The 72,089-nt window shown below is 38.8% G+C and overlaps 1 non-coding gene and 1 pseudogene across 2 annotated transcripts; both read left to right on the top strand.

Moving 5' to 3' along the window:
• Nucleotides 1-14,821: 14,821 nt before the first annotated feature.
• LOC148876280 (small nucleolar RNA R71) lies at nucleotides 14,822-14,928 on the top strand. The gene has a single exon (XR_016106345.1). It is a non-coding gene; the product is annotated as a small nucleolar RNA R71 (small nucleolar RNA).
• A 23,043-nt stretch (nucleotides 14,929-37,971) lies between these two features.
• LOC148876281 (alpha-terpineol synthase, chloroplastic-like) lies at nucleotides 37,972-39,711 on the top strand (annotated as a pseudogene). Its single transcript, XR_016105404.1, has 4 exons — nucleotides 37,972-38,461; nucleotides 38,544-38,799; nucleotides 38,872-39,257; nucleotides 39,395-39,711. The product of XR_016105404.1 is annotated as an alpha-terpineol synthase, chloroplastic-like (transcript).
• The last annotated feature ends 32,378 nt before the right edge of the window (nucleotides 39,712-72,089 follow it).

Genomic DNA, 72,089 nt, shown 5'->3' on the forward strand with positions numbered 1-72,089 from the left:
CAATTCTTGGGAGAAATCAAGATTTGATCTTGGTACCAATCTTTTAGAGAAAAGATTGGTGGGAGTTGTATTCACAAGTCATCCAGTTGATTCTTGCGAAGGGTCAAGTTCTTTTGGACGAACACTGTTGATTCTACTCCACCCTACACTGCGCCATCTTCAGTAGGTGCAGATTTTGGTTCCTTCCTTGGGCATGAACATCTCCATTGGGAGATACTGCTTCTCTGTATCAGGTATTATCCCTCTCTACTCCTTTTGGTTCAGATCTGGTTCAGTTTATGGTTCAAGAATGATCATTGAAAATATGATTTTCTAAATGGGGAATTCGATTCCCAGTTGAAGGGAGAGAAAAATTTTTGAAATTTGACCCCTTATTCCGCAATCTTTGGGCGTCCATGTGATGGATTTCCTATCCCTTCAATCAGACCATATCTAATAGACTCCAGTTTCTTTTCTCTAACACACCGTTTAATTGTGGTGTAGCAGGAAGAGACAACTATGATATAATCCCATTGTTCTTTAAGTAGTCATTGAATTCGTCGGAGAGATATTCACCTCATCGATCTGATCAAAGGGTTTTGATGTGTCTCCCCAACTATTTCTCAACTTCTTGTTTAAACTCCTTGAACATTTCGAAGGATTCAGACTTATGTCTCATTACGTACACATAACCATACAAAGAATAATCATTATTGGAAGTTATGAAATAACAGTGCTGGTTACGTGTCCTAACATTACCACATACATTAGTATGTATCAGGTTAAGTATGCCCGTAGATCTTTTAGTCTTACTCGTAAATGTCCATTTTGTCATCTTACCTTGAAGGCAATGTTCACAAGTTAGTAGATTTATTACAATTAGAAAATCCAAAGGACCATCTTTCACCAATCTTGTGGTACGTTCTATATTGATATAGCCAAACCGGTAATGCCACTGGTACGTGGGATTAATTGTATAATGTGTTCTCTTCTTGGGGATACATTCCGATGTGGTTTCAGTTATGTTCATTTCTAGAGAAGGACAGAGCACATAAAGACCATTCTCAAGTTCTCCATAGTAAAACAGAATAACCATCCCTACACATTTTAGAATCTGAAATCAAATTTCTTCTAAGTAGCCATACAAAAGACAATCTTTTAAAGTTACAATTCATTTTCTAAAAATTAAATCTACCGTTCCTATAGCAGTGGTTGCAACTATTGTAGAAGTCCCCAGGTAGATCACCACCTCGTCGTCATTTAACCGTCTGCTTTCCTTGAACCCCTACAATATGTTACATGCATGAGTGGAAGCCCCAAAGTCAATACACCGGGATGTAGAAGTGACCAATATATTGGTCTCTATGATAAGATATTCAAAATTACCTTCTTCATTCTTGTGAGATTCTAGACATTGAGGATAGTTCCTCTTCTAGTGTCCGGTCTATTTGTAGAAGTGACATTCATCCGATGAGTTATCTCTCTTCTACTTTTTCAGCTTGCCTGTTTTCTTCTAAGGCCTCTTTTTTCTTCTCCACATTCTCTTACCAGATTTGCCACTTTCAACAAGCACGAGTACCAACTTCTCCTTCTTTATCAGTTCTTCAGCCCTCTACAACATATTGCTGAGTTCTTGAAGGCTAACCTTTAGTTTGTTCATGCTAAAGTTCATGACAAACTGATTAAAGGATGGGGGCAAAGAGTTTAGTATGACATCATTCTTGGTGTCATCGTCTAGCTGGGATCCAAGATCCTCTAGTTCATTTATATACCCCATCATTCGCATGACGTGGTCATGAACTGGCTGGCTTTTAGTCATCCTTGTGGTCATCAACAGTTTGAGGACCTTTTGTCTGGTAGAACCATTATGCTCTTCATACAAGGTTCCGATTGGGGAGGAAGTTGATCAGGGGCCCATCGAAAAGGGAGATTATGCAATAATCTATGGACATCATGGAAATGATATGCATTCAGCCATGATGTTCGTAGAGAGCCACATACAACTAAACATGTGCCAAACACTTATGGCCCATGAACAAAACTCATTCATTCAACACATCACAAGCACACACACATAAATTGATCAAATCAATCAAAGGCTTGTAAAACCCTAATTAATTTAGGTTAACCCATAATCAGCCCATTAAAGGCCCAAAAATTATCCAATAATTTTATCTTGTTATATGGGCTAAATTGCAAAAAGTAGTTCGGTCCACATAGCAGTTATGCTAAAATGGGTTAATGTTGCTTTAACCTAACATAAATAGGATTTTCAAAGGAGGACCGAATTGGTCTATGTAGTGGACCATCAAACCCTTGGCTCATAACTGATTTTGAGCCACCAAAATTGTGACCCATGGGGCTGTCATCAAACCCCATCAAACCATTGGTTTGGCCCAATTAGTTTGGACCAAATTAGGTGATGAGAGTAGAATTTATCATATTTTTATCCCCAATTATTCTGTCTTTTATACTAAATTAGTACTTAATTGGACTCATATTTCTTGTATTTCAGTTCAGGGCATGAAAGAAGGCATCAGGAGCAAAGAAAGACAAATCGGATGATTTTTCACAATTTCGACATCGTTCAGTAATCTGGGCTAACTCGCGTATCCGACTCCGATTGGGCTGATTCAAGACCCACTGGAAAGATAAGAGAAAAAGCCACAACTTTCATGTTTTAGGATTTCATAGATTTGGCCTGCATCAAAGACAAATCTAGGCCCGAATTCGGGGAAAATTCGTAGGAAGGCCCAATCCGCAGCTGAAGCCCAACTTGCAGAAAAGTCTGGCTGAAGCCCAATTTGCATAGGAGGTCTAATACGAATCCAAGAACAAGAAACTGAGAAGAGTCCTTCCAGATCTAAATTATTGATGTAATCTTAGAAAGATAAAGGGATTGAGTTCAATAGATAAAGAGATAAGAGTAGGATTAGAATAGGACTTTCTATTCTTGTAAGATAAACTTCAAGAGGAAGTAGGAGACCACCACCTCCCCTTTAAGCTATATAAAGGAGGGGGCAGACCAGCCTTGGGGCACTCAATCTCTGGAGGGGATCACGAATTGCATTGAGCTATCTATCATGAAAAGAGAAAACAAATTAAGAAACTTGGGAGAAGAGGATCAAGAACTGAAGAAACTTCAAGAAGAAGGTGGCGGCATGAAGAGGAGATCTCAGCACCGTGGGCGAATTCATGAGTTCTTTCTTTCCCTTTGTTTGCTTTAATTCTTTTATCATGAACTGATTTGTTTTTAGCTAGGGCTTTGGAAAGCCTAACCCTATTAATAAATACATTTGTATCTTTATGATTTATCCAAGATTGTGATTTCCATACAGTCTATGAATTATTTTGCTTAATGCGATTAAGAGCTTGGCCACCTCTTAATTGAATTGGTTTATGTGAATGAATCGAGAGAGGAATTCACATAATCGACTGAATAGTTTATAATTAGAATTGAATGGTATATAGAGATATATATACATGATTCATCTGAATTTAATGGTTTTCCTCGAACTTAATGCACTTCCATTTTGAGAACTCTACTCGAGAGATTGAAGGGTTACCTGATGGGTGTAGTTTTAGTATATCTCGAGAGAGAATATTAAATAAAATTGGAAAGACCTCAGCTTATGGGAATGACAAATAATCTTGGTTAATCGAATCCTTTAATATTCATTACATTGGTTAGGTGGACCAAAAGCCCTAGCGATTTCATCCATTGCATATTCGGTTAGTGATCACTCTTGCTTCTATTTTCTTTTTCTTATTTTCAGTAGTTCTTGCTCAAAACTGAATTTCGATTGTCCAAATAATTTGGGAAGATTGTGGTTCTAATACTTATTTTGTTAAATCCTCGTGGGAACGATATTTTATACTACTTGATAACTAATGCACTTACTAGGGTTATATATTCATAGCTATCACTAGGTCAAATCGGCCTAGGGTTTGGTGTCCAAAACATGCAACAATTCATATGAATATGATATGAAATTTAACAACTGAAAATTGACAATCAGTCACAGCAAATAAATAATAAACTAGGGTTGCAAGTGTGATGGTCCGAATCTGATCCGGACGAACTGCAAACCTACAAAAAACTATTAATCGCAGTCTAAAAAGAAAAAAATTATTACAGACCAATAGTCAAATAATAATTTTCTCGGGTGCGCAAATCTTGGCGCCAATAAAGAATTCGATCTCCATCACACAAACAACCCAAGAATCAAAGAAATCACAGTAGAACAATTCTAAATTATATCAGAATATAATAAAAAAATTTCATATCAATTCACCCAAAACTGAGAACCAATTTCTCAGAAAACTGCAAACTGCTCAAATTTTGGCCAAACTAGTTCTGCCGATTTGAGTCTTGGTTTAGATTTTATCTTTTCCGATTCAAGATTGAACCTTTGGCTCTAATACCATTGAAGGAAGGTGAAATCCATCATATGGATGGCTGAACCATGCTAGACGGTTGGGCAAATTTTCAAAAATTTCTTTCAGCTTTCTAGGAATCACATTCCCTAGTTTTAGAAAAAACTGCATTTTTCAAGGGGTAATTACAAAGAAGCACACCAATCATAACATGAAAATTATGTACTTTTATTCATTTACAATAAATGTACTTGTACATCAATCTGATTGAAGCAAGGGGCATACACTATCTAACAATGAAAACATTACCCAATGCCACCTGAATTTCTTGTTGTTATCTACTTTCTCATTTCCTGCATCTCTCTATATAAAAAAATAGACATTTGATTTTCTATGTGCTCTTTTCTTTGCATATTTTAAGTCTTTTGTTTTGAGACTTCCATTTTGGCTTTTGGAGAACTAGATACATTTGAGGCCTTTCTTTTAGGAATGTGGAATAGAAAGGCAATTGATCACATTGAATCTTGGTATCTACCTAGGAAGTACATTGTCCGTAGTTACTTTGCACAACAACTAAAAATAGTTAAGGACATTGCTTTTACACACATTGATTACAACCAATCAATTATCTTTTGGTTTTCCGCATCTTTTTGGATAGGTTCTGGTTCTACACTATTAATTTTATAGTGCCAAAGTTAAACCTTCACTGTGCCCAAAAATTGAATTTCGTAGTGTAGATAGGTTAGAGTTTCCAACTATAGATTAGTACCATTCAGTTCCCACCTATTTTTATAATAAGATGAAACAGAATTTGATGGACTATAATATTTTAATATTTCTAAGTTTGAGCCTTTTGATGGAATCCATTATAACGATGGCAACAAAACCTTTTGTTCCTTCCTTGTCATCGTGTCGATTGAATCTAGACCTATTATTAGAAAACACATATCAGCCTCTAGATTCAATTCTTTTGAATATTGGGATGTTGATAATATTTGTAGGAATGCTATTGTGAATTCTAACAAATGAACTTTATGGTCAGTTTGGAAGGAGTACAACTACAAATATGTACAGTGTAAATACATACATAATACAAGGTTTTACATTCTACAAACTAGCAGAGGGCCCTTGTAAAAGCAGGGGCTGGAATTGTAATATTGCTATTTGCTATATTAAAAAAGACAATGGTTTTTTAATAAGAAATTTGCAATTAAAATTACCCAGGTTTTGAAACTCATATAAATACTTAAAAGAGATCATTATGTACTCATTTTTTAAATATTGTTTCAGCAAAGCATCTCAAATAAAAGAATATGATCATACTGTGATAGTTTTGAGTTCTACTTCATAGTTGTCATTTGCTTTACCGAGAACTCCCAATTGACCCGGATAGTAGGACCGTTCGGCCTAAGAACTGTCTAGGCAACCGGTTCTGTTTTACTCTAAACCCAGTCCTTGGCCAAAAATCGTTGAATTAGTCAATGACCTATTGACCCAGGCAGTCGACCTGTTCAACGAATTTTTGCCATTTTTTATTTTTTAATATTTGTTGTTAGAATGGGTCATCCGTTCGAATCGGATGGTTGAACCGTCGACCTAGAAACTGGTGGTCAAAATGGTTCCGTTTTTGGGTCATTTTTTCTAGATGTCAATAATTAGACGAAATAACTTTTATAGTCATAGTCATGGAAAATGGTGGACATTGCAAAGGATTCCAAAACTTTGAAAGATAAATCCAAAGTGGCCTTAAACACACAAAAAAATTGGCGGTAAATCCACCAAACTAGAAAAGAAAAGGAAAAAAAATAAGAAAATTTAATCCAAAGTTCCGCTTTGAGATGGAGCAGCATACATGCAATCAAAGAAAGAGACAAAGCAAATCATCTTTTAAGAAAAATAAAAACATTGCACAAGAAAACCCAAAGAAAAAACAAAAGGGAATAAATAAAATTGTGGTAAACCCTAAACCATTTTGGAGGATCTTAAAGAAGACCAACCACACAAGAAAAACAAAAGCAATAAATGAAAAAAAATGAGCATACCGCACACGCTCGAATGAAGCCAACAGTATAAGAAACCTTTGAATAGTGAAAACTGAAAAACACAAAAACCATGGTTTTCGAACTACTGTTGACTTGGACAAATGGACATTCTGGCTCTGGAATTGTCTAGGCAACCAATTCCATTTTACCCCAATCCCAGTCCTTGGCCAAAAACTGTTGAATCGATCAACGACCTATTGACCCGGGCGGTCGAATTGTCAACCCATTAACCATGTTCAATGGTTTTTGACCATTTTTTTATTTTTTAATTGGGAACCGTCTAGGAAACTGGTTTCATTTTATCCCAATCTTGATCCCTGGCCAAAAACCGTTGAATCGACCAATGACCCATTGACCCGAGTGGTCAAACTATCGACCCGTTGACCCATTCAATGGTTTTTAGCTTTTTTTTTTTTTTTTGTCAGAATGGGTTGTTTGTTCAAACCGGATGGTCGAACCGTCGACTCGAAAACTGATGGCCAGAACGGTTCCATTTTTGGGTCATATGATTCACATGCTCAAATGACATAACACGTATGATATTGCTTAATGGACCTCACACACTCAATGTTTTCCCTGTATTTTTTGTTGTCAGAATGGACTATCCGTTCGAACTGGATGGTCTAACCGTTGACTCAAAAACTGGTGGTCAAAACGATTTTATAATTTTTATTGTCAAAACAATCCATTTATTCGAACAGAACGGTTGAACTGTCAACCTATATATATATATATATATATATTAAAGGGCTGCCGTTTGGCTAAAGGGGAGAGCACCCCTATCCCTTTAATAGATATATATAAAATTTGTATTTGTAATCCTTAAAAACTTACCCATGTTTTTTGTGCTTATTATCGTACACGAATCCATTGGAGGATAAACCCACAAAATTTGAAATTATCTTTGTATTTATCCTCTACTTATCAACACTTAATTACCGTATTTATCTCCTGTTATCCTTATCCTTTGTATCACTCAATAAAATCATTGAATTCAAACCAAAACTACGAGTTCTATATGATATCAGAGCGCCACGTGACCAAGGTCTCCAGTATTCAATTTGTCTTAAACATCCAACACTGCTACCTCTTCACCAAACTCCTCCCTCTCTGCAACAACTAAACCATTCGTTATCAATTTTTCACAACTCATCACAATGAAGTTAACCGGTCCCAACTATCACTTGTGGAAATTCCAAGTGCATAAGTGCTCTCATCAGTCGTGACCTCCTTGGCTACGTAGACGGTATCTCACCCTGCCCAGCAAACACCTCTCCCTCTCTTCTAACAGCTGAACAAACTGAGTGGATTAAACAAGACCGAGTCCTCCTCAGTTGGCTCTTAGCTACTCTCTCCGACTCAGTACTCTCCTATGTTGTTGGATGCACCACTTTCCATAAAGTCTAGATGACTCTTGAAAGTATTTTTGCCGCAAAGTCCACTGCTCATGCAGTCCACATTTGTGATGATCTTACCACATTACGTAAAGGAGACTCGTCAATGACTGATTATCTGCAAACTCTAAAGAGTTACAATGATCAATTCTCTGCTCTTTGTGAACCATTATCCACTTCGTAGCTGATTCATCATGCTCTGAAAGGTCTACCCTTGGAGTATGATGCTCTCGTGACAGCACTTTCTATGATATCCACTGATGTCGCATTCGAAGAACTTTAAGGTATGCTACTACAACATGAAACACGACTCCACCGTAGCACTCCTGACCCTCTTCGATCAGTGAACACTGTCTCCACTCATCTTGGTCGCCGTAACAATGTCAAAGTGCCGACCAATCCGGGTGATCGTGAGCCTCGCCCACCCTCTGGTAACAATCGTTCCCCAAAAGATAGCAAGGGCCCATGTTTAGTCTGTGGTGGAAAATTTCATACTACCAAATACTGCAGAAAACTCAAAGAAGCAATTGAATACTTAAAAAATCAGAAATAGGCTTACACAACAGCCGGTCTAGCGCCAGTTGAAGATGCTTGGCTTCCTGACTCTGGTGCCACTGACCATTTAACCCATGATCTAGCTTGTCTGTAACTTCATGACACATACAAAGGGAATAATAAAATCTCTATAGGTGATGAATCAAGTTTAGATATTCATCACATTGGTTTTTCTCATTTAATATCTGGTGTGATTCGGAGTGCGTCATTAAACACTTTAGAACACCAATTTAAATATTTATAAATTTTTCCGATTCTCAAACAATTACAAATGCAATAAAGGGATGAGAATGGGTCATATCCATAGGGAAGCGAGAGAAAAATTAATATACACTCAAATCTGAACAAGAAAACACAAGAGAAAAGTCTGAGAAAATTATAGAATTCGAAGAGTACTGAAAGTTAAAAGTGCAGAAACATAAATAAATACAGAAATAAACTAACAAAATAAATGTCTATAATCCAATCAAAGGTAGCAGTCTCTAGATCTCTCATTTGACCCTCAGACTTCTTTAGCTAGGCCTTTCGTCTACTTGGTCGAATTGCAAATCTACAGAAAATAAAACAAAAATCAAACGGAATAAAAATAAATTGCAGAAAGTAAATAACGAAACTAGAATTGAAAGAACATAAATTAAAACTAAAATAAAATAAAAGTGGCTGGGATCTGATTCCAGAGGTGGCAGTATTGGTATTGGAGAACTACAAGTAGGAACCCCTCCTCTTACCTAGGCGTCCTCCTCTTCCTCTACCCTTGAACTTCTCAAGATCAGCCTTCCGTCTTACCTTTGGCAGAATTCAACTCTCTCTCAGGAGCTTTTGGGTCATTTTTATAGAAAAGGGTGGATGCAATTGGGATTAGAGAGAAAGAGGGGGGTGGTACCTGGGTTTTAGCAATGTTATGGGCACCCTAGGGTTTCTAATGAAGGGTTAGGATGGTTTTGGGGTGACCCTAAGGCTGAGAGTAGAAGGAGAGGGTATCCAATATTATGTAGGGCTGAGATTTTGGCACCCAGAAATGGATGGAAGAGATTGAGGTGCCTAGGGTTGAAAGGTAGAGATTAAAAGAGGTGGGTGGCACCCTAGAGTGGATGGATGAGATATAAAATAGAGTGTAGGGCTGAGATTTGGTGGTGAGGGGTTGAATGGTGATGATTAGTAGTTAGGTGGCGCCCTAGGGTTTAGTAGCTGCAAAAAGAGTGCCCTAGATTGAGTGGTTAAGATTAAAAGAGTTAGAGGGTGGAGATTAAACAGCTAGGGGTGGATAGGGTTTGCTAAGAGTGAAAAGAATGGGTTAAAAGGTGTCATAGGGTTTGCTAAGGCGTGAGGAGCATGCTAATACAGTAGGAGGGGCGCCAAAGTGGGTTTAGCAGATAGGAGGCACCCTCCTGTTCTCAACTTTTCACAAAAACACCCCCTCTCTCAACTGGACTTCACACTAGCTTCACAAAAGTTGCATTTCAGCCTTGAAAACTTTACAGTTTTGCATAGAATTTGCATAGAGACCCTCAAAGATCACAACATTGAAACTAACTAAGAAAATGACATAATTTGACTATGCTAAGGCCGAAAATACCCCTGAATTGATGCCCTTAAGGCATCAAAGTGCAGATTTATCACACCCCCAACTTAACCATTGCTAGTCCCTTAGTAATGCAGCCTTAAAATTACACTGAGCATAGACATCCTTCCCATCTCAACATCATCCCTAATAGAATTGATCAAGCATCTTGATTCTATAATTCTCAAACTCTATATAGATTGGTATTGGGCTTATGGGGTAGAACTGTCTTACTTTGAATACTACAGAAACTTGGCTTAAAAATCTTGTTAACCCTTCCATTCGCAAACTGTTTTGATAATCTAATATTGATTTTTAAAATCAAACATGTAATCTTCTTATCATTTTTTGGTAGTGGATTTCTACACTTGAACTTGATATGCACACTATTTTTATTGTTACCTTCATCGTTTGACGCGAATGTGGACACTTGCCTTATGTTAAGAGACCCGGTTACCAAGTGTTTGGTGATTGTCTTTGACATTCCCTTTCCCATTTGATGCGAATCTCGACACTTAACTTAGGTGAAGAGACCTGGTTACTAAGTCTAGGGTGTCTATTGACTTTTTATTCTCTTTTTTTTTTTGCAACACTGTTCAGGGCAGTCCACTATTTTTAAAAATTTGAAGAATTTTTGTCTAATTTGTCAATCTTTCTCTTCTTATCTTGGAAGGGGCAAACTTAGGAGTATTTTCTAATTTCTAAACGGTTTTGACAATATTCAAAGAAGACCAATTTTTTACTCATATCACTTGCTACTAATTTCTATAGGGTTCAAATATTCTTTTATCAATTTCCTCAACCTTTTCTGTTTGGGAATCTCTTTTAATGGAAAAAATTTTAAATTTTCAGTGAAATTATAATTTTGCATATTTAAAGGCTTAGCATCTCTTTCTTTAAAATTTTTCTCTCTCTCTTTCCTCACCCCCCCATCTTAAATGCTATTGTCCCTAATGGCATGACTAGAATGATAAAAAAAGGATTTAGGCCAAAGGGAACAATGAATAGGGTTTTCTTAAGGGGTTCAAGATTTGTCACCTAGTCTCGAATTAAGAAAAGAAAAAGAACTCAAATCCTAAAAGCAAAAATGCTAAACACTACGTTCGGTTGCCTCCCAACCAGTGCTAAGTTTAACATCTTCAGCCAGACACATTCACTCATTTCTTCCATCCACACTCTCAAACTCACTTTCTTCTGTATACAAACAAGGCTCCGACTGGATTAACCAAGGGGTAGACAGGTCCTCTAAAAAGTCATCCACTATATCTACCGTGAATCTATCTCCCCCTAGGTCTGGGTACTTGGAAGCACTAAATGCTTTCAACTGGACCTTCTGCTCCTCAATTGAGATGACCATTTCCCCTAACTTGCAATTGATATTTACATTGGCCATTACTAGAAACGGTCATCCTATGATTATCAGGTTATGGTTCAGTTCTTTGGTCAGGGTCATGTCTAGGACGACAAAGTCTACAAGGAAATAACAATTCTTGTTAGATAGTGTATGCCCTTAGATCCAACCAGAATGATGTACATTATGACTTTTAATGTAAATGAATAAAGTACATATTTGACTCATGTTATTATGGTGTGTTTTTGTGTAATACACTTAAATTGGACACATACGAGACTCGTGTTAGTTTAGAATCTTCACAACCATTGGATAGATCTGGGGAGATTTATCTTGCCAAGGCTGACACTGATGTGCCGCCAAGTTGGTTGGAGTGGCTTGTCTCAACTGCTAGGGTGAGACCTAAGGTACATGCAGTGTGGGTTTCTTGAAACCCTGAACTGGATCAGAATTCCAATATTGCCCTGGACCTTGGAGACAGATGGGCAAAACTAGAATGTTATACCTGACCCCTAGACTCGATTATGATACTACACTAGGTGTCAGATTGGGCTGTCTTTGTTATGCCAATCAGTGAGATCCTTAGAGGGGATCAAAACCTAGATATGTTGGGACAGACCGAGAATTCATCTGAGTGGGTGATCATAGTGACAAGATCAGCCCCTTTGTCGGACAAAGTGAATGATCAGGGATGCACTCTCTCTAATGGAAACCAAAACTGTCAGCAGTCAATTTCAATCGTTGAAATTTGTTTTGCAAAATATATTTATATAGACACACACACACACACACACACACACATATATATATATATATATATTATGGTTTCAAAATGTTTGCAAAAGGTTTTAATTCTTGGGATCCATGTGAGTAGAGAGTACAACAATGTACCTTATAGCCGAGGGAGAGGTCATCTCTTGTCAGGTAGTGTTTGATCAGTATGGGCTGAGAGGTCAAGTGTAAGACCATTGAGGGTAATACCTGATGGGCTAATCTTGCATCTACCCACAGTCCTTGGGTTTTTATAAGGTGGCTTGACCCAATGACCATTTAGTGTAAATGTTGGGGCCACTAAGAGCCCATAGTGATGGATTTAGGGGTTCATTGTCACCTACAATGAATTCGGCCAAGCCTTGTAACAAAGGTTGGGCTGAACCCATGTGGCTGATGTGTAGATCAATGTTTAGGTCTCACACCATACAAGGATATCCAACTGGGCAGTAGTTTGGAGTAAAAGTGAGGACACAAACTGGGCCTAAAGCCCAATTCGAACTGGCTTAATTAGATTAATTAAAGAGGGGCAGTTCTGGGATTTAGATCAGTAGATAGAATAAGGGATTGTCCCCATCCACTCAAAGAGTCCAGATCCAAATAAAGATTTGGACCAAGAAACTCTTAATTAGATTAGGAGGGCTGATCTTTATCTACATATAAGATAAGGGATTATCCTTATCTCTTAAAGAGAGTCCAAATCCAAATACAAGATTTGGATTAAGAAACTCCTAATGAGATTAGGAGAACCTCTCTTTAAGGCTATAAATAGAGGAGGAGGGCGGACCCCAATTCAAAAAAAAATCAGATTATTGATACAAGAGAGAAGACAGCTTACAGTTAGACTGATGTCATCTTCTGCTCTTGCCTTCTCCTGCTATTGCCGCCATTGCTAGTTCGATCTCCACTTGTAGGAGTGATCAAGAATCAGGTTCTTGCTGAAGAGTCATTATGTTGATTCTACTCCACCCTACGCTGTGTCATCTTCAATAGAAGAAGTCTTTGGTAATATCCTTGGGCATAAACACCTTCATTGGGAGCTACTATTACTCCGTATCAGGTATATCTCTCTCATACATTTTGGTTTCAGACCTGGTCGGGTTTAGGTTCAAGATTGATCCTTGAAAATGTAGTTTTCTAAAATAGGGAATGTGATTCCCACATGAGAGAGAGAGAAATTTTTGAAATTTCACCCAACCTACCTACATGGTTTGGCCATCCATATGATGGATCTCTCATCCCTTCAGTTCTCTATCATGACAATGACATCCTCGATAACACCTCGAGGAGTCTTGACTGACTGATCAACGAGTTGTAGAATTACTAGTGTAGGTTTCAACTCAAGGATCCTGAACCTTTTGTATATGATGGACGGGAGTAGGTTTACACTGGTTCCAAGATTCAATAGGGCCTAACCAAAGGTGATTCCAGAAATGATACAACTGATGAGAGGAGCACCCGGGTCTTTCATCTTTTGGAGAAGTTGGATTAGGAGGACCGTACTCACATCTGCCGAGAGCATCACTTTTTGTGGGGCCAATCGCGGCTCCCTCTTTTGGGTGTATAGCTCTTTCAAAAACATGGCATAAGCCGGGACATGTTGGATTGCCTCGAGGAGAAGGATGTTAATGTGTCGTTGTTTGAAGAGTTCCCTAATCTCCTCGTTGCGAATCTCTTTCTTTTTCCATAATGGTCTGATTGTGAGTGCGGTTGAAAAGGGGACCACGGGTTGGTTCACTTTAGGTTCTTCTTCTAGGTTTTCCCTTTCTTCTTTTTCCCCCCAACTTAGGGTCTTCTGGCTCATTTTCTTCTTCTTCACTCTTTTTCTTCTCATATGGGTCTTCCAAAATTTTCCCACTCCTTAAAGTTGTAACAACTTTAGCATTTTCGAATTGGGGATTCTTAGGAGGTGGTTGAATTTGTTGAAGAAAACCTGGTGGCTGATTCCTTGGATTTATAACCAGTTGACTCGGTAATTGCCCCACTTCTCTCCTTGCATTAGCTTCGGCAAGCTGTTTGGATTTCTAACCTAGCAATGGACTGCTGCTAATTTAGGATTAGCTGCTGAAACTGTATGAATTGATCATCTACTAAATGAGATTGCGGAGGTTGTGGGTAACCCTAATACGGTTGGGCCGGTTCATTCCTAGGGTACACTTGTTGGAACTGACTTTATACTGATGGCCTCTGAAATTGTTGGGCCATTGAGTTGGACGGATGCTGATATTGCTGGGACTGTAGATTGGGTTGATGTGCCCTCTAAGAAAAATTAGGGTGATTTCTCCACCCAGGGTTGTAAGTATTGGAATATGGATCATTGTTGGGCCTTGAAAAATTCTAGGCTGCCTAAACTTGTTGTTGGATAAAGGGTGGAAATTGGGCCGCTGTAGGACAATCATCAACCTGGTGGGCTGGCCTGGCACAAATGGAACACACTTCAGGATAGGATGTAGATGGGCCCGATTACTGGTTAAAGGTAAACTATTCAAGCTTCTGGGCTAGAAGATCTACCCTATCCAACTTTCTAGAAATGGCATTCAAGTCCATTTTTTCCTCGGGCTCTAGATTATTCCTGACCTCATAGAGCCCTACCCTCTTTAAGGGTCCTACCGACCTTTCGTAGGAATATAAGGATGCATTATTAATGGAATCCTCACTCAAGGTCTCAAAAAGAGCATAAGCTTCATCCTCGCTCTTGCTCATAAATGCCCCCCCACAAGATGCATCTACCATTTGCTTGTATTGATCTGTCAGACCTTCATAGAAGGCATGGGCAATTTGCCACTAGGACAGGCCATGTTGTGGGCATTTTCTCATTAACTCCTCCATCCTCTCCCAAGCCTCATGAATTTGTTCACCCGGCATTTGGGTGATTCTAGTGATGGCTCTTCTCATGGTATTAGTTTGGCCTATAGTATAGAAATTTCTAAGAAAATCTTGTTGCATTCCTGCCCAAGTTATAATGGGTCTCCCTATAGTCCCTAACCAATGCTTGGCCTTATCTTTCAAGGAGAAGGGGAAAAGAGTTAATCTAAGGACATTATCATTGAAATTATGGATCCTTACAGTGGAACAGATTTCCAAAAACTCATCTATGTGCTTGTATGGGTCCTCAATCGGGTTCGCATAGAAAGAGGGGAGCATCTGGATTGTGTTTGACTTAATTTCATACTGTAAGGCTTGAGTATCGGGTAACTGAATGCAGGATGAAGGGTTACATTGGGTTGGAGTGAAGTATTCCTTCAACTTTTTGGGTTGGGCATCATTGATTTTGGCAATTTGGTTGCGTTGTTGGTGATGGAGGTATCTCTCTATTTCGGGCATGGGTTCTACAATTTCTCTCCTAAGAGATCTCCTTCCCAACATACAACTTAGAAGTCCCTTCTCTTTTCGTTGAAATTTGAAATTTAAATTTTGATTCTAATTTCAAATTTGGATTTTGAAATTTAAATTCTGAAATTTAAACAAATTTTTAAATTTTCTCTTTTTTTATTATTTTATTATTTTATTTTTTTATTTTCTTTTTATTAATTTGATATTTAAATTAAATTTTAGATTTTAAATTTTAAATTCCTAAAATTTAAATTCAAATTTGAATTTTTAAACTTTCAAAGAAAAAATGCAAACAAATCGACCACACGACCTTGGGCTGACCTAGGGTTTCCTAAACTAGTGGTTCAACCAATGTGAATCATATTAGGTTCACATGGAATTACATCACTTCTTTTGGTTAGCCAGGTAAGAGGTGGGGATGTGGGAGGCTCCCCTTGCTCTCGCAAGGACCTAATTAAGTAACCACAAAACCCGCTTTGGCATAACCGTTTAACCTCGTTCCTTAGACACCAACCACCGGTTATGAAAAGTAATCACAAACTTTCCTAAAATTCAGCACACCTTTGAACAAATTGTAAGGTTTCCCTAAATGATCTTTCTATCCAAATTTGGAATTAGGGTCAGGGTAAACCGCACGTGAAGGGTGGTGATTTTTGTGCCAAGGAAGGGTGATGAAACCCCACCTTATCTTATTTAAGTTGGATGCCTTTAAAATGGAATAATGGAAAGACAAAATAAACACAAAATGAACGCAACTAATTACAATGCATGAACAATTGTTTCTAAAATGCAATTCAACAATATAATATAAAAGAAAAAAATAAACTAAGCATAAGAAGCAATTAAAATAAAAAGAAACCTAGCACATTCACAACTAACAAAATAATTTCAGCAATTAAATAAACCTGTATGATGCATGCTCTATAATATTTTTTTATTTATTTATTTTATTATTATTATAATCTTTTTTTATTTTTAATTTTTTTAAAGTCGAATTCTAAATTTAAATTTTGAAATTTGAAATTTAAATTGAAATTCAAATTCAGATTTGAATTAAAATTCATATTTAAATTCAAATTCAAAATTTAAACTTCCAATCCAAAAATTTATACAATTTCTTCTTTAATGATTAATTATTCAATTAAAGCACTAATAAAAACGAATTTAAACAAGGCAACAAATAATTATAACAAACAGAAAATAAAAGAAATAAAATAAACACTCAAACTTGTAAAGAAAGAAAAATAAACTAAAAATTAAACCAAAAATAAAATAAGCAAAAGAAAATTATGCGGCTATAAATAAAATAAAATAAAACAAACAATTTTTTTAAATAAAAGAAAAGAACAAACCTAATAAGACAAAATTTTGAAAAAGAAATTAAAGAAAGAAAAATAAATCTAGAAACAAAATGGAAGAAAAATAATACAAAAAAAAAATAGATCTAGAAAAAAATTAATTAAAATTTCAAAAATCACTATTCTACCAAAAAAAATGTTTGAAAATATAAATTAAAAAATTAAAAATAAAATGGGACAACTACACCTGAAACGCAATCCAATTTCTCTTCTCTTCTCTTCCATCCCGCAATGCTCCGATACCCCACCTTTCGCTATTCCATCCTATAGAATCAAAGAAAAACAAGAATTAAACTGAGATAATGGATCAAGTAATCAAATGAAAAAGAAAAAATAATGAAACAGATATGGAAAATGTAAATAAAAAATTTTCTCCGTGCTTCCCCGGTAACAGCCCCAAAAACTTGGTGTGTTCGTAATTGCATCATTAAACACTTTGGAACACCAGTTTAAACATTTATAATTTTTTTTTCGATTCTCAAACACTTCGGAACTTGGTGTATTCGTAATTGTGTTTGTAATTGCGTCATTAAACACTTTGGAACACTAGTTTAAACTTGGTGTGTCCATAGGGAAGCAAGGGAAAAATTAATATACACTCAAATCCGGACAAGAGAACACAAAAGGGAAGTGTAGAAATATAAGAATTAATTAAATAAACTGAGAAAAATATAGAATTCAAATAGTACTGAAAGTGAAAAGTGTAGAAACATAAATAAATACAAAAATAAATTAACAAAAGAAACAAAATAAAAATTTGTAATCCGATTAGAAGTAGCAGTCTCCGGATCTCTCCTTTGACCCTCGAACTTCTTGAGCTTGGCCTTCCGTCTTACTTGGCCAAATTGCAGATTTGCAGGAAATAAAACGAAGATCAATCGGAATGAAAATAAATTGCAGAAAGTAAATTACGAAACTGGAATTGAAAGAACAAAAATTAAAATTAAAATAAAGTAAAAGTGGTTTGGATCCAATTCCAGAGGTGGCAGTAGTAGTGTTGGTGAACTGCAAGTAGGAACCCCTCCTCTTGCCTGGGCGTCCTCCGCTTCCTCTACCCTTGAACTTCTCAATATTAGCCTTCCATCTTATCTGGGGGCAGAATCCAACTCTTTCTCAAAAGCTTTTGGGTCCTTTTTTATAGAGAATGGTGGACACAATTGGGATAAAGAAAAAGAGGGAGGCAGTAGCTAGGTTTTAGCAAAGTTATGGGTGTCCTAGAGTTTCTAATAGAGGGTTAGGAATGTTTTGGGGTGATCCTAAGGCTTAGAATAGAAGGAGATGGTGCCCAATATTATGTAGGGTTGAGATTTGGGCACCCAAAAATGGATGAAGGAGATTGAGGCGCCTAAGGTTGAATGGTGGAGATTAAAAGAGGTGGGTAGCACCCTAGAATGAATGGCTGAGATATAAAATGGAGTGGAGGGCTGAGATTTGGTGGTTTAAAGTTGAATGGCGAGGATTAGTAGTTAGGTGACACCCTAGGGTTTAAAAGCTATGAAAAAAGTGCCCTAAAATGAGTGATTGATATTAAAAAATGTAGAGGGTGGAAATTAAATACGTAGGGGCGGCAAGGGTTTGCTAAGAGTGAAAAGAATGGGTTAAAAGGCGCCCTAGGGTTTGCTAAGGCATGGAGAGCATGCTAATATAGTAAGAGTGGCGCCAAAATGGGTTTAGTAGATTGGAAGCGCCCTCCTGCTCTCAGCGTTTCACAAAAACACCCCCTCTCTCAGCTAGACTTCACACCAGCTTCCCAAAAGTTGTATTTCAGCCCTAAAAATTTTTCAGTTTTGCACAGAATTTGCACAGAAACCCTTAGAGGTCATAACATTGAAATTAACTAGGAAAATGACACAATTTGACTACTCTAAGGATGAAAATACCCCTGAATTGATGCCCTGAAGACATTAAAATGCAGAGTTATCAATATCCTCATCTGATAAATCACTTATTCTTAAGGACATTTTGCTCCAAATTCACACGAGATAATCAGTGCTATTTTGAGTTTCACCCGGCATTTTTCTTGGTGAAGGATTCTCAAACGGAACAGGTTCTTCTTCGCGGCCAGAATAAAAATGGTCTCTATTATCTTTCACGGGATGTTTTGTTCAATGAATGTTCATTTCCCTTTGATAACCTTCCTACAAAACCGACATCACCACCATCCAGCAACCTATTGGACCACCACCTCTTCTTTCAACAGTCCACACCTTCCTTGCCACCTCTCACTGCCTAGTCGCCTTCTCCTATCCACGTTACTAATAATCAGCCTTCCCCATCTCCCACTCCATCTCCTATCGTACCACCTTCCCCTGTACCTCAGGCTCCGCCCTCAAATGTTTCAACACACCCAATGATCACTAGATCCAAATCTGGGATTAGCAAACCCAGTCTCAAACGTCTGGAATCTAGAACCCAATATAAGGCCCATAATTCCTCTAAACATCCAATCTACACCTCTAGTCCTGAACCCACCTGTTTTACTGAAGCTAAGAAGCATCCTCTGTGGCGCGATGCAATGGTTGAAGAGTTCCATGCTCTTGTTCACAATGGCATTTGGGAGTTGCGACCTAGATCTGAAACCCATAACATCTTGGGTTGTAAGTGGGTCTTTCGTGTGAAACTCCGACCTGATGGTTTTATCGACTACTATAAAGCCATGCTCGTTGCTAAAGGCTTTCATCAGCGTGAAGGGATAGATTTTGAAACATTCAGCCTAGTGGTCAAGCCCACAACCATTCGAGTAATTCTCTCCCATGCGGTTTCTTGCGGTTGAGACATTCAGCAACTCAATGTGTAAAATGCCTTCTTGTACGGAGATCTCAATGTACATGTTTATATGGAGCAGCCTCCAGGATTCATTGACAAAGACAAACCTTCTCATGTTTTCCTTCTTAAACGATCATTGTATGGAATCAAACAGGCGCCTAGAGCTTGGTTTCACAAGCTCGGCTCTTATCTTCTCTCCTTGGGATTTGTATGCTCAATGTCTGTTAGCTGCTTGTTTATTCTTCATCACAATGATACGTGGATTTTTCTCCTCGTTTACATTGATGATATCATCATCACGGGCTCTTCTACTGCCTTGGCATCGTCGATTATTCAAAAACTCCAAACTCAATTTGCCATCAAATTGCTTGGTCCGCTTAGCTATTTCCTTGGCATGGAAGCTGTACGCACCAAATTTGGTCTGCTCCTTAGCCAAAGAAAATACATCATCGAACTCCTTCAGTGCACTAAACTTGATGGTATCAAACCTGTTGCAACTCCTATCAATTCTTTGTCCCACTGATGACTCTCCTTTTGCTGATGTCACCCTGTACAGACAAGTTGTGGGGGCCCTCCAGTACTTGAGCTTTACCCGACCTGGCATTGCTTACTCACTTAGTCGGGTCTGTCAATCCATGCATAAACCTATAACTGATGACTGGGCCATTGTGAAGAGAATTCTTAGGTATTTAAAACACACTGTTGACTTCAGGTTAGCCATCCTACCTTATTCTTCAATCTCATTGACTGCCTTCGCTGATGTGGATTGGGCAGGCTGCAAACTAGACCGACGTTCCCAGACAGGTTATTGTGTTTACGTGGGCCCCAACCTAATCTTGTGGGCCTCGAAAAAGCAGGCCACCGTGGCCCGCTCAAGCAATGAAGCTGAGTACCAAGTGCAGCTAAACTCTTATGGCTGAAGTCTCTCTTCTCAGAAATTGGCTTGCCTCACGAGACCATGACAATTCAATGTGATAATGTTGGGGCTACTTACCTGGCCACCTCTTATGGCTGATTTGCTTTGCTCACCAAACCAATTGGTATGCCGCTTTTCTCTTTCCTTCGTGACAAGCTTTATGTTGTTGCACCTTCCATTAGTTGAGGGGGGATGTTGACCAACGTATCGTACACGAATCCACTGGAGGATAAACCCACAACATTCAAAATTATCTTTGTATTTATCCTCTATTTATCTCCACTTAATTACTGTATTTATCTTCTGTATCAACTCTGTATATATATTGGTGGAACCTTAATAAAATCATTGAAGTCAAACCAAAACTCTGAGTTCTATACGAAGATGTATGCGATAAGAAGTTTGTTGTCGGAATTTTTTTAGAATTTTTTATAACAGAAAAGAAATACATCTCCTTACAAATACATGCTTATTAGATGCTATTAAATGATTTCTCAAGTGAGGGAACGGTTTTACTTGAGGCCTTTCAGGTGGGAACCCTCGTAGTTAAGCTTCCACCTTCCTGGAAAGATTACAAAAATAGCATGAATCATAAACGAAGGAATTTCACACTTGTAAACCTGATTGCTCGCATCAAGAGAGAAGAAAGTAAGAAAAACAAAACCAAGGTTGAAAAAGGCCAATGAGCTTACCTCTAAGGCCAACCTAGTTGAGACAATTAAGACATCCCAAAAGCAAAATTAAGAGAAACCTAAAATGAAGAACAATTAGTTTAAGAAACTGGGTTGATAGTTTAAGAGGAAAATGATTAACTTTGTTTTATATGTGGCAAGACTAGCCATTGGTAGCAAAGTGTAGATTCAGGAAAAGTAAAAATGATAAATAGGATAAGGGTAAGAAGAAGCCATGAGAAAATTTGGTTGAGATAGCTAGATACTATTATTGTCGTAGTTTTAGAGGTAAACTTGGTTGGACATATAAAGGAATGATGGTCAATACTAGTGCAACCAAACATATCTACAGTGAAAGATGAGCTTTTTTCTCCTCAAATGTGAGGGAGGGAGAGCAAGTCTATATGGGTTCTAAGGCCTCATCAAGTTGTAAAAAAGGGAAAGGTGCTTACCTCTAGAAAGTTGTTGGCACTGAATTACATTCTGCATGTATTTGTGATCCATAGGAACTTGAATTCAGGAGCTTTTTTGAACAAGGTTTAGATGAAATTGATTTTTGAATATGAGAAATTAGTTCTTACTAGAATGGTGACTTTATTGTGAATGTTTGGCATGGTAAATCAAGACATGTGAATTTCTCTTATATTAAGAAAATGAGTAAAATAAGTGGAGTTGTAAAAAATTGGGTTGTGTTGGCTGTGTTGGCGTTTTGAGGCCTGCGGATTGGTACATGTCATAAAAAATTGGGTTGTGTTGGCACGACCCACTAACATGGCATGGTATGACACGAAGCCGAGCAAGAGGAAATAGTTATTGGGAATCCCCAATGGATAACTTTTTCATCTTGGAGGATTTTTTTACATTACTCCCAACAATTGTAAACAACTAGTTTGGGGGGTATTTGTATATTTTGGCTTTGGGGGAGGAAAATGACAATATTGCCCCCTAACAACTATATAACAGCTAGTTTGGGGGAATTTTGGTAAAGTGATGATTAACTTTATGAAAGACCAAAATACGCCTCCCAACAACTATAAAAAAATTAGCTTTTAAGGATATTTTGTTTAATTGAATTAATTTCAACTCTTATAAATAACTTTACCCTCCCTCATTCTCATTACACCAATTCTCATAATCTCATACTCCCATACTCCATATACTTAATATTGCTTATACCCTCTATATACTCTTATACTTTCTCTCAGACTATCTTAATCTTCTATTCCCTAGTTCTTAATTGTCAACTTCATTCAAGTTTCAACATGAAGGTTTGCTCAAGTATTTTAAATTATCAATTTGGGAGGCTTAAAAGATTCATCAGTTGAAATCAAGTTGGGATTTTGGACTGACAGGCTAGGTAAGTTGCAATTAATTAGTTTTCATTTTCGTATGGTTTTAATACTACAAATTTTTAAAAACAGTTGTTCTTCTCAAAATCCCTTTCCCAATATGTTCGGATTTGATAATGTATAGTCACAACACAAAAAACATCAATATAGGTGCTAGTGGTTCTATAGTTGATGTTGTTGTTAGAGCCATCCCTAGTATTGCTACTAAGGCAAAGAAAAAATCCAACCTAGTTTGGGAAATGTTTACTAAAGAAACTCTCAAGGTGAATGGAAAAAGAGTTATCTACATTAGATGTAAGAATGTTTTTAGTTAAAGTAGTAGGGGGTATTGGCCATTTGGCTAAACATATGGCTATTCATCTAAAAAATAAAGGTAGTCAAAATTAATCACAAATAAGGCATGGTTTGTTTTTGGAAATTTTGAATATCCTAAGAAAAAATGAGACAAGAATTAGTTAAATATATTGTACATGCTAAACAACCACTTTTATTAGCTAAAGAACTTATGATAGAAAGATTTTACAACAATTAGTAAATCCCCAATTTAGAAAAAAAATGATTTCTACTTTATCAACTCTTAATTTTAAAGTTTCACTTACATTAGATATTTGGACTTCCATATATAATCTAAGTTGCATTTGTGTTACAAAGCATTTTATTGATGAAAATTAGCTTTTATAATTTTTTTAGTTTTACAAGACTTTATTTGTGTTAGACAGTTTTGTATGCCCTTAGCTTCAATCAAAATGATGCAATTTATGAGACTCGTGTTAGTTTAGAATGTTCCCTTGGTATGTTTCTGTGTAATACCCTTAAACTGGATACTTAATGAGACTCGTGTTAGTTTAGAATGTTCACAGCTAGTGGGTCGGTCTGGGGAGACCTATCCTGACAAGATTGACACTGTGGTACCACCAAGTCAGTTGGGGTGGCTTGTCTCAGCTACCGGGGTGAGACCCTAAGCACATAAAATGTGGAATTCATTGAATCTTTGAACTGGACCAGATTTCCAGTATTGCCCTGGACCTTGGAGATTGATGGGAAAAACTGGAAAGTTACACCCGACCCCTAGACTCAATTATGATACTGCACTAGGTGTCGGATTGGACTGTCTTTGATGTACCAATCAGTGAGATCCTTAGCGGAAGTCAAAACCAGGGTATGTTGGGACAGTTTAAGAATTCATCTGAGTGGGTGATCATAGTGACAGGATAAACCCCTTTATCGGACAAAGGTAATGATAGGGGATGCACTCTCACTGATAGAAACCAAGACTACCGGTAGCCGATTTCAATCGTTGAGATTTGTTCTGCAAAATATATTTTATATGAGATATAAAAGTATACATATATTATGGTTTCGAAATGTTTGCAAATAGGTTTTAATTCCCGGGATCCATACTTGAGAGAATGCAACACTGTTCCTTGCAGCCGAGGGAGAGGTCCTCTCTTGTCAAGCAATGTATGATCATTATGGGCTGAGAGATTAAATGTAAGACCATTGAGGATAATACCTGATGGGCTAATCTTGCATCTGCCCATAGTCCCTGGGTGTTACAAGGTGGCTTGGCCTAGGGACCACTTAGGGTAAGTGTTGGGCCCATAGAGCCATCTAATGGGTTTCTGGGGGTGGACTGTCCTTAACAGTGTATTCGGCCAGGCCTTGTAACAAAGGCTGGGCTGAACCCATGTGGCTGATGTGTAGATCAATGTTTGGGTCCCACGTCATACAAGGAAGACCAACTGGGCAGCAGTTTAGAAGGCTAAATGAATACATAACCCTAAATGGGCCTTAAGCCCATTTCAAACTGGGCTAATTTGATTAGTCATTAAGGAGTGAATTCTGAGATAAGATCAGCTGATAGGATTAGGCCCACACCCTATCCACTCAGAGAGTCCAAGATCTAAATGAGATTTAGATCTAGAAACTTCATAATTAGATTAGGAGATGACTGATCTAATCTACAGATAAGATAAGGGTTATCCCTTATCTTAAAGGGACTTCTAATCCAGATATGATTTGGGTTAGCAACTCCTAATGGGATTAGGAGCTGATCCCTTTAAGTCTATAAAAGGAAGAAGGGGTGGCAGCCTTTAGACACAACAGACAACCACCAACAACAGTCTTGTCTTCAGAGCTGAGACCATAGGAGAGAGAATTTTCACCCTGCAAATACTCTCTAGCCACCTCCTTCCTGCAGCCGCCACCTACAGCAGTTCGATCTCCATTCCTTGGGAGAAATCAAGATTGGATCTTGATTCCAATCTTTTGGAGAAAAGATTGGTGGGAGTTGTATTCACAAGCCGTCAAGGTGATTCTTGAGAATGATCAAGTTCTTTTGGAAGAACACTGCTGATTCTGCTCCACCCTGCACTGCACCATCTTCAGTGGGAGCAGATTTTGGATCCTACCTTGGGCGTGAATACCTCCATTGAGAGATATTATTTCTCTGTATCAGGTATTATCTCTCCCTACTCCTTTTGGTTCAGATCTGGTTCAGTTTATGGTTCAAGAATGATCCTTGAAATGATTTTCTAAATAGGGAATTCGATTCCCAGTTTAAGGGAAAGAAATTTTTTTTGAAATTCGCCCCCTTATTCCGCAATCTTTGGGTGTCCATATGATGGATTTCCTATCCCTTCAGTGGTATCTGAGCCATGGTTCAAATCTTGAACCATTCTGTTTCAGATCTGAACCTGTGCAAATAGGGGGAAGGCATTCTACCCAATTTGCGCAGATATGGGTTTTGGGAAATTTGTTCCCAAAATAGATGGGAAAATAATCTAAAATTAATTTTATATAAATCTGATTATTATTTAGAATAATTCTTTATAATTTTCTTGATTAATGGGTTGTTCGTACAAGAGGAGATCGAATTCTTGGTTTGCGTAGGGAGAATTGCAAGATTTGAAGTTATTGAATTTATTTATTACATTTGGTCTATAAATAATTTTTTTTATTTTTAGACTCAATGTATAGGCATTCGATCTGATGTAATAATTAATAGAAATAGGATTTCTATTTATTTTTAATTTTGGATCGAAGATGGCGGCGTAGAGAATGAGACTTTGCAGATGCAAGATTCAATATCTGCGATTTGTAGTTTGAGAAACTGCAATCTGTGATCTAACCTCTGTTTTGTAGGATGTAGTGTGCGAACAACCCTGATTAACTGATTCTTGTTTTTCTTTTATCAGTTATTTAATTTTAGATTATTTTCTTGAATTAAGGATTTAATTAAAAATCAAACCCTATACCCATTTGAACCAAGATTGGTTCAAACTGTTTGGACCAAATCTAGGGTTTAGTCAAGGCTGAAAGTCAGCCCTAATTTTCCCACTATTGGGCCTGAGGATTGATATTTAATTAAATGGTTGATTCGGCCCAACCTATAAAGGCCCAGTTTTAAATAGTTAAAACTACTAAAAGCCCACTTTAAAGGATAAAGCTATATGGGCCGAACTGGGTAACCCTAATTCAGCCCATATACCTAGATAATATTAATGGTTAATATTATGGACCTTTTACGGGCTTCCAATGGGCCTTACAGATATTTAATTGATTGGATCAATTTATTCATGCATGAGATGTATGGATGTGTGATGTGCTATGTACATGGGCCATAAGTACTTGGCCCATGCTCATTCAATAGTGGCTCTTGCGCACACCATGGCTGAATGCACATCATTGCCATGGTGTCCCTTTTGGTCATTGGATGACCTCCCTCATTGGTGGGCCCCACACATCATCGAGAGGCTACGTGCGAAACCCTAGCCGATTTAAGGCCCACCAAAATCTGGCTTTATGAAAGTCAGTGGGAGCCACTTTGGTGTGACCTAAATTAAACTAGGGCGTAATTATTTGTTGCCTCCAACTAATATGAGTGCAAGTGATAGGGAGATTCATATGATGAACTCTCTAAAGGCCTTCCATCATTAGCATGAGGATGGATCCTTCAGTAATGAGGAAACGCACCAGAAAATGGGCTATCCATTTGCTGTTGGGCTTGTCTGAGTGTTTCATAAGATGATAGGGGCGTCATAGACCGATGTGGGAGGGGCTTCACCAGAAAATGGGAACTCTCTCACGGTACCTTGGCGTTCACGAATATGATGGGTAAGCACTCACTGGACAGAAAGGTTTACCCTAAAACGGCTCTAAACCTTGTCTAATAGAGGCCAAAGGGAAAACTCATATGATGAGTGGATATGATCCTTCACAGAAAGGTGGCGGGGTTATGCAGCTAAAACAGTTGGCTCCATGCACCCTATGTGATTTCCCACATTTCTAGAGACAACCCGTAGTCTCTGTCACTAAGAAATGAGGGAAATCTCAGAGATGAATAAATGGAAATGGATCATAGATTAAAATCCATATCTATGAAATGAACATGAATCAAATTAGGTTGTGGACTGATGTTTGCTCTTTTATCAGAAAATGGCAAACGGATCTTTTGCAAAGCTTCTTGATGACAACAAGCTTAAGGGCCCAAACTACGTTGACTGGTACAGGAACCTTATGTTGGTCCTAACTTCTGAAAAGCTGGACAAAGTGGCAAAGAATCCTGCCCCAGAGAATCCGGGTGACAAGGCTTCTGAGGCCCGAAGGAGAGACTATTAGGAATGGGAGGAGAAAAACTCCCTAGCCCGGTGTTACATCATTGCCTCCTTAGACAACCCAATATAGAGGCAGTTTGATCAGATCGAACTTGCCAATGACATATTGGACAGCCTGATGATGATGTATGAAGAGCAGAATCGTTCTACTCGACAAAAGGTCTTGAAACAGTTCATGACCATTTAAATGTCCAAGGGCCAACAAGTTCACGACCATTGTCTTCAGATGATGGGTTACATCAATGAACTGGAGGCTCTTGGGTCCGGGCTGGACCTTTCAATCCAGATAGATGCTATCCTTAATTCTTTGCCTCCTTCCTTTAATCCGTTCATCATGAACTATAACATGAACAAGCTAAATGTCAGCTTGCAAGAGCTCAGCAATATGTTGCAAAGAGCTGAAGAACTGATTAGAAAGGATGAGCCTGTAGCTATGCTTGTTGAAGCTAATAAAATGGGCAAGAGAAAGAGGAAGGCAAAGAAGCCTTAGAGAAAAGCCACTAAAGGTAAGAAGCAGAAGAAAGACAAAGCATCGGATGCCTGTCACTTCTACAAGAAGACTGGCCACTGGAAAAGGAATTCTCCTGCCTACCTGGAATCCAAGAAAGGTAATTTCAAAACTTGTGTTATAGAAACCAATTTATTGGAAGCTTCTGCATCCTAGTGTATTGACTCCGGGGCTTTAACTCATGCGTGTAACTCACTACAGGGGTTCAAGGTAAGCAAAAGGCTGAGTGAAGGAGAAGTCACTCTCTACTTGGGGACTACTGCAACTGTTGTAGCCGCAGCAATAGGAACCATGGAGTTAATTTTTAGAGAATGAAAAGTTGTACTGAAAGATTGTCTTTATGTACAAAACTTAAGAAGAAATTTGATTTCTGTTTCAAAACTGTGTGCAGATGGTTATTTTGTCTTCTTTACTAATACGATTACTATTAAAAGAAATAACAAATCCATCGCATATGGGGAACTAGAGAACGGTCTCTATGTTCTACATCCTTCTCTACAAACTAACATAACCAAAACTACATCGGCTCAAATCCCCAAGAAGAGAGCCCGTGATACAGTTAATCCCACGTGTCTGTGGCATTACCGACTTGGCCACCTGTGAGCCTTGCGTACAAGGCAAGATGACAAAACGACCATTTAACAGTAAGCCTGAAAGATGTACAGACACACTTGACCTAATACATACTGATGTATGTGGTCCCCTGAGTGTTAGGACATGGAATCAACACATGTATTTCATCATCTTCACAGATGATTTCTCATGATATGGTTACGTGTACCTAATGAGACATAAGTCTGGATCATTTGAAAAGTTCAAAGAGTTTAGACAAGAGGTCGAGAAACAGTTGGGGAGAGAAATTAAAGTCCTTCGATCTGATCGAGGTGGCGAGTATCTCTCTGATGAATTCAGAGACTACTTAAAGGACAATGGGATAGTATCACAATTAGCTCCTCCTGCTACACCACAACTCAACGGTGTTTCAGAGAGGAGGAATAGGACCTTATTGGATATGGTCCGGTCACTTCTCATACACTCAGAGTTACCCACATCCTTTTGGGGTTACGCATTAGAGACTGCGATTTACATGCTGAATCGGGCTCCAACCAAATCGGTTCCGAACACTCCATATGAGCTTTGGACCGGAAAGAAACCAAGTGTCAGACACTTGAAGATTTGGGGTTGTCCAGCACACGTTAAAAGAATGAGTGCAGACAATTTGGAATCAAAGACCAGTCGTTGCCTATTTGTAGGCTACCCAAAAGGCTCTAGGTTACCTTTTCTATGACCCAAGTGAGCAAAAAGTGTTCTGCAATCGAAATGCCCAATTCTTGGAGACCGATTACATCCTGGACACCCATTGTTAGGAAATTGTTCTTGATGAGGAGAGCTCAGGAGCAGTGGGAGATGTTCCACAAGTTCTACGTAGTGACCAACCTAGAAGATCCACTCGAGTATCCAGGCCACCAATCCGTTATGGTTATGACCAGGATAGTTACCTGGTGGAAACCTTGACTAGTGAGGAGGATCCCATGACTTACACAGAAGTTATGTTGGACATAGATTCCTAGAAATGGGTACATGCCATTGGAGATGGAGAAATATAATGAGTGAAATTAAAGAGATAGAGGGAGGTGGTGGTGATTTGGTGGTCGGATCACAACATCAACCTGTTAGTGGTAGTTGAACTATAAACATGGGATAAGAGTGGTGGAAAAGAGAGGGGGAGAGAGAGAAATAGAGAAAGAGATAAAGAGAGGAAGAAAGAGAATGAAAAATAGGAGAATGGGAGAGATGGAGATAGAGAAAAGATTGTTTATGCTAAGAGTTGCAGCAACTATAGAAAAAAAAACTAGGGGCAGAAACCGAGAAGAAGAAGAAAAAGGAGAGGAGAGAGAGAGTAATTAATAGTGTGTCGGCAAGTCTTTTCCAAAAGATTTGTTACAAAATATGATGGTTAAAAGGCATGGTGAACTTTTGCAAATAGATCTTGATAGACCAAAAACTATTTAGTTGAAATATTTTACATTGATCTCATAAAAGACTATAAAAGCTACAAAAAGGTTTGGTAATGTGAATGTCTTCTGGGCAGACAAACTTTTCATTTAACACATGGGACCCATCAACATTTTCTAAGGTGGGACCCATATATCATTGGTGGACATATATGTGGGGCCCAAGTATAGTTTACAGAATGGGCTCAACATACCATCAGTGACATGCATGTGGGGTACATGTGTCAACATATATGTGGGTCCCACGTACATTTTACAAGGTGTGCCCAACATACTATTGGTAGCCATGCATGTAGGGTCCATGTGTGGACATGTATGATTGGCCCAGAGACATTTTACAGGGGGGACCGACATACAATTGGTGGACATGTATGTAGGGCCCATGTGTGAACATGTATGTGGGGCCCACATACATTTTACAAAGTGGGTCCCACATTCCATTGGTGCACATGCATATAGGGTCTAGACTTGTATGTAACGCCCACATACATTTTATAAGGTGGGCCCCACATGCAATTGGGGGATATGCATGTGGGTTCATGTGTAGACATGTATGTGGTGCCTACATACATTTTACAAGGTGAGTCCCACATAATACCTAATGTGGGCCCACATACATTTTCCAAAGTGGGCCCCACATACCATTGGTATGTCCCACTTAGACATTCAAATAGTTTGTGGAAAGATAACTCATTTTCTCCCATGTATGTGCATTGTACCACACATTCGAAGAAGACGGGGCGCTAAAAGACTGTAAAATCTTCATTTGAAACTTCTTGAACAAGCCCAAATTCGGGCTTTTGGTATCTTTTATGGGATGAAGCTTTTCCCGGATAGATCTTTCTATTGCCAAATGGGAAAAGCCTAGAATTCTGGATTCCGGGATTCCAAACAGGCTGAAGCACACGCAAAAAGACTTGCCAAACGCGGCCAAAAACTTTGCTCGTCTTAGCACTGTAGCTCTTCCACGACTTGAATGAGAAACGAGCGAAGCTCTGTTTGGGTAATTTTGGCCATGTTTGGTTCGCTACCAATGACTTCATTCTTTTAATTCTTACCGATTCTATGGTACATGTGTCAACATGTATGTGGGGCCCACGTACATTTTACAAGGTGGGCCCAACATACCACTGGTAGTCATGCATGTGGGGTCCATTTGTTGACATGTATTAGGGGCCCACATACATTTTACAAGGTGACCCCCACATACAATTGGTAGACATGTAGGTGGGGCCATGTGTGCACATGTATGAGGGGCTCACATAGATTTTGCAAGGTGGGCCCCACATACCATCGGTGCACATGCATTTAGGGTTCATGTGTGGACAATTAGATATGTATGTCGGGCCCACATGCAATTTACAATATGGGCCCCACATGCTATTGGCGCATGCCATTGGAGATGGAGAAATATAATGAGTAAAATTAGAGAGATTGAGGGAGGTGTTGGTGATTTGGTGGTCGGATCACAACATCAACCTGTTAGTGGCAAATGGACTATAAGCAGAGGATGAGAGTGGTGGAAAAGAGAGGGGGAGAGCGAGAAATAGAGAAAAAGATAAAGAGAGGAAGAAAGGGAATGAAAAATCGGAGAATGGGAGAGATGGAGATAGAGAAAAGATTGTTTCTGCTAAGAGTTGCAGCAACTATAGAAAAAAAAACTAGGGTCAGAAACCGGGAAGAAGAAGAAGAAAAAGGAGAGGAGAGAGAGAGTTTGAACTTGGAATAATTTTGTCCTGGAGTATAGCTGGGATGCGGTGAGTTATTAATAGTGTGCTTATTTGGAAAGTCTTTTGCAAAAGATTTGCTACAAAATATGATGATTAAAAAACATGGTGAATTTTTGCAAATAGATCTTGGAAGACCAAAAACTATTTAGATGAAATATTTTACATTGATCTCATAAAAGACAATAAAAACTACAAAAAGGTTGGGTAATGTAAATGTCTTCAGTGTGGACCGACAAACTTTTCATTTAACACATGGGACCCATCAACATTTTCTAAGGTGGGACCCATATACCATTGGTAGACATGTATGTGGGGCCCAAGTACATTTTACAAGGTGGGCTCGACATACCACTAGTGACATGCCTGTGGGCTACATGTGTCAACATGAATGTGGGGCGCACGTACATTTTACAATGTGGGCCCGACATACTATTGGTGGCCATGCATGTGGGGTCCATGTGTGGACATCTATGAGGGGTCCACATACATTTTACAAGGTGGCCCCTGCATACAATTGGTAGACATGTATGTAGGGCCCATGTGCACTTTTTTGAGGGGTCCAAATAGATTTTGCAAAGTGGGCCCGCATACAATCGGTGCACATGCATGTAGGGTTCATATGTGGACAATTGGACATATATGTCGGGCCCACATGAAATTTACATTATGGGCCCCACATGGCATTGGCACATGCCATTGGAGATGGAGAAATATAATGAGTGAAATTAGAGAGATAGAGGGAGGTGGTGGTGATTTGGTGGTCGGATCACGACATCGACCTGTTAGTGGCAGTTGGACTATAAGCAGGAGATGAGAGTGGTGGAAAAGGGAGGGGGAGAGAGATAAATAGAGAAAAAGATAAAGAGAGGAAGAAAGGGAATGAAAAATAGGAGAATGGGAGAGATGGAGATAGAGAAATGATTCTCTACCAAGAGTTGCAGCAACTATAGAAAAAAAACTTGGAGCAGAAACATGGTGAATTATTAATAGTGTGCCTATTTCGAAAGTCTTTTCCAAAAGATTTGTTACAAAATATGATGATTAAAAAACATGATGAATTTTTGCAAATAGATCTTAGAAGAACAAAAACTATTTAGTTGAAATATTACATTGATCTCATAAAAGACAATAAAAGCTCCAAGAAGGTTGGGTAATGTGAATGTCTTCTATGTGGGCCGATAAGCTTTTTGTTTAACACGTGGGACCCATCAACATTTTCTAAGGTGGGACCCATATACCATTGATGGACATGTATGTGGGGCCCAAGTACATTTAACAGGGTGGGCTCGACATACCATTAGTGACATGCATGTGGGCTACATGTGTCAACATGAATGTAGGGTGCACGTACATTTTACAAGGTGGGCCCGACATACCATTGGTGGCCATGCCCGTGGGGTCCATGTGTGGACATGTATGAGGGGCCCACAGACATTTTACAAGGTGAAACCCACATACAATTGGTGGACATGTATGTAGGGCCCATGTGTGAACATGTATGTGGGGCCCACATACATTTTGCAAAGTGGGTCCCACATTCCATTGGTGCACATGCATGTAGGGTCTAGACTTGTATGTAGCGTCGACATGCATTTTGCAAGGTGAGCCCCACATGTAATTTGGGGATATGCATGTGGGTTCATGTGTAGACATGTATGTGGGGCCCACATACATTTTATAAGGTGAGTCCCACATAATACATAATGTGGGCCCACATAATACATAATGTGGGCCCACATAATACATAATGTGGGCCCACATACATTTTCCAAAGTGGGCCCCACATACCATTGGTAGGTCCCACTTACACATTCAAATAGTTTGTGGAAAGATAACTCATTTTCTCACAAGTGTGTGCATCGTACCACACGTTCGAAGAAGACGGGGTGCTAAAAGACTGTAAAAACTTTATTTTACACTTCTTGAAAAAGCCCAAATTCAGGCTTTTGGCATCTTTTATGGGATGAAGCTTTTCCGGAATAGATCTTTCTATTGCCAAACGGGAAAAGCCTAGAATTCAGGATTCCGGGATTCCAAACAGCTCAAAGCATACGCGAAAAGTCTTGCCAAACGCGACCAGAAACTTTGCTCCTCTCAGCACTATAACTCCTCCCCGACTTGAATGAGAAACGAGCGAAGCTCTGTTTGGGAAAATTAGGCCATGTTTGGTTCGCTACCAATGACCTCATTCTTTTAATTCTTGCCGATTCTAGGGTACATGTGTCAACATGTATGTGGGGCCCACACATTTTACAAGGTGGGCCCAACATACCATTGGTAGCCATGCATGTGGGGTCCATGTGTGGACATGTATGAGGGGCCCACATACATTTTACAAGGTGGCCCCCACATACAAATGGTAGACATATATGTGGGGCCCATGTGTGCACATCTATGAGGGGCCCACATAGATTTTGCCAGGTGGGTCCCACATACCATCGGTGCACGTGCTTGTAGGGTTCATGTGGGGCCCACATAGATTTTTCCAGGTGGGCCCCACATACATGTCTACCACTTGTATGTGGGCCCACATCTATGAGGGGCCCACATACATTTTACAAGGTGGCCCCCACATACAAATGGTAGACATGTATGTGGGGCCCATGTGCGGACATCTATGAGGGGCCCACATAGATTTTGCCAGGTGGGCCCCACATACCATCGGTGCACGTGCTTGTAGGGTCCATGTGTGGACAATTGAACATGTAGGTCGGGCCCACGTGCAATTTACAATATGGGCCCCATATGCCATTGGCACATGCCATTGCAGATGGAGAAATATAATGAGTGAAATTAGAGAGCGGGAGGTGGTGGTGATTGGGTGGTCGGATTACAACATCAACCTATTAGTTGCAGTTGGACTATATGCAGGGTATGAGAGTGGTGGAAAAGAGAGGGGGAGAGAGAGAAATAGAGAAAAAGATAAAGAGAGGAAGAAAGGGAATGAAAAATAGGAGAATTGGAAAGATGAAGATAGAGAAAAGATTGTTTCTGCTAAGAGTTGCAACAACTATAGAAAAAAAACTAGGGGCAAAAACCGGGAAGAAGAAGAAATAAAAGGAGAGGAGAGAGAGAGTTTGAACTTGGAATAATTTTGTCATGGATTATAGCTGGGATGCGGTGAGTTATTAATAGTGTGCCTATTTGGAAAGTCTTTTTCAAAAGATTTGTTACAAAATATGATGATTAAAAAACATGGTGAATTTTTGCAAATACATCTTGGAAGACTAAAAATTATTTAGTTGAAATATTTTACATTGATCTCATAAAAGACAATAAAAGCTACAATAAGGTTGGGTAATGTGAATATCTTCTGTGGGCCGACAAACTTTTCATTTAACACGTGAGACCTATCAACATTTTCTAAGGTGGGACCCATATACCATTGGTAGACATGTATGTGGGGCCCAAGTACATTTCACAAGGTGGGCTTGACATACCATTATTGACATGCATGTGAGCTACATGTGTCAACATGAATGTGGGCCGCATGTATATTTTACAAGGTGATCCCGACATACCCTTGGTGGCCATGCATGTGGAGCCCATGTGTGGACACATATGAAGTTTCTTGAATGTGGGATACACATGTAGGGTCTGGACCTGTTTCATGTGTAGACATGAAACTTCTTGAAAAAGCCAAATTTTGGGCTTTCGGCATCTTTTATGGGATGAAGCTTTTCCCGAATAGATCTTTCTATTGCCAAACGGGAAAGGCCTAAAATTCAAGATTTAGGGAATCCAAACAGCCTGAAGCACACGCGAAAAGACTTGCCAAATGCGGTCGGAAACTTCGCTCCTCTCAGGACTATAGCTCTTCCCCAATTGGAATGAGAAACGAGCGAAGCTCTGTTTGGGCAAATTAGGCCATGTTTGGTTCCCTTCCAATGACCTCATTCTTTTAATTCTTGCCGATTCTAGGGTACATGTGTCAACATGTATGTGGGGCCCATGCACATTTTACAAGGTGGGCCCAACATACCATTGGTAGCCATGCATGTGGGGTCCATGTGTGGACATGTATGAGGGGGCCACATACATTTTACAAGGTGGCCCCCACATACAATTTGTAGACATGTATGTGGGGCCCTTGTGTTCACATATATGAGGGGCCCACATAGATTTTGCAAGGTGGGCCCACATACCATTGGTGCACATGCATGTAGGGTCCATATATGGACATGTATTTCGGGCCCACATACATTTTACAATGTGGGCCCACATGCTATTGTTGGATATGCATGTGGGTCCATGTGTAGACATGTATGTGTGGCCCTCATACATTTTACTAGGTGGGTCGTACCTAATACCTAATGAGGGCCCCACATACATTTTCCAAAGTGGGCCCTACAAACGCTTGGTTGGTCCCACTTACACATTCAAATAGTTTTTGTGGATATATAACTCATTTTCTACAAAGTGTGTGCATCGTACCACACGTTCGAAGAAGACAGGGCGCTAAAAGACTATCAAAACTTCATTTGAAGCTTTTTGAAAAAGCCCAAATTCGGGCTTCTGGCGTCATTTATGGGCTGGAGCTTTTCTCGAATAGATCTTTCTATTTCCTAACGGGAAAAGCCTAGAATTCAAGCTTTCAGGCTTCTAAACACCCTGAAGCCCGTAAGAAATGACTTGCCAAATGCGGCCAGAAATGACTTTGCTCCTCTTAGCACAACTCCTTCCCAACTGGAATGAGAAACGAGCGAAGCTCTGTTTGGGCGAATTAGGCCATGTATGGTTCGTTGCCAATGGCCTCATTCTTTTAATTCTTGCTAATTTTGGGGTACATATGTCAACATGTATGTGGGGCCCATGTCCATTTTACAAGGTGGGCCCGACATACCATTGTGGCCATGCATGCATGGTCCATGTGTGGACATGTATGAGAGGCCCACATACATTTTATAAGGTGGGCCCCACATACAATTGGTGGACATGTATGTACAACCCATGTGTGGACATGTATGTGGGGCTCACATTCATTTTGCAAGGAGGGCCCCACATAGCTTTGGTGCACATACATGTAGGGTCCATGTGTAGACATATATGTAGGGCCCACATATAGTTTACATTGTGGGCCCAACATGCCCTTGGTGGATATGTAAGTGGGTCCTAGTGTAGACATGTATGTGGGGCCCACATACATTTTACAAAGTGGGCCCCACATACAATTGGTGGACATGTATGTACGCCCCATGTGTGGACATGTATGTGGGGCCCTCCTTTCAAAATGTATGTGGGCCCCACATACAATCGATGCACATGCATGTAGGTTCCATGTGTGGACATGTATGTAGGGCCCACATACTTTTTACAACATGAGCCCCACATGCCATTGGGGAATATGCATGTGGATCCATGTGTAGACATGTATGTGGGGCACATATACAATTTACAAGGTGGGTTCCACATAATAACTAATGTGGGCCCCACATACATTTTCCAAAGTGAGTCCCACATACCATTGGTAGGTCTCACTTACACATTCAAATAGTTTTTGTGGAATGATAACTTCCCAAGTGCGTGCATCGTACGACACGTTCAAAGAAGACAAGGTGCTAAAAGACTATAAAAACTTCATTTGAACTTCTTGTAAAAAGCCCAAATTCGGGCTTCTGGCATCTTTTATGGGCTGGAGCTTTTCCCAAATAGATCTTTTTATTGGCAAACGGGAAAAGCATAGAACTCAGGATTTCGGGCTTCTAAATAGCCCGAAGCCCACGCGAAAAGACTTGCCAAACACAGATAGAAACTTTGCTCTGCTCGGCACTACAACTCCTCCTCGACTAGAATGAGAAACGAGGGAAGTTCTGTTTGGGCGAATTAGGCCATGCATGGTTCGCTGCCAATGGCCTCATTCTTTTAATTCTTGCCGATTCTAGGGTACATGTGTCAACATATATGTGGGCCCGACATACCATTGGTCGCCATGCATGTTGGATCCATGTGTGGACATGTATGAGGAGCCCACATACATTTTGCAAGATGGGCCCCAGATACAATTGGTGGACATGTATTTAAGGCCTATGGGTGGACATGTATTTACAAGGTGGGCCCGACATACCATTGGTAGTCATGCATGTGGGATCCATGTGTAGACATGTATGAGGGGCCCACATACATTTTACAAGGTGACCCCCACCTACAATTGGTGAACATGTATTTAAGGCCCATGAGTAGACATGTATGTGGGGCTCACATACATTTTGCAAGGTGAACCACAAATACCATTGGTGCACATAGATGTAAGGTCGTGTGACAAAAAAATTAAGGGTAGGGGAGGTTTTAATTGATTGGGAGGCTTTAAGGTAATATATATAAATAACAAGCATATAATTAATCAATTAACTAAAATGTAAGGATAGTTTAAAAAATTTGCCCCAAAACAAACCAACCATATACATGGTACCACTTAACCCAGACACGCCACCACTCAACACTCCCACAATTTCAATCAGGATGAACGGGACGGGAGACAAAATCATAGACACCTGACTGAACTACTATCATGGTTAAACACATCAGTGCTCATTGTGAGCCATCTGGGATCCAACTGTACTGAACACTGACGTGATAGATAGTTCAGCCGGCTCGGTATGTTTTTATTTACAGCTGATCCGCTCCCACGAAATTTTACATTTACATCTGTACAGGCAATAAAGCCCCTCAGGCTATTGTAAAACAAACAAACATGCTTGTAACATTTTCAGAACCACTACCTTGTCAGATTTTTTCTTTCCTAGATGTTGATTTGAATGAATGAATCTGCCTGAGGGCTTTCTTTGAAAAAAAAAAAAAATTCTACATCAATTGCAGTTTTCGTATTTTTCTTTTCTTTCTGTGATGAGATCCCATTTACAATTCACCTTTATAAAATCTGGTGGGTGCCGCTCCTCCATGTTGAACGACATCTAGTCATTACTAGCTAGCTAGAAATAATGTTGGCGAATTCATTCTTGATTTCCCTGTCATCTTTCTCCACCAAGAAATTCTCGCAAGGGCGTTGTCTTCACCCTGTAAGACCACTGCAAAATGCTCAAGTCATCAAGCACATCCAATTACATGTTAGATCACAACTCTCAAATGAAGAGGTTATCAGGCGATCAGGAAACTACAAACCAAGCAGTTGGGAAAATGATGATTTGCAATCTCCCAAGAGTGACTTCCCGGTGATTATCATGATCAATATTTAATTTTTAAGGCCCAAACATTTTTGTTAAATTTTTACTAATTTACAGGCTTAGTGAACAGGAAGAGGCGTATGTGGAACGGGCCACGAAACTGGTGGTGGACGTCAAACGCAAGTTCAATCAAGCAGCAGGAGCAGTGGATCTACTGGAGCTGATTGACAATGTTCAAAGGCTAGGAGTTGGGTATCACTTCCAAACTGAGATCAAGAGGGCTCTGGAATCCATAAAGGACACCTCTGTCAGTGCAGAGGAAGAATTATATGCAACTGCTCTACGCTTTAGGCTCCTTAGGCAACATGGATTTCAGATTTCCCAAGGTATATTGGATTATTGGATCTTCTTCTTCTTCTCCTCATGACTAGTTGATCATATTTTGGGCGGTTTATTAGATGTTTTTAAAAGCTTCATGGACAAGAAGGGTGGTAGTTTCAATGAATCACTCCCCAAGGACACGAAGGGACTATTAGATTTGTATGAGGCTTCTTATCATGGTTTTGAAGGAGAAGACATATTGGATGATGCCCAACAGTTTACAAAGAGACATCTTATCAAACAGCTCAAAGAGAAAACATCCCCAAATTATAAAAACATGGCCGACTAGTAAGCCATGCGCTGGAGATGCCTTGCACTGGAGGATGAAAAGGTGGGAAGCCAGATGGTTCACAGACACCTACTCCATGAAACAAGATATGGACCCTTTGATACTTGAATTTGCTAAGATTGACTTCAACATGGTGCAAGCTATATATCAGCAGGAATTAAAAGATGCATCAAGGTATTTATATCAATAAAAAAAATTACATTTTTCGGTTCAAAAGCTAGAAATTTGTTTCATCTAATCCGGATGATTAGGCACTAGTTTATTGTCTAATATTCAATTTCTTGCTTAATTTACCATTGTATTAATTCCAGTTGGTGGACTGACTTGGGCCTCGCCGAGGCATTAAGATTTAGTAGAGACAGGATAGTCGAGAATTACTTGTGGAGCACTGGAATCATATTCGAACCTCAGTTCGGATATTGTAGAAGACAACTTACGAAAGTCAATTGTTTGATCACAACAATTGATGATGTGTATGATGTGTATGGTACTCTGGATGAACTCAAGCTTTTTACTGATGCATTTGAGGATAAAGCAGTATAGGCAAAAATGTGATACTTCCAAGAAATTCTTTTAAGGAATAAAGTATTGATACCCCCAATATAAATTTATATTATGTACTTTATATTTTTTGAAAAATCATAAAAATATAAATTCAATTGTTAATATTTATACTTTTGGTGAAATTGTGTTTTTGTTTTCATGCGAACATGTGACCACCCTTCAATAAAATTCTGGACCCTATATCCGATCACTATTATTAGAATCAGATTGTTGAAACCACCAGAAACCGTCACTATAAATACAAATAAATATGTTTTTATCAAACAGAAAATGATACTTTTGTTATGATAAATATACTTTTCAAGTTTTTATAACTAAATAGTTTCAAAACAAAAATATCAAAGAAAAGTATTTTATGAAAAATACAAAAGTAGAAATCTTATGCAAACTGCGCCAAATACGCCTACCTATTTTGAAACTAAGGTTTTGTGGGTGATGTTCTTAATTTCTAAACAATTAAAAAAGGAAAAAAGAAACTGACCGATCAAAGAAGGAAAAAGTAAAAGTAAGTATAGGTATCATCATGGCCGCCTGCTGTACTACTTTAGTTTAATCATCATTTAATTTCATTGTTGTTGGTTTCCACGCTTTCTATTAAATAAAACATTCAATTATAAGGTAGTCATTCATCTCTCTTCTTAATTTGTTTTATGAAAAGTCAAAACAACTAAAAACAATATTTTAGTAAAGTGATGAAAGGCCGTGGATTAATTACAATCTTTAAAGTTCAACTATGTTATCCAAAAGATATGATATCTTAAAAAACTTAAACCAATCAATAGGTATATATATCATACAATTGACAATACAATATTTATCAAAATTCAGGTTTGATTGGTCAAGGCTCTTCTAGGATAGATTTTTCTTATATAAAAAAATAGGGATTATAACAAATAAAAGCAACGCCCTAATATTAATAAAAGTAATATTTTAAAAATTTTAAAAATATATTAATTTTTTAAAAATAATATTAATTAAGGACAAAAATATTATTCATCTTCTTCCTCCGGCAATGCATCTGCCTATTTCCGCCCACCTCTACCTCCACCAATGTTACCAGAGGTGGGGTGGAGGCAGAGGTGAGCGGAGATAGGCGGACCTCGGATGAATGGCTCAATTCATGTACCACATGGAGATGGGCATGGAGTACTTGCACACAGCTTGACCAAGAACCGCATTATGTCATTATTGGTTCATCCCATTCCCCTTGATTGATTGGGCCATTCGACGTCCCATTTCTGTATGGCTTGCACTTGATGCTTTGCGCAATGAGGGATTGGTTCTGAACCCTTTGGAGCTTTGAGTTTGGGTACGCCTTATATATTTTTTTAATAAATAATACTATCTTACCTATTCAAAAAATAAAATAAAATAAAATAAATTCAATCCTTGTGGATGATGTTAAAGAATACATACTTTACTGTTTGAGGGCCCAGTCCCCCTTAATCTTAGTATACATTCAATCCCTTCAGTATATAAACTTAGCGGAAGGGGTCCGTGCTTAACACAGGCAAAAAAGAGCAATGAGTACCGTCTAATATCTAATTAGCTAGAATGGATTAATCCGGTTGGAACTTACTGCTCAAGCATGTTGTCTCTCCAATGTTATCATCTTATCTCAGCACGATAGATTATGGTGTATTAATCTATTATATTTGCGGTGTCTTTTTTTAAATCTATTCTCATTTTCTTCCATCCTTCCATCAAGTTTTAAATTACTTGTCTTCAAACCTCAATTTGTCTAATTCATCGTGTAACAACAAATATTGCCTGATTCATAATATAAACTCCACCATCCACCAAAACCATGGTTGTATGAATACAGCTATCAACATCTAAATTTTAAAGGCACAAGTTATTAAAAATAAGTTTTCAATCAAAGAATTGCATGTCCAATACATGCTAAAAACATAGTCACTGCCTCTCACAGTGCACATGCAAATTACCAAATATAAGAGGATAGATTGTTAAACAGTGTATATCCTTAGCTCCAATCAACTTGATGTATATTATGACATTTATTGTAAATGAATAAAATACATATTTGAATCATGTTATATTGGTATGTTTCTCTGTAATACCCTTAAACTAGACACTTATAAGACTCGTATTAGTTTAGAATCTCTATAGCCGTTGGATAGATCTGGGGAGATTTATCCTGTCAAGGCTGACATTGATGTGCTGCCAAGTGGGTTAGGGTGGCTTGTCTCAGCTACCAAGGTGAGACCTGAAGCACATGCAATGTGGGTTTACTTGAAACTCTAAAACCAAACTATTTTCTAGTTATGCCTTGGACCTTGGAGACAGATGGGCAAAACTGGAAAGTTACACCTGACCCCTAGGCTTGATTATGGTACTACACTAGGTGTCGGAGAATTCATCTGAGTGGGTGATCATAGTGATAGAATCAACCCCTTTGTTGGACAAATGAATGATTGGGGAATGCACTCTCTCTGATGGAAATCTAAACTGCTAGCAGTTGATTTCAAATTGTTGAGATTTATTTTTGCAAAATATATTTATATAGAGATATACATATGTATTATGATTTCACAAAATATTTGCAAAAATGTTTTAATTCCTGAGATCCATGTGAGTAGAGAGTGCAACATTGTACCTTGCAACCGAGGGAGAGGTCCTCTCTTGTCGACCAGTGCTTGATCATTATGGGTTGAGAGGTTAAGTATAAGACCCTTTAGGGATAATAAACCTGATGGGCTAATCTCACATAATTCCATAGTCCTTGGACCTTTATAAGGTAATTGGACCTATGGACCATTTAGTCTAAATGTTGGGCCTGCTAAGAGCCCATGTTGATGGACTCAGGGGTTCACTGACTTCAATAGTGAACTTGGCCAAGCCTTGTAACAAAGGCTGGGCTGAACCCATATGACTTTTGTGGAGATCAATGCTAGGGTCCCACGCCATACAAAGAGAACCAAACTAGCTAGCATTTAATGGGAAAGTGAGTTATGTGACTAAATGGGCCTAAAGCCTATTTCAAATTGGGCTTAAGTGATTTAATTAAATGGGCGAATTCTATTTTATAATCTGATTAGGATTAGCTAAAAGATAAGATAAGTCTTATCCATTTAAGAGTTCAGATCCAAAGTAAGATATGGATCCAAGAACTCTTTCCTAATTGGATTAGGAAGCTGATCTAAAGAATGTTATAAATAGGATGGCGAATTCTTCTTAAAGAAGCAATTCTTTTTGAAATCTTTTTCTCCCTCTGCTCTTGCCGCCCTACCCAGTTCAATCTCCACCTCCTAGAGTGATCAAGAATAGTTCTTGATATTGTTTCTTGGTAGAAGAAACAATCTGAAGTTGTGCTCACATACTCCCTACTTGATTCTTGGTGAAGAATCTGGTTTCTTGGTGAAGAACCCCTTTGTTGATCCTACCTCAACATAAGATGTGTCATCTTCAGTGGAGGCTGGTTTTGGTGATCTCTTTGGGCGTGAATACCTACATTGGGAGAAGCTTTTGCGTGGATTCTGTATCAGGTATTCCTCTTCCTCTTCTGGTTTGATTCTCAGATGGGAGAAAGAAATTTTTGAAATTTCACCGAGCAACCATGCATGGTTCGGCCATCCATATGATGGATCTCTCATCCCTCCAATGGTATCAGAGCCAGGTTTAATTCTTAAACCAAATCAGACCTGATTTGAACCTGCGCAAATGGGTAGAACCAGTTCTACCTGATTTGCGCAGATTATTGTTTTTTTGGAAATTAGTTCCTAGTTTTTAGGAATATGGTTTGAAAATTAATCTTTATTTATCTGCAATAATTATAGAATTGTTCTATTTTTATTTCTTGATTTTTGGGTTGTTCATATGGTGGAGATCAAAATCTTTATTGGCACCAAGAACTATGCACCCTGTTGTATTATTCTAATCAATTCGGCCTGTAAATATTTTTTTTATTTTTAGATGAAATGTATAGGATTTTTTCTAATGTAATTAATAGAAAATTAGTTTTTTTATCTATTTTTTTCATTGGAAGAACTGTTGAAAGCACGCGAAGGAGAAGATTTTGTAGAACCGAATTCAGCTATCTGCAATTTATAGATATGGAACCTGCGATCTACGAACTAACTTTTGCAGCCACACGAACAACCCTATGATTCTTGTTTCTCTGATTCTTGATTGTCTTTTATCAGCTTTAATTAATTTTCAGATCATATTCTTGAATTGGATCTTGGAATATACACCAAACCCTAAGCTGATTTGGCCCAGATTGGGCCAAACTAGTTGGACTGAATCTATGATTCAATAGGGCCTGTTCTCAGCCCTAAATTTTGATTATGGGCCAGGGGTTTGATGGCCCATTACAAGATGTAATTCAGCCCACTCCTGTAAAACCCAGTTTTGTTAAGTTGAAACTGCATTAGCCTAAATCAGCACAAATGCTATATGGGCCGAATTGCTTTTTGCAGTTTAGCCCATATACCTAGATAATGTTATATGATAATGTTATGTGCTGTAAATAGGTTGATATTGTTTTAACCTAATTAATTTGGGTTTTACCGTTTATGTGATTGATTGAATCAATTGTCATGCATGTGGATGTATGTGATATGTGATGTCCTACGTACATGGGCCATAAACACTTGGCCCATGTTTATTCGTTAGTGGCTCTTTTCACACACCATGGATTAATGCACATCATTGCCATGGTGTCCTTAAGATCATTGGATGATCTCCCTTCCTGATGGGCCCACTTCAGCTTCCTTCCCAAGAGGAACCATATGGAACCGTAGCCCATTTTGGGCCCATCTAAATCTGACTTTGAGAAACTAAGTGAGAGCCACTTTGGTTTGACCTAAATAAGAACTAGGGCATAATTACTTGTTCCCTCCAGAAAAATATAAGTGCATGTGATAGGGAGATTCATATGATGAACTATCTAAAGGCCTTCCATCATTAGCATGAAGATGAGTTTATCAGTAATGAGGAGATGCACCATAAAATTGGGCAATCCATTTGTTGGTGAGTCTGTTTGGTTGTTTCATAAGATGATAGGGGCGTTATAAACTGATGCAAGAGGGGCCTATCCTAAAATGGAAAACTCTCTCATGGTACCTTTGTGTTAGCACCAATTTTTTGTTAGACCCCTTCACCCCACCTCTTGGTACCCTCCGCTTAGACCCCAGATACTCAAAAACATAACCAAATCAACTCGAGACTTCCCAAAATCCAAAATACCATCCTTTGACACAACTCATAAGACAAATAAGAGCCTTGAGATCAGTATCAACATCCGATCAAACATCACCCCTAGACTTTGAAAAGTACAACCTAGTCACACATCAATTTTCATGACTAAATTCTAAAGATCCATTGTTCATCACACCAACTTCCTTTCTAATGGCCCCAATCTATGCGATCTCCAAATCCCGACTCCTCCAAAATTAAATCCAACATATCCATCACCCCAAGACCACTAGAAAGTAATCAACTAGTGAAAAGTCTGAGTGACACATTGCAGGGATTTAGGACAAGCAAATGGCTGAGTGACGGAGAAGTAACTCTTTACATGGGGACTTCTGCAACAGTTGCAGCTACAGCTATAGGAACTGCAGATTTACATTTTAGAGAAGGAATTGTAACTCTTAAAGATTGTCTTTATGTGCCAAATTTGAGAAGAAATTTGATTTCTGTTTCAAAATTGAGCATGGATGGTTATTCTATTTTGTTTAGTAATGCGATTACTATTAAATTGAATAACAAATTCCTTACGGAGAACATGAGAATTGTCTTTATGTTCGCCATCCTTCTCTGGAAACCAATCTAATAAAAAACTATGTCGAAATTAATCCCTAAGAAAAGAACACGTGAAACAGTTAATCTCTCGTGCCTATGGCATTACCGACTTGGCCACATTAACATAGATTGCATCACAAGGTTGGTAAAGGATGGTACTTTGGATTTTCTAACTATAGAAAATCTTTCAACCTATGAATCTTACATTCAGGGTAAGATTACAAAGTGGACATTTATGGGAAAGCCTGAAAGATCTACAGGCATGCTTGACCTTGTACATACTGATGTATGTGGTCCCCTAAATGTTATGATGCATAACCAGCACGTTTATTTTATAACATTTACCGATGATCATTCATAGTATAGTTACATGTACCTAATGAGACATAAGTCTGAATCCTTTGAAATGTTCAAAGACTTTAGGCAAGAGGTTGAGAAACAGTTGGGGAGATAGATTAAATCCCTTTGTTCAGATCGAGGAGGTGAATATCTCTCCGACGAATTCAGGGACTACTTAAAGGACAATGGGATTGTTTCACAATTAGCTTCTCCTACTACACTACAATTAAACAGTGTGTCAGAGAGGAGGAACCAAACTTTATTGGATATGGTCTGATCACTTCTCGTACACTCAAAACTACCTACATCCTTTTGGGGGTATGCATTAGAGACTGTGATATATGTGCTGAACCAGGTTCCAACCAAATATGTTCCTAAGACTCCATATGAGCTATGGACCAGTAAGAAACCAAGTGTAATACACTTAAAGATTTGGTGTTGTCCAACACATGTTAAAAGTACAAGTGCTGACAAATTGGAATCTAAGACCAGCCGTTTCCTATTTGTAGGTTACCCCAAAGGCTCTGTAGGATATTTATTCTATGACCCAAAATAGCAAAAAGTGTTTTACAACCGAAATTCCCATTTCTTGGAAGAAGATTACATCCTAGACAATCATCATCAGAAGAAATTCCCATTTCTTGGAAGAAGATTACATCCTAGACAATCATCATCAGAAAGTTTTTCTTGATGAGGAGAGCTCAGGGGTAGTGAAAGATGTCCCACAAACTCTAGATAATAACCAACCTAGGAAATCTACCTGGGTATCTAGTCCTCTAGTTCGTTACGGCTATGATCAAGAAATTTACTTGATGGAAGCCATGAAAAGTGAGGAAGATCCCGTGACTTACACGAAAGCTATGTTGGACATAGATTCCTTGAAGTGGATAGATGCCATGAAAGCTGAAGTGGACTCAATGGAGACCAATAGAGTCTGGGCTTTAGTAGATCCACCCCATAGGGTGAAAGCAATTGGTTGCAAATGGATATATAAGAGGAAGTAGGGTCCCGATGGTAAGGTTGAGAGACACAAGGCTCGTCTTGTGGTGAAATGGTACTCTTAGAAAGAGGAAATCAACTATGAGGAAACCTTTTCGCTCGTGGCCATGCTTAAATCCATTAGGATCCTACTAGCTGTAGTAGCACACCATGACTACGAGATTTGGCAAATGGATGTCAAAACCGTGTTCCTGAATGGAGATTTTATTGAAGATATCTACATGCATCAATCGCAAGGGTTCATTGCTGGAGGTCAAGAACATAAGGTGTGTAAACTTAATCGATCCATATATTGACTTAAGCAATTTTTTAGGAGATGGAACATCTGGTTTGACTCTATGGTCAAACAGTTTGACGTTGAGCAGAATTCAGATGAGCTCTGTGTTTACAGGAGGACAGTGGAAGATAATGTTACATTCTTGGTTCTGTATGTAGATGACATTTTACTCATTGGGAATGATGTAGGAATGTTAACTACGGTGAAAGTATGGCTTCCATAGCAAAATCTCCATGAAAGATCTTGGAGAAGCCTCTTACATCTTGGGTTTTTGACTCTATAGAGATAAATCAAAGTGTTCCTTACATTGACAAGATTGTCAAGAGATACAACATGGAGAATTCCAAGAAAGGAAATGTTCTTTTCAAGCACGGAGTCACTATCTCCAAGGGTATGTCTCCCATGATTTTCGAGGAGATTGAGGGCATGAGAGAGGTACCCTTTGCCTCAGCCGTAGAAGCATCATGTATGCCATGCTGTGCACTCAAACAGACATTGCTCAGGCCGTGAGTGTGGTAAACAGATACCAGTCTAACGCGGGACAAGAGCATTGGACTACTATAAAGAACATACTTAAATACCTTTGAAGGACAAAAGAGTTTTGTCTAGTATTCGATGGTAGTTCACTACAAATCCTAGGGTATATCGATGCCAATTTCTAGTCATATCTAGATGATAGAAAGTCTACATCTGGTTACATCTTTACGATGGGGTCCTGTGCAGTTAGCTAGAAGAGCAACAAACAGGGATCCACAACAGATTCCACAACCAAGGCCGAGTACATTGCCGCAAGTTAAGCTGCCAAGGAAGTCATTTGGATGAAGAAGTTCATTCAAAAATTAGGAGTAGTTCCATCTAGCACATCACCCATTACACTATTGTGTGACAACACTGGAGCCATTGTTCAGGCTAAGGAGTCACGAGCCCACTCAAAGTCAAAGCACATTGAGAGGAAGTACCACGTACTGCGAGAAACTGTTGGTAGAGGGGACATCCAGATTCAGAAGGTAGCATCAGTGGAAAATGTAGCAGACCCATTGACTAAGCCAGTAACACAGAAAGTGTTTGAGAAGCACGTGAAAAGTATGAGACTTGGGCTTGTACCCGATTGGACCTAAGTGCAAGTGGGAGCAATTAGACAGTGTATGCCCTTAGCTCCAATCAGCTTGATGTACATTATGACATTTATTGTAAATGAATAAAATACATATTTGATACTGTTTGGACATAATTCCCATTGACTCTTCTGACTTTAGAACTTCTATAACCGATGACTATTCTAGTATGTGTTTGATTTTGTTTAGATTTTTTTCATTCAACGTTTGTACTTTATTTACTTGGAAAATCGAGAAAGGTAATAATTACAATCATTTAAGACAATTAGGCGCTACAAAGCTCCACATCAGCATAATAGTAAAAAAACGCCTAACTGTTTGTGGAAGCTTTAAAAAATAACTTCCCCAAATTATAGGCATGTATAAAAACTGAAATCCACTTTTGTCATTCTCGATGTATACGAAAGAACAAGAGAAGGAAACTACTGAAGTAATGCCTATACGACAGCATTTATTGAATAAACACCCACGTAACCAAACACCCTGCTAATCACTATGCTATATGTTATGGGTCATATGGCAAACAAAAAATGCAGATAGGTTTTAAGGCAAATCTCTACCACCCATGTGGGCTACTTCAGTCATTATATAGCTACTCTCATCTAGGTGATATCAGGTACCAGAAATGTGTTAAATAGCTTCCTCCGTCAATGCATAGTTTCAAGATCAAGATGGATGGAGCTATTAAGAATTGTTTAGCTAGGGATGGCAACTGTGGCTGGCATATTTCCAGCCATGTTTTAATTAGTCAACTCGTTTAGGATATCTCGGGATGACGATTTGGATATTGTTCTGGATATTGTTCTAAAAAAGGAAGATTTCAGCGGCGGAAGAAGTAAAGAAGGATTGAGGATATCTCGGGATGACGATGTAAAAACGGGGATGGCAATCCTCATTGTGGGATACGATGTGAAATCGGGGATGGCAATCCTCATTGTGGGGTACGATGGGAACAGTCTTGATGAGCATCGAATACGTATGGAGGAAGTAGTGGCCAATGGATTGTCTAAAACTTCGTAAGAGAATATTCTGTCCGTTAGTTGTTGATGGGAGACGCATTTTGTTCTTCTTCATGTTCTTCATGTTGTCAGAGGAAGGGAGAAACAGAGGCCGACGGAGGAAGAAAGTAGCTGCCAATGCTTTCTCACTGTCAGGGTTTTGGGTTGAAGAATATCGGGGTAATTTTGATATATTACAAAATAGATGAATATAATGAAGGGTAAAATAGTAAATTAACGATGCCCATTAGTCGAGCTACATATAGTGAGTTTAAGAGAATTCATAAAAGATGATGGTGGGATTTCGTCAATTACCCTTTATTTTATTATTATTATTTTTTTTTTATTGAAACGGGTTCAAGGGGGTCAGTTTAGGGTTCCACCCCTTGAACCAGTCAGACCCCCGATACACCCACTATAGGGGTGTATCAGAAGGGTCCTTATATGATACGTATTGGCCGATATTGGCCGATACGTGTCGATACTTTGAACCTTGCTAGCAATCCCTAAACTTTGTGAAAAGGCCAATTTCGATCCTAAAGAATTTAACAGTCCATTTTCAACCTCAATTTTTGGTGAAAAGGCCAACCATAGGCAAAAACAAACGGTGTTAGTGATGCTGTTCACAAATCCATTAAATAATAAATAAAATAATAAAAAATGCTAATATGACACTATTAACACTAATTATTTAATGTATAAATCAATAAATGTTGAAAATAATATATAATTGGATTCCACTTAAAATTTTATCTTTTAAGAGAAAAATAATAAATGGTCCCCATAAAAGGTGGGTACCACTTAAAATTACAGGTGGGTCCCACTTGAAATTATAGGTGGATTGCACTTAAATTTTCTTAATTGACAATTCCCACTTAAAATCATTGATGACTTAAACATGAAATTTTCTCTTTTAAGAGAAAAATTAATAAGTGGGTCCCACTTGCAATTATATGTGGGCCCCACCAATGCCCCTGAAACACCAACGCCACCCCTACAACATCGACACATCTTCATCAAAGATTCAAATTCCGTAGCTACATATGTGGGCGCAATTATTCGCCCGGTGCTTGCATAACCAGCCCGGTTTTCATTGCTTCCACACTGCGCCACACTACCATTGCACAACACAAATGTTTGGATTATTCTCTTTAACAGATGAATAACCCAACAGATCCAGAGTGCAACAGATGGCAATCACATATTTTGATTTGTGTTGAACTACTCTGTCCTTGACGTGGCTTCATGTCGAGAAGTTGTCATATATCATCCCTCCACCTCATTTCCCAAGTCGAATTTAGTCTCCCATTGTTAATACCTCCACTGTCGACACAGTAATCTCTTAACTTCTTCCAATTGCCAACATTCACCCTTTTCTATATCAATTCAAAATTTTAAATAGCAACTAGCAAAACATATTATAAGCCATGGCCCTTCTAATCAAAATGGAATATTTCATCTCCAATGTTTCTTGTTGAACACTATAATACAATTTTACCGCCCAAGCTGGATGATGGACCTTGCTTTTAGTAAATTTATGAGCTGATGTGGTTTGGGTTATTAGTTCATCAAACATGCATAGACGATGGAGCTTTTCCGTCTCCAACGGTTGAGGGAGGAGAAGAGAAGAGAGAGGGGAGGTGAGGGTTGCAGCGGCGAGATTCGCTCCAACAGCGGTGATGGTTATAGAGTCATTTCCAATGACAGTGCAATTCAAGCTGTTTCTTGGTGCTATGAAGTAGTGGTGGGACTTGGGAGGGAAGAAAAGAAGAGATTGACTAAGAGGGTTAATTGTGTTTGATAATCTTGGAGTCCATACTGCTAACACCATTAGTTTCCTCCCTCATTCAAACTAGGTACATATTTTTTAGGGTAAATTACGAAGACCCCCCTTTACTTTGTTTTGCGATAAATACCCCTCTGTACTATGACTGACCGTTAATTCAGATGACAGAATGTATTAAATTATCAAAATATCCCACTAAATTTTATCTCTTTTTTTTGCCATTTTTCACTTAAAACCTATTTAACCTATTATTTTTCCATATCACTGAAAAACTATGTTTAGCTAGAGAGATCTGGGTTTAGCTAGATGGACACCATGTATTTAGCTAGAGAGATCTGGGTTCTCGATTCGCACAGAGCGTAGCTCAAATGGACACCATGTGTTTCAGTGTACTAAAATTCAAACAATGTGGACATGGATAAACATAAATGCTTAGCAACCCAAGGCCTAAGATCAGTCTGTTTTGCATTGAATGGAAGCATGTTCGACAGCATAACTTTTGTTGAAAAGGCCATTACAATTGAAACAAGCCAGGTCTTGTCCATGCCATCCAGCTTTTCTTAAGTCCTGAGGCCTTGCACCTTTCACTTGGGATTTTGCAAGTCTTCGTACAATGGGTTCACGGAACCCGCTGCGGGCTGACAGCGAGAGAGCGAGCGCTCCTCTGAAGACCTGAGGCTTGCTCTAGCTTCTTTTACCTTTCAATTCCAGCAAGAAAATAATACCCAAAAAAAGTATCTCCGATGAAGAGGTAAAATGATAACTTTGACAAAAAATCTCTACTGAAAGAGTGGAAGGAAACACAAGATTAGAGGATTGTAGTGTCAGCGGATTCGAACCAGTCATCGATGCCTCCGCTTCCATTGGCGGAGGGATTGCAACGGCGTCCCTCTTTTGAAGACTCCTTTGTCACCACCAAGGAGTGGACAACCCAAGAAGAGAGAAAAAGCATACCTGCTTCCTCCAAAGGCACCAACATTCATGGTTAATCACTCTTTCTGATGGAAACCTAAACTGTTAGCAGTTGATTTCAAATTGTTGAGATTTATTTTTGTAAAATATATATATAGAGAGATATACATATATATTATGATTTCACAAAATGTTTGCAAAAATGTTTCAATTCTCGGGATCTATGTGAGTAGAGAGTGCAACACTGTATTTTGCAACCGAGGGAGATACCCTCTCTTATTGTGTAGTGTTTGATCATTATGGGCTGAGAGGTTAGGTGTAAGACCATTTAGGGATAATAAACCTGATGGGCTAATCTCACATAAGTATTATTATTCTTAATTTTTAATAATTAATATTATTTTAAAAAATACAGTATTAATTAATTAATATTATTAATTACAGTAGTTAATTAGAAGTATTTATAAATGTATTATTTCACTTTTTTTACCAAATCCCGTGCATCAACGGGTCCCTACTAGTAATGAATAAAACAATAAGAAATTCTGGCATGACACTATTAAACTTAAAACATTGAAAAATTACAAGTGGATCCCACTAAATAATGTATAAATTAATAAATGTTGGAAATAATATTAGTAGTTATCACTTGAAATTTCCTCCTTTAATAAAAAAATAATAGGTGGATTCTACTTAAAATTTCATTTTTTAAGAGAAAAATAATTGATGGGTCCTACTTGAAAATTTTTCTTTTAAGAGAAAATTAATAGGTGGGTTCCAATTGAAATATTATATGTGGGCCCCACCTCTCTCTCTCTCTCTCTCATTCGAATCAGTTATCTTCTCCTTCCTTTCTATAAACCACTGTCGTTGCAACTCTTAGCGGCGAAGGTTGACACACACACTCTCTCTCTCACTATGGAAAACCTTAGCCCTAGCTTTGAATTCCTAAGGTGAAAATCTCAATCTCTAACACCCATGGAATTAGAACCAACGCCAAGAAGCTTAGCAAGAATCCCCTCTTGAACTTCGTTGGTATCGCCACCTTCTCTGTAATGAGAAGGCTCGGAACTGAAGTTGTCTATTAGCTTGGAAAATAACAATATTTATAATACATCTGAAAATTGTAGAATAACTAGGAAAGAAAAATAGTGATAGATCTCAAACATCTAATCTTCTAGCTAGGTTCGAACTTTTCTTTGATCTTTCTTGATCTCCATCGTCTGATCTCCCTAGGTGCATGGGTTATCCTATCTTCTTGGAATTACCTTGGATCTTGAACTTCCTTGAATCTTGGATTTTGATGTATTTTGAATTCTTGAATTGTCTTGGATTCTTGAATTCTTGATTTATCTTGAATTCTTGAATTTATCTTGCTTCCTATGAACTGCCGCCCATATGGTGAGGTGGGCCTCCATGATGGGATGGGCCTCCATCATTCTCCCCCACTTGGAAAGAACTCGACCCTGAGTCATGACTAGGATATGCAAGTGTCATCTCTGGTAGGTAGCGATGAAGGTCAACCACGTTAAATGTCTTAGAGATACCCATATGATCTGGTAGGTCCACGACATAGGCATTGTCGTTGATCCTCTTTATGATTTTGTATGGACCGTACTTCCGAGGTTACAACTTGTTGTACTTTCCCATAGGAATCCTTTCCTTCCTCAAGAATACCATAACTTCATCACCGACGTCAAATACTTGGTACCAATGATGCTTGTCTATTGCCAACTTTTACTTGGCATTGGTTTGTTCCAGTTTTTGCTTCATGACTTCTTGGACGGATTGGATCTGGTCTGCCATCTGTTCTGCGGAGGTACTGACACCGGGCATTCTGGGTTGCTTCACTAAGTCCAGTGCATGAATAGGAACCTTCATGTAGACAATGGAGAACGGAGACCTACTTGTAGAGCTATGGACTGCATTATTATATGTGAACTTGGGTAGTGCTGCTGATAGATACTGCAAATTAAATTACCAAGGGTCTGGTTCACCACCTTTGTTTGTCCGTTTGTCTGCGGATGGGCTGTGCTGCTGAAATTTAGTGATGAGTCAAATAACCTCAACAGGGTCATCCAAAAGTGACTTAAGAACCTTGTATCTCGATCTGATGTAAAAGTCTTGGGTATCCCATGTAAAAGGACAACCTCCCTGAAAAATAATTTGGCTATCGCTGATGCATCTGTTGTTTTCTTTCATGGAAAGAAGTGAGCCATCTTAGAGAACCTGTACCACTACGAAGACGGAGTCCATATTTCTTTGGGTTTTTGGCAAGCCTACTACAAAATCCATGGACAAGTCTTCCCAAATAGCAGTAGGAATGGGTAGAGGTATGTAGAGACCAGTATTTTGGGTTTGTCCCTTAGCTGTCTGACAAATATAACATCTACTCACAATAGTGGACACATCCCTTCTTAATTTCTGCCAGTAGTATTGCCCCTTAACTGCTTCAATTGTTTTGTCCCTTCTCAAGTGTCCTGCTAATCTACCCCCATGTAGATCCTTGATGACTTTTCGCGGAGGGAGGTGCAAGGGATGCACAATTGTTCTCCCTTCATACAGAACCCATCATAAATGTAAAAATCATCTATTGGTTGTCGCTTCACACATTTCTCCCATACCTGTTGGAAGTCCTCATCCTGGGCGTATAGGTCTTTTAGGCACTGAAAACTCACAATATCAATACTAAGGGTCTTGATGAGGGCTACATGTCTACTAAGAGCATCAACCACTTTATTTTGTTGTCCAGCCTTATACACAATTTTGTATGGGAATTTGTCAAGGAAAGCAGACCATCTTGCATGCAAATCACTTCTTAATTGTTTCTGCCCACTGAGATACTTTAGGGCCTGGTGGTCAGTGTAAAGAACAAATTCTTTTGCAATTAAATAGTGTTCCCATGTTTTCAAGGCTTTCACGACAGCATAGAACTCTTTGTCATAAATGGACCACTTTCTCTTGGATTTATATAACTTTTCATTGAAGAAAGCAATCGGTCTCTTTTCATGGGACAATACAGCCCCTATACCAACTCCACTAGCATCACATTCAACTTCAAATAATTTATCAAAATTTGGTAAAATAAGGACAGGAGAGTGCATAACTTTTCTTTTATGAGAGCAAAACTTTGCTCTTGTTCTTCCCCCCATTGAAAATTTCCCTTTTTCAAACATTCAATGATGGAATCTACAATACTACTAAACTGTGTAATAAATTGTCTGTAGAACGTTGCTAACCCATGGAAGCATCTTACATCTGTGACATTTGATGGGGTCGGCCACTCCCTAATGGCTTTCAACTTTTCTTCATTTACTTTAATTCCATCCTTGCTCACAATGAACCCTAGGAATAACAAGTTATCACTCATGAAAGTGCATTTATTCAAATTAACATATAATTTATTTTCCCTTAATGCTTTTAGGACCTCCCTAATATGTCCAATGTGCTCTGTGATAGATTTGTTGTAAATTAAAATATCATCAAAATATACCACAACAAATTTACCAATAAAGGGACGTCGTACCTGGTTCATCAGCCTCATGAATGTGTTGGGTGCATTGGTTAGTCCAAAGGGCATGACTAACCATTCGAACAGGCCATCTCTAGTCTTGAAGGCTATCTTCCATTCATCTCCGGGGCCGATTCTGATCTGGTATCCACTCCTGAGATCGAATTTTTAGAAAACTACAGCTCCATTAAACTGATCTAGCATGTCGTCTAGCCTAGGAATGGGGAATTTGTAGCCAATAGTAATTTTATTAATGCCCTACTGTCGACACACATCCTCCAACTTCCATCATTCTTTGGTGTTAGCAATGTTGATACTGCACAAGGACTCATACTGACTTGAATGTGTCCATTTTTCAACAATTCTTCTACATTTTTCCATAAAATTTCATTCTCTTTAGGACTCATCCTGTAATGTGAGAGGTTAGGTAGATTAGCTCCTTGAACAAAATCAATATGATGTTGTATGTCTCTCATGGGTGGGAATTCATTTGGTAACTCATCTGGAACTACATCATGGAACTCATCAAATAGTCCCTGCACTTCCACTGGAATTTTATTCCCCTCCAGGGTCTCATTCATATATTCTCCCTTTACTACCAACAAATATACCTTGTGGGTATCCTTACATTCTTTTACAAATTTAGCATGATGATGTATAATAGTAAAGAAAATTTTCTCATTTTTTTTTGGGGCCTTTGAAACATTCTTTTTAGCCATGGGTAACAAAGTGTAACGTATACCCTTTTTTTCAAGTTGGTAGGTATTCTTCCTACCCATGTGTCTTGCTTCTGTATCAAATTGCCAAGGCCTACCTAACAAAATATGGCAAGCATCAATGTCTACAATATCATAATATACTTCATCATTATACTTACCAATAGAAAATGATACCTTGCAGCGTTCCTCTACTCGTACGCCGCCTCCTTCCTTGATCCACCCAATTGTGTATGGGTTTAGATGTTTTTCAGGAAGTAGTTGTAATTTTTGTATTACATCCTTGCAAATGATATTTTCTTGACTGTCATTATCAATAATTAAATCAAATAATTTACCCTTGACATTACATCTAGTACGGAACAATCTGTGCCTTTGTGAGGTATCTTTATTTCTTTGGGACAACATTAATTTTCTCACAACACATGTATATTCTTCATGTTCATATGGACCTTCATCTTCCCCATCAGGTCCACAATATACTTCTTCTTCAATATCTTCTTGCTCCTCCCTCTCTATCATATTAATTGCCTTCCTTTTGGGACAGTCACTGGATCTATGCCCAACCTCATTACATTTAAAGCATTTAAAAGGAGCAGGTTTTGCATAGGGATTACTGGGTTTAAGAGGGTTGGAAGGGTTACCTCGAGTATTTCCTCCCATGATGGCCTTATCGGCGTTAGCTGTACTTTCTGGGTGAGAAGGTTGTACTACCGGGGCTGATTTGTTCCTGTCGACAGTTGCCAGTCTGTTGTCACTCCCGCTGTACCGGTGATAATTATCACTACGGGCCTTTTCTTGGAACATTAATTCAGCTTTCAAGGCTAGGTTCCTTGCTTCCTGCACACTAAGAACCATTTGGATGCCAATTTTATCTCTGATAGCTGGCCTTAAACCGCTTAGATAATGGGTTGCCTGCTAGTTATCACTTTTAGATAATTGATTTCTTTAAGCTGATCTTAAAAATTCAGATGTATATTCATTAACACTTTGGGAACCCTGCGCACATCGTTGATATGATTCAAATATATACTGTTCATTATCTGGGGGTAAAAATCTACCTCTTATTAACTGCTTCATGCGCCTCCAAGTTCGAAGAGGACCCCTTCCTTCTCTGATCTGAGTCTCTTTCATGTGTTCCCACCAAATAGACGCGCCTTCTTTTAGTCGGAAGGCTACTAGTTTAACTCTCCATTCTTCTGGGATTTCCATGTACTCGAAGAAACGGTTGACCTCAGTGATCCAATCTACCAGACCCTCTATCCCTAGATCTCCACTAAAAGTAAGAATGTCTACCTTGAGCTTAAATTCATCATTATTTTGACGGGGATTAAAATTACCTGGGTTGCACCAATTCCTGTCATTTTTGCCATTGTCGGGAATAACTGGAGCAACACCGGACTCTAACTCGTCGTCACTTTCATCATTGAAAACTGGATGCCAGGATGCAGTGTTGACGGGTGGTCTGTCGTGGTCGTCTCCTTCAATTGGATGTGGATTCTCCCGGTTCCGTGGAACAACCTCCCGTAACAAGGTCCCTAGTTGTTCAACCATCTCTACCAATTGCTGTTCAATGTACGTGTGGCCGTGCACTACTCTTCGATTGCTCTCCAAACAGCTTGTAACCCTTGATCTCCGTCATGGGGTGGGTTGCCACTACTACCGTCTTGGTTGGCCATCTGACTGGGCGAATTCCCTACTCTGATACTACCTAACGCAGCATGGAAGCAATGAAAACTGGGCTGGCTATGCAAGCACCGAGCGAACACCAGCTTCTAGTGAAGCTAAACGTAAATCTCTAGAGGAGAGAGAAAAGGTGGCGAAAAACTAAAGTTGTCTATTAGCTTGGAAAATAACAATATTTATAATACATCTGGAAATTGTAGAATAACTAGGAAAGAAAAATAGTGATAGATCTCAAACATCTAATCTTCTAGCTAGGTTCGAACTCTTCTTTGATCTTGTCTTGATCTCCACCGTCCGATCTCCCTGGATGCATGAGTTATCATGTCTTCTTGGAATTACCTTGGATCTTGAATTTCCTTGAATCTTGAATCCTGATGTATTTTGAATTCTTGAATTATCTTGGATTCTTGAATTCTTGATTTATCTTGAATTCTTGAATTATTTTGGATTCTTGAATTCTTGATTTATCTTGAATTCTTAAATTTATCTTGCTTCCTATGAACTACCGCCCATATGGTGAGATGGGCCTCTATCATAGTGTTTCAGTTTGAGATGACTAGGGTTAATAATCCTAAACTCGAGTCCAGAATTCCTGAATTGCTATAATTCTATTGCATTTTATTCATACTTCCATTCACTTTGTGACAAGTATCCCAAAAAGGAATGTAGTGGCAAGCCTTGCCGTCTTCAACGGTTGAGGGAGGAGAAGAGAAGAGAGAGGGGGTACGAGGGTTGCAGTGGTAAAATAAGCCATAAATACATTCAACTAACAGTCTAACACTAGCAGGGAAGTCCTTGTAGGGGTGAAATAGAAAAATGCCATTGGAGATACAATAACAATTTGGTTAAATTATGTATAGGTATCATATACTTTGGGGTACTGACAAATAGGTAACCTGAACTAACACTTGAGTACCTTGAACTCTCAAAAATAGACACTTAGGTCCATTCTTTAGTATTCCATCAGTTAAACATTACATAATACCAAAAATATCCTTCTCATGTATACCTAAGATCATTCTTAGGTAATCAAATGTCTCTCTACGATGATGTTCTCACACATAGAAAATAGTAGATTCAAATTTTTTGACAATGGCATTCTCTAGTAATGAATTTACTCTACAGAACGATCTCAAAGTTACACAAGTAGGGTACTCAAGCATAATGTTTAACTGACAAAATACCAACAGATGGACCCGGGTGTCTATTTTTGAGAATTCAGGGTACTCAAATGTTGCAATTGAAAGTTCAAGGTACCTATCTGTCACTACCAAAGTACAGGGTACCTCTCTATAACTTACTCGAATAAATTAGATTATTATTTTTGTTAAATGGAAAAACTATAACTATATTATTATTAAGAATAATAAATAACTATAGTGGGGAAGCCCTAGTCTGGTTTACGGTCTTTAATGGGTTGGGTCTAGGTAGGACTAATCTTGAACCAATTATTTAATCAGGACAAAATTATAGACCCAATTATAGTGAAAACAGTAGTTGTTTATTCAAATAATAACTTAAAATTTAAATTTTGATAATATAATTTTAATAGAAATAATAGAAAATTACTAAATTATTTATATATTAATAAGTCAAACGTTTTTAACTAATATTACCTTATTTATTATCTATTAAATTTACTATTTTAAACATAAATATATGATAAAAATTATATATATATATATATATGGAAATCACATGTTGACTTCCAGATATCAACCGTACATCTTTCCAATGCTTAGTTATAGATTCAACTAACTAGATTCAACATCTCCCCACGGACTAAGCCACATATCATATCACCATGTAACCGGCAACAATTACCACATAAGCAGAATTCCTCTCCCATGTGTGCTCCTCCAACCTTTCAGCTCAGCTTGAATCGTCTTATCCATGTACAAGTCCTCTAATTTCCTCAACCTCCTACCTTGCCTCCCTAACCCGAGCACTCGTCCTTTTTTTTATTTTCTTTTGAAGCATTTATCCAAATGATCATTCCCATTGTATTCCTCTAGAAGATCGAGAGAAGACAATTTACTACACCCATAAAGGCGATTTATTATAAGTTGAGAGGGCTATTAGAGCAAGGGACAAGAAAAAGGATATGGATTGAACTGGTAAACAATAACTTATGTTTTATTTGATCTCGATAAATGATTTATTTGGGTAAATGCGCTTATCCGGGCAAGTGTTTTGGAAAGCACTTATTGGGGTATTATTAGTGTTCTTTTATTCTGTAGGTAAAGGTGTATAATGACCAATTTATCCAAAAAAAAGTGACATTAATATTAAAAGGACAATGACTAATGCATGAATAATTAATTTATCCAAGAAAACATTACTTCTTCAAGTAAATAAATTACTCAGAAATCATTTTTTTTCCATAAGACCCATTAATATCAAAAAACAAACATTAATTTATTTCTTTTTCGTGCCGCTTACCAATTTACTTACATCGGTGCACCCATTTGCGAAACAATGAGACATTGTCATATAGAGGGTTCAGGTTTGACAATGGATAACGACATTGAATCTAACAATATATTTCTTATGAGGGACCGGGGTATCCTATACCTCATCCCCTAAACACACCCACACCTGATGACACTACGAATAGATCCCATGTTTTTGTTGTGCCATAGCCACAAAGTAACAACTTGGCCACCAACCAGTTGGACAAGACACTAAAGATAGGGGTGTCAATCGACCGGTTTTGATTTGGATCCAATCCGATCCAAACCTTATCAAATCGGATTTGGATGGTCCATTATAATTATTGGATTGGGCCAATCCAAAATAAATTGATCCATATTTTTATTGGTTTGAATTAGACTTAAACCAAATTTCCAATAATCAGATCACGTGGCCAAACCCTTATCCAATTTGAAATCAATCAAAACTGAAAACAACATAAAATCACTTTTATGAAAGTATTTTTACGAAAACACTTTTATGAAAATATTTTTATAAAAGTAATTTTATGAGAAGTATTTTTACGAAAGCACTTTTATAAAAAAAATACTTTTATGAAAGCATTTTTACAAAAGTACTTTTATTAAAAGCAATTTTACAAAAGTAGTTCTATAAAAGCACTTTTACAAAAGTACTTTTACGAAAGCACTTTTGCAAAAGTACTTTTACACAAAAACACTTTTAATGAAATCACAAAAGCACTTTTGCAAAAGTACTTTTACACAAAAACACTTTTATGAAATCACGAAAGCACTTTTGCAAAAGTACTTTTACACAAAAATACTTGTATGAAATCACTTTTACAAAAAAATTTTACGGAAGTACTTTTACGAAAGAACTTTTATATAAGTACTTTTATAAAAGCATTTTTATGAAAGCACTTTCATGGAAGCACTTTTAGAAAATCACTTGTGAAAATTTTTATGAAAGTACTTTTACAAAAGTACTTTTATGAAAGCACTTTTATAAAAACAGTTCTACGAAAGTACTTTTACCAAAACACTTCTACGAAAGTACTTCTACAAAGGTAGTTTTATAAAAGTCTATGAAAGTACTTTTCGAAATATGCTTTTACAAAAGTGCTTTTCTGAAGTACTTTCAATAAAATGCTTTTGTAAAAGCACTTTTATGAAAAAAATTTATCAAAGTACTTTAACAAAAGTGTTTTTATATAATTGTTGATACTTCATTTGGTTTAGATTGGATCCAATCCAATCCATTTACATTTTATTGGATTGGATTTGATTTGTATTTAATTTGGACTAGATTGGGTCCAATCCATTTATTAGTGGACTCACATTGTACTGAAATGGATTGGACCAAATCCGTCCAATTGACAAGTTTCCCCAACTTCTTTAGAAACACCTCAGTGTCAACCTTGGCAGGATAATTACATAAGTGTCCAATTTAAGGGGTAATTACATAGAAACATACCGATATCAACATGAAACAATAATGTACTTTTATTCATTTACAATAAATGCATCTATACATCAATCTGATTGGAGCTAATGGTATACGTTGTCTAACATCTCTCACTTGCTAAATTCCAATTTTATTTGAGCTAAGGGCATATTTTTGAATCAAAATGTCCCCTCTACCAACAATCTCCCGTAGTATATGATACGTTTTCTTGATGTGCTTAGACTTTGAGTGGGCTCTTAGTTCCTTAGCTTAAGCAATGGCTCTAGTGTTGTCACACAACAGTAGAATACGTGATGTGTTTGATGGTATGACTCCTAATTCTTGGACAAATTTTTTCATCCATACCGCTTCCTTATCAACCTCACTTGCAATAATGTACTTGACTTCAATTGTGGAATCTGTTGTTTACTGCTTTTCTAGATAACCTGCATAGGACCCCACCATGAAGATGTATCCAAATGTAAACTTTCTATCATCTAGGTCAGATTGTAAGTCAGCACTAGTATACTCGACCATCTATTGTGAACTACCATTGAAGTTAAGACAATTGTCTTTAGTCCTCTATAGGTATTTTAGTATATTTTTCACAACTGTCCATTGCTCTTGTCCTAGGTTAGATTGGTATCTACTTAAAACACTAATAGCTTGAGTAGTGTCTAGCCGAGTGTACAACATAGCATACATGATTCTCCCTATGGCTGAGGCATAGGGAACCTCTCTCATGTCCTCTATCTCCTTAGGGGTCTTAGGTAACATTCCTTTGGAGAGAGTGACTCCATGCTTAAAAGTATTGAATCTCTTTCTTGGAGTTATACATGTTGTATCTATTGATAACTTGTCAATGTAAGTAGATTGGAATAATCCAATTATCCTCTTCGATTTATCTTTATAGAGTCGAAGTTCCAAGTAGAGATTGAAGTTTTGTAGGAATTTTTGGGTATCCGACCCGTCCTGGCCCTAATAGGACCCGTTTATCAAAACCCAATAGGGTTTGGGACAGGTTTGGGATTTTAGACCCTATAGGGTTTGGGATGGTTTGGGTTTTGACTTTAGGGTATCTAATACCCGATACCTAGGATGCATAAATATGAACCCATTATATTATATATCATGCACAAATTTATAAATTTTAAGTACTAAGATAATTATTCTATTATTAATATTTTATTTGTATAAATTTCTTGGGATTAAAATCATCATTTGATGTAAATTTGGATTTGATAGATTGTTTATTTCATTTAGTTATAAAATGCTAATTTAAATATTATTTCTTCTAATTTTTAATTAGAATTGTTAATCAATATATATATATATATATATGTATTGATTGTTTTGATGAACACAAAAATTAATAAAGTCTATTTTATTTCATTAAATAACATAAAAGGTGAGATGGCTTACTGGCTTAAAGTAGTGCTAAGAGATTTGGTGCTATCACTAATTGACCTAGGTTCAAGTCACATTATAAGCATTAAGAAACTTTTTTTTACTAGAAAACATTTGGTCAAGGGGTTTAACGGGTTTGGAACGGGATGGGTTTAGGCAATTAAGAGGAAAAGTTAGACGAGTTTGGGATGGGTTTGGAATCAGGGATACGTAGGCAGGTTCAGGAATGGGTAGGGTAATTTGCATGGGTGCCCTACCTGTTGCCATTCCTAGTTCCAAGATAAGAGGCATCTTGGAACTACTACATATAGATATCTTATGACTATTACATATAGATATCTTCAGTAAGATCTTCATTTAAGAATGCAATTTTGACATTCATTTGCCAAATTTCATGGTCGTAGTGTGCAACTATAGATAATAGTATCCTTATAAATTTAAGAATGTCCACTGATGAAAAGGTCTCATTATAATCGACTCCTTTTTGAGTGTACCCTTTTGCTACAAGTTGAGCTTTATAGGTCTCAACTTTTCCATCAGGGCCCTTATTCATTTTGTAGATCCATTTGCAATTGATTGCTTTCATCCTAGGGGGTGGATCTATGAGAGACCAGACTCCATTATTTTTCATCGAGTCCATCTCGACTTTCAAGGCATCTACCCACTTAAGGGATTTTATATTCAACATAACTTTCATATAAGTCACGAAATCTTCCTCACTGTCCATAACTTCCATCTAGTAACTTTCTTGGTCATAGCCGTAATGAACTAGAGGACTAGAAACCTTGGTAGATCTTCTAAGTTGGATATTATTATCTGGAATCTGTGGATTATCTCCCACTACTACTGAGCTCTCTTCATCAAGAACAACTTCCTGATGGTGATTGTTCAGGATGTAGTCCTCCAAGAAGTAGGCATTTCAATTGACAAACAATTTTTGCTCCCGTGGTTCATATAATAGATACCCTACAAAGTCCTTAGAGTAGCCTAAAAATAGGCAACGACTACTATTGGATTCCAATTTGTCTACACTGGTCCTTTTGACGCATACTAGACAACCACATAAAGACAATCTTTTAATTAGCCTTCTACTTTCCTTGAACCCCTATGATGTTTTATATTCATTAGCGGAAAACCAGAGTCAATACACCGGAATGTAGAAGTAACCAACATATTGGTCTTTATGACAAGAAATTCAAAATTACCTTCTTTGTTCTTGCGGGATTCTAGATATTGAGGACAATTTCTCTTCTAGTGCCCAGTCTGCTTGTAGAAGTGGCATTCATCAGATGACTTGTCTCTCTTTTGCCTTTTCGGTTTGTCTCCCTTTTTCTGAGGCTTCTTCTTACCCTTCCTTTTCTTCCTACTAGATTTATCACCTTCAACAAGCATGACTACTACTTATCCTTCTTAATCAGTTCTTCAGCTCTTTGCAACACATTGTTGAACTCCTGAAGGACGAGGGCAGAGAGTTCAAAATGGCATCATTATTGGTATCATCATCAAGTTGGGAGCCAAGATCCTCAAATTCATTAATATTACCTATCATCCGCATGACCTGATCATGAACCGATTGGCTCTTAGCCATCCTCATGGTCATCAACAACTTCAGGACTTTTTGTCTTGTAAAATGATTCTATTCCTCATATATGATTTCTAAACTATCCAGGATATCTTTGCAAATATCAATTTTGTCAAACAATCTTCGGATAGAATTATCTAAGGAGGCTATGACATAACACCAGGTAAGAGAATTTTTCTCTTCTTATTCCTGATATTCCTTCCCTCTTGCCTCAAAAGCCTTACCACTTGAATGTTTCGGTGCTAGGTTTTTGGTAACCTTGTCCAATTTCTCGAACGTGAGCACCAGGTTTAGGTAACAAAACCAGTTTACATAGTTAGGTCCATTTGATTCGTTGTCGTCTAACAATTTAGCGAACTGTCTGTGTGCTATTTCTGATAAAAGCACAATGAATTACCCCACGACCTTAATATTGTTTCATGTTGACTATCATTGAATAAAATTTTACCTATGTTCCATCTCCATTTGTTTATCTCTGAGATTTCCCTCCTATCTCAGTGATGAGAACATAGTTCATGTCCCTAAAAATGTGGAAAATCACATACGTTCTTGGGGCCAACTATTTCAACTGTATAACTCCATCACTTTCTGTGAAGGATTACATATCCACCCATCCAATGAGATTTCCCTTTGGCATCCATCAAACAAGGTTCACTTCTATTTTTTGTTAAACCTTTCTAACTCGTAAGTGCAACCTTGTCATATCAGGAGCCCAAGGTACTGTGGAAGAGTCTTCCATTTTATAATAGGCCCTCCCACTAGTCTATAATGCCTTTATCATCTAATAAAGCAATTCCACTATCTATCTCAATGAAATGAATAGCCCAATTTTTTTGTGCATCTTCACCCACCAATTCAGCTCGTTTTCATCCTAATGATGGAAAGCCTTTAGAGATATCATCTTATGATATTCACTATCTCATTATACTTATATTAATCATGAGGGAACATGTATATCAATCCCTATGTCATATTCAATCCCTAGGTCATACCATAGTAGCTCCCACTAATTTTCATAAAAATTGACCCTTAATGAGCTAGGGTTCCCACGAGATTCCTCTTGAGAAGGAACCTATTTTGGAGGCCCAATAGAAAATGTGATCATGCAATAATCCATGGGCATTATGGCACTGATGTGTTTTCAACCATGATGTTCATGGAGAGCCACATAAGTCAATACATGGGCCAAACACTTATGGCCCGTGAATGAATCACACTCATTCAGCACATCACATACGCATACATAATTGATCCATATCAATTTAAACTTGTAAAATATAGATCCATTTAGATTAACACATGATCAACCCATCAATAGACCAAATTATCTAATAACTTTGTCTTGATATATGGGCTAAACTACAAAAAGTAGTTCGACCCATATAGCAATCCATGTTGAAATGGGTTAGTCTTGTTCTAATCTAACATAAAAGGGTTTTTCAAGTATAGGCCGAATTGGTCCATGCAATGGGCCATCAAACCCCTAGCCTAGATCGATTTTGTGTCACTTAACTAGTGATCCAAGGGGCTGTGATCAGACCCCAAAAGATTGGACCAAAATTAGGTCAAATCGGCCTAGGGTTTGGTGTCCAAAACATGCATCAATTCACATAGGTAACGATCTAAAATTCCTAGTTATGATCCAAAATCATATCAGTAAATGAATAAAATATAATTAGAAATAAATGACTAGGGTTGATAGTGTGATGTCCAAATCCAATCCGAACAAAACTACATCCCTATGAAACTGCAATCCACAGATCAATCTCCACCTGCGACCTTTGTCTTCTCTGCACATTTTGGCGATTTCTCTAATGTAAAAAAATAGAAAAACACTAATTTCTATTGCTTACATTAAAAAAAACTAATACATTCTTTCTAGAAAAAGAAAAAATTATTAATTATAGACCAAATAATCAAATTAAAAAATTTGGTGTGCACAAATCTTTCCACCATCAAGAATTTGATCTCCATCACACTTTCAGCCCAAGAATTCAAGAATCTATAATAGAACAATTATATAATATATCAAAAAATATATATAAAAGTTTTAGATCATTGGCTCACTTTGAGAACTGAATTCTCAGAGATTTCTACTAACTACTCAAACCGGTGAGACTAGTTCTTACTGATTTGAGTTTTGGTTCAGTCCAAGAGCTGAACCTAGTTCTCTAATACCATTCTTGGAAGGGTTTAGAATCCATTATATGGATGGCCGAACCATGATAAATGGTTGGGCAAATTTTCAAAAATTTTTCTAACCCTTACGATAACTGATTTCCCGATGAATTTGAAAACTGAAATTTCCATATTGAACTTACACTGAACCAGACCAGATTTGAAACCAATCAAAGAGGAAGATGTATACCTGATACGGATTCCTCATATGTAGATCCCACGGTGGAAGTTCACACCCAAATCAGTCCTAAAACCAATCTCCACTGAAGATGACACACTGTGAAGGTGAAACCAGTTTAGCAACACTATTTTCAACAAAACTGTGATCACTTGAATCGAATGAGGTAAGTGAGCCTGATTTTCTTCTGAGCTTTTCTTGCAAAACAAAGAAGGAAACTAATCTAAATCAGTTCTTGAGATCCAAGTTGTGATAGGGTTTCTTGAAAGACAAAAGAGAAGAAACAAGAGAGAGCGGTGTTCAAGTCTAGTTCTCCTAATCTAAGTAGGAAATTATCTAAATCTAATTTGGATTGGTGCTCTATACCCATTTCCAAATCTAGATTTGACTCAGAGCACATGACGACAACTTACTTCATCTTATAAATCATGACCCTTAGGCCCATTACTTCAAAGGATAACAATCCAATATGTTGCATGGCCAACTTAGGTCTGATTTGTGTGGCGTGGAACCCCACAATTGACCTCACATAAGTCCACATGAGTTCGGCTCAAACTCTATGAAAAGGCTTAGCCGAATTCACTGCTAAACGCAGTGAGCCCCTGAACACATCACCATGGGCTCAATATGGGCTCAACATTTACACTTAAATGATCATTGAATTCAGCCATCTTATGAAAACCTGAGGACAATGGACTTAAATAAGATAAAGCCCATCAGGTAATCAGCCCTATAATGCTCTCTTACACTTAACCTTTCAGCCTATATTGATTAAACACTACCCAATAGGGAAGGACCTCTCCCTTGGCTGCAAGGTGTAGTGTCACACTTTCTACTCTGATGGATCCCGGGAATTAAAACCTTTTTGCAAACTTTTTTCATAAAACATTAATATATGTCATGTAAATATATTTTGCAAAACAAAATCTCAAACACAATTAAAATCCACTGTCGGTAGTTTAGATTTCCATCGAAGAGAGTATAAGCCCTATCAATCAGTTTACTCGACAAAGGGGTTGATCCTATCACTATGATCACCCACTCAAATGAATTCTCAAACTGACCCAACATACCTAGGTTTTGACCCTTGATGGATCTCACCAGTTGGCATATCAAGGATAGCCCAATCCAACATCTACTGCAGTACCATAATCAAGTCTAGGAGTCATGTGTAACTTTCTAGTTTTTCCCATCAATCTCCACTGCCAGTTGCCAGTTGCCAGTTCGGGTGTCATGACCTCCACTGCCAATTGCCAGTTCGGGTGTCGTAACCTCCACTGTTACTTGTCAGGACCATCTCTGCCACGTCTAAGATGGCGGTGGCAAGTGGCCGTTGACGGGCGGCTGTCATGTGTCAGACCCCTAATCAGTCAAGTGCACCGCCACCATGTACGGGCTTCTTGGGCATCAGATATGGTTGTTCAGTCAGGTGACTTGGAGCCAAAGTGATGTGCGAGGTGAAGTCTTGAGCTCAGATAGAAGTGTGGCCCGAACTGCCCCTGGGGCAGTTTGGGTCTTTGCCTTTTGTGCTTTTTGTAAGGCTCAGGACCTTGAAGGGAGAGCTCAGGTTCCTCCTTGGCGAGTTCGGGACTCTTCAGCTCGAAGCTCGGGTTGTAAGTTCCCCTTTGGGGGAGCTAACATCTCTCACTTGCTAAATTCCAACTAAGGGCATACTTTTTGAATCTGAATGTCCCCTCTACCAACAATCTCCTATAGTATATGATACATTTTCTTGATGTTCTTAGACTTTGAGTGGGCTCTTGTCTCCTTAGCTTAAGCAATGCCTCTAGTGTTGTCACACAATAGTAGAATACGTGATGTGTTGGATGGTATGAATCCTAATTCTTGGACAATTTTTTTCATCCATACCGCTTCCTTGTCAACCTCACTTGCGATAATGTACTCAGCTTCAATTATGGAATCTATTGTTTACTGCTTTTCTAGATAACCTGCATAGGACCCCACCAAATCCAAAGTAAAGTTGCATTGACAAAAATCCAAAAATCCAATCATCAACCCAAACCAAACCCAGTCTGACTTTTTCATAGGCTGGGTTAGCGTTCTATTGGGGGTAACCTGGCCCAAGCTCTTAACTATTAGACAACTCAGTTTTGTAATTTTATTTGGACATATCAATGGACAACCAAATCAATGAGCCTTATTACTCTCTTAATCTTATAATATATGAGCAATGCTGCTCAATTCGAGGTGGTGCACGACTGAGGAGAGCAACCAAATAGTCCTTGCTGGCAGGACGGGGCCGAGCTACAAGGATGAGACGCGCTTCAAGACCTGTGGTAAAGGAAACAGAAGTCAGAGGCCTGAAGAGTTATCCCCAAGTAAGAACTCCAATGATCAAGTTAGTAGGAGGTGGTAGGATGGTCCAGCCGACCTATAAGGTTACCGGTTTGAGCTAAGTAGCGGCGTATATCTTAGAAGTTGGATCCCTTACCTCTAGCATGGAGTACCTTTTTATAGTTGAAGATCCGTGTCCTGGTCGGATTGGGCTTCCAGGGTTGTCAGGATGAAGTTAGCTGCCGAGGTATTCGGGATAGAGTCTCATTCCCCCATATAGTCATCTTCCTACTTCCTCTTTATCCATAGTTGTGCTCATCCATACAACGTGTAGTTGACGTGGCTGGAAGGATAAGATGGGGTGCCACAGTAATAGCATAGCATGGCCGAGCTAGCCCATCGTGGCTAGGCTAGGCTGTTGTGGTCGAGCTATGCTGACGTGGCGGAGTTAGGATGACATTGCAGGGTGATAGTTGGGCAGCCATGTATCTTGCAGGGCCAGCTCAGCCTTGACCCGAACACTACTCCCCTATTTCTAAAGTCGAGGAAGGAAGTTTCTAGGTTCGTTGCCCGGCTAAGGAACTTTTGAGCATGCATATCGTCCATGCCGTGTTGGTCATTGCCGAGGAGTCCTCTAATCGTCGGCTGCAGAACTTAAATAAGAACTAAAATTTTGGTTCTTGAACCACTCCCCCAGTTCTGCTATCAAGGAGGGGGAATGCCCAGCCAAACTACTATGCGGCCTTGTGGTCGTAAGCTGCCTAACCAGTAAGGCGGGTCTTCACGTCAAAGCTTGGACTGATATAGTAGGTGAACCAGTGCAATTAATGGGCGCAACCGCTGCCTGCCAAGGGTGCTGCTTCGGTTTCTGAGGTTTCCTGTCGTACGTTATTGGTCACGTCGGTTGGCCATCCGAGGCATTGTTAGGGGTGCTTCATCTGCACTGTTGATCTCACCTCAGTTTGTGCCCTTGATAGTTATAAAAGGGAAAAAGGGTCCCCCTTCTCTACCCTCAGTATCGCTTGCAAGAGTTTGGTATCCACTGCTCAGCAAATTCGTCAGTCACACAGTTCGGCAGATAGCTCAGTAGACAGCTCGGCAAATAGCTCGGTAGCTTTCATCCGAGTCCTCCAATAGTTCTGGTTCCAACTCTTCTTGCGGCTCAACCTACGAGTTTGAGCTGAGACTTCATGGCCGCCGAAATTGAGGAACCCAAGGTTGGTCCCTCTGGGATGGAGACATAGCTTCCTCTTCGGGCAGATCTCCGGTTTGGTACCACACCCGGTGTCTTGATGCTCGAGGATATGGCTCGGATCCAAGCTACATATGCCATTCCCACAAAATACCAAATAATGTGCCCGCTGCCCGGGGAGATGGCCACTGATGCTCAACCCGGTGAGTTGTGTGTTTATGAACATAGCTTGGAGGCTAGGCTGAGATTCCCGTTGAGCGAGGGGTTCGCCGAGGTGCTAAACTAGTATAGGGTATTGCCAGTGCAGCTGATGCCAAACTCCTTTAGGTTTTTTCTCAGCCTTATGTCCTATTGTGTTGTCCGCGATATTGAACTAACCCTAGAGATGGTGAGCTTTATGCTCCAACTCAAACACCACCAGCAGGGGTACTATTACTTTCCCACTCAGAAGAACATTCGGTCGTTGGTCAGGGCCCCTTCTTCTATAAAGCACTGGAAGGGGTCATTCTTCTTTGTGCGAATCCCTGGGACTCCCTTTTCCTATCAAGCTGCAGGGGCCGAGGATGCCTCTGCCACATCCCCAATGGTCGGTGCTTACTTGGGAGGAGAGGTTGGCCCTGATCACCATCCATGAAATTGTCATTATCGCATACACATGCTCGGAGATGCTGATGCTCGCCGAGCTGAGGGAAAGGGTGGCCAGTTTTACTTTTGTTTGTCAAATTGAATTTATCTTGCCTACCTTGTACTTATCTTGGGCCTCCTATGCTGCAGGTGTGAGCATGGCCAGTGAGGAAGAAATTGTTGTTGGATGAAGGCGCTTCGACAAAGGAAGGAATGAGCCAGTGTGCAATCGGAAGCTCATCGCTAGCTAGAAGGGCGGCCATGATCCAAAGACAGGGCAGCTCGTCAATGAAGAAGAGTTTGGCAACAAGAGGTTGAGGAGGACGATGTCGTCATGGTTGACCCCGAAGGGGTCCGTCGTTTTGCGAGTGCGTCGATAACTGAGGTGGGGAGTAGCTCAGGTCTGCATGTGCCGAGGTGGTTGGTTCGCGTAGACGATAATCTAGAGATGCCTGGGGTTCCCGAGCAATTACTGTAGGGGATCATGACTACGTCCATAGCTCGGAAATTGGTTGGGCTCGATAGAAGAGCCTTGGAGTGTGTGCTGCTTCGGTCTGCTACCCAGGTAAATCCTCTTCTTCTTATTCCTTGTGTTTTTCTCTCCTTTTCAGTGTACTTATCATATTTGTCCGCAGAATGCTTGTGCAGCGATCGCGCTGGTTGATCATCTCCAAGATGTTCGGTCATCGTACGAGCGGGAACATTCTGAGTATTTGTGGTAGAAGGCCCAGTTGGCCGAGCTCCAGGCTACTAGGGAGCGGCCAGCCGCACTGGAGAAGGAGGTGGCCGAGCTAAAGGTGCAAATGGTTGAGCAAGCTAGTCTTGTCTGGGAGCTGAAGCGGGAGATCACTGAGTTCAAGGTTGAGTAGGACAGGCTGAGGCAGGAGGCTGTTGAGGAAGCCATGACGAGTACAAGGCATTGGAGGAGATGCAGCTGCACATGGACGATTATGTCGAGGCTTCTTTTATGGCAGGGTTCAACATTTCCCGACGAAGGATCCTTTG

Source organism: Nelumbo lutea, chromosome 1 (genome assembly GCF_056320005.1).
Source record: "Nelumbo lutea isolate HS-2025 chromosome 1, American lotus-T2T, whole genome shotgun sequence".
Lineage (NCBI taxonomy): Eukaryota > Viridiplantae > Streptophyta > Magnoliopsida > Proteales > Nelumbonaceae > Nelumbo > Nelumbo lutea.